This window comes from Ascidiella aspersa, chromosome 7, assembly GCF_963924565.1.
Source record: "Ascidiella aspersa chromosome 7, kaAscAspe10.2, whole genome shotgun sequence".
Classification (NCBI taxonomy): Eukaryota; Metazoa; Chordata; class Ascidiacea; order Phlebobranchia; family Ascidiidae; genus Ascidiella; species Ascidiella aspersa.
Window position 1 is genome coordinate 11152584 of NC_139453.1, and position 72089 is coordinate 11224672.

General features: G+C 36.5%; 3 protein-coding genes across 3 annotated transcripts; 2 read left to right on the forward strand and 1 right to left on the reverse strand.

The window, feature by feature from the left end:
* Positions 1-4677: 4677 nt before the first annotated feature.
* Positions 4678-11936, forward strand: LOC146137771 (carboxypeptidase A1-like). The gene is made up of 13 exons (XM_083394434.1): positions 4678-4751; positions 5143-5215; positions 5285-5385; positions 5587-5707; positions 6747-6848; positions 7485-7589; positions 8058-8147; positions 8616-8703; positions 8801-8862; positions 10386-10523; positions 10728-10812; positions 11330-11441; positions 11846-11936. Exons 1-13 carry the CDS (start codon positions 4687-4689, stop codon positions 11934-11936), a joined length of 1233 nt encoding a protein of 410 aa, XP_083250560.1. The 5' UTR covers positions 4678-4686.
* Positions 11937-18173: 6237 nt separating this feature from the next.
* LOC146137772 (carboxypeptidase A1-like) lies at positions 18174-28677 on the forward strand. The gene is made up of 17 exons (XM_083394435.1): positions 18174-18238; positions 18527-18599; positions 19117-19220; positions 19644-19734; positions 20502-20587; positions 21536-21608; positions 21679-21776; positions 22185-22305; positions 23581-23676; positions 23949-24050; positions 24481-24570; positions 25194-25284; positions 25752-25813; positions 26230-26370; positions 26755-26839; positions 27601-27709; positions 28599-28677. Exons 1-17 carry the CDS (start codon positions 18174-18176, stop codon positions 28675-28677), a joined length of 1566 nt encoding a protein of 521 aa, XP_083250561.1.
* Positions 28678-30474: 1797 nt separating this feature from the next.
* Positions 30475-44978, reverse strand: LOC146137773 (uncharacterized). Its single transcript, XM_083394436.1, has 16 exons — positions 44876-44978; positions 43779-43867; positions 41446-41568; positions 41094-41257; positions 40418-40506; positions 39856-39928; positions 37532-37836; positions 37086-37236; positions 36617-36705; positions 35972-36163; positions 34421-34685; positions 33948-34098; positions 33079-33232; positions 31651-31854; positions 31143-31224; positions 30475-30863 (listed from the first exon to the last, which is right to left on the reverse strand). Exons 2-16 carry the CDS (start codon positions 43827-43829, stop codon positions 30722-30724), a joined length of 2235 nt encoding a protein of 744 aa, XP_083250562.1. The 5' UTR covers positions 43830-43867; positions 44876-44978; the 3' UTR covers positions 30475-30721.
* Positions 44979-72089: the final 27111 nt, after the last annotated feature.

Below are 72089 nucleotides of genomic sequence, written 5' to 3' on the forward strand. Positions count from 1 at the left end.
GAATTGAAAAGAATACCACCATAGCTATGACGACCAGAGTCCCCAATGTCAACCAAAATAAATCTGTCGTGTGCGTCACACACAGCCAACAAGACAATTGAAAAATAACCCTTATAATTGAAATACTCTGATCCACTATGTGGTGGACATTTTATTTGAATATGCTTTCCATCAATTGCACCAATACAATTTGGAAAATTCCAAAGAGTTTCAAATTCAGAAGCAATTTTGATCCACTCTTCCTGGTTTGGTGGTTTTAAAACTTGTCTGTCAAGGACATTCCAAATTGCTGAAAGGGTTTCTCTAAGGATTTACCAATAGTTGAATGACCTACTCTAAAAGAGTATGACAACTGCTTTTGGAAAAATCCCGTTGCCAGATACCTGATGAATTTATATTATTTAGTTTTTAATTGTTTTATGTTATACTTAATATATTGATGTCATACCTGATAGTCAATACAATCCTCTGTTTGGGAGTTATTGGTTTTCGAAAGTTTGTTGTAATTTTTGCTATATGAGGCGATAGCAATTCCAAAATATAATTAAATTGATCAGGGTTCATTCGCATATATTGCCTAAATTTTTCTGGATTTTTTTTGCAAGTAGTTTGTCCACAAGAAGAAATTCTGATTGACTATCTCTTTCCATGAAAATCTCATCGGCCCAGAATTCTCTGCTTAAAAAAAAATGTTTTTTTGTGAAAACCGATAAACTTTATTTACTCAACATACCTGGCTTCATTTGTTTTCAAGAGATTATACAAACAAGCTGCTTCTTGTGGAACCAACAAAACTTTTTCACGCAATAATTGCATTTTCCATTGATAGGATAAAGACATTTTTTATGTAAAATGATGCAAACTAAAGGTGTGTTTACTTTTAAAAATATAAATGCATATTTTAACAGTTGTTGACAATACAAGTTGTAAATACTTTTACCTTATTTGTCCATGTCTATGCTATTATTATGCTTGGTTAAAACTAAATACAAGTCAGAACATGATTTGACTAGCCTACTTCACTCCCGACGTCCTTACGTAGGCCCGGCAAAGTAGAAACAGTTTCTACTTTGTCGTAGCGTCGTTAGCTCGTCTTAACGCGTCGTAAGCATCGCTAAAAACAGCCGCTCTGCGTATGCTCTGACGCAGTGCGCATTAGCCGTCGTTAACGTTCGTCGTTGTCGGATCAGAAGGCCCTAACGACGAGCTTACGACGCCAGTGGGAATCGGGCTAACAGAAAGCTTTTGATACACATGAAATTTATATTTTTTAAATGTTTTGTGAATTTGTTTGATATTTCTGAACCATGACAAATCATCGTAATTGTTGCATTTTAATAAGGTTTAAACATTTGTATAGGGCAGCGCTTCTCAACCGGTGCGCCGTGGAGCACTGGTGCGCCATGGAAGGCTGCCAGGTGCGTCGCGAGCAAAATGAAAAACATAATTTAATATATAAAACATGTATTTTTAATTTCCTATTAAGCTTAGCTCATTGATTGCAGAGTACAACTGTAGCATTTAACTGTAATATAACTCGATATTGTCTAATTTTACACTATACATCGTTGTTCACTGACGCGTGACGTAACACCGAATTGTGCGTTTTCAACGTTTCGCATTCATTCTATGCGTCTTACTGATCGTGTATTTCTGAGATTTGGGAATATACTCGACGGGCAACATCTACTGAGTGAAGTGTCTTAGAGAGTACAAGAAGTTAAGGACAGGTATTCTAGCGGCCTGCTCCTTTGGAGTCGGATTAAGAACTTGTATGTTTGTCACGCTGACAATTCAGGAACAGGAACCAACTGATAAAGGTCGAATTGAACTTCCGCTATTTTAATCATTTCCCAACAAACTTTCGTTATAAGTTTACATTTCCCTGCTCTAATATAGTTGGTTTAGGGTGTTAAATCGCTTACCATTCGTCCCGATTTAGGCCGGACAGTCTAAATGTTAAGGGTTTTGTCGATTGATTGCTAAAATGTTCCGCTTTTTAGTCGGTCAACATTTTTCACACATAACACAGATATAGCAGTTTGCTTTAATTGATCTATTTTGCCAACTTGATGACTAGTGCAAGCGTATGTGCGTTGCATTGCCTTGCGTTATAGGTGATTGTATTTGTCATTTAATGTAAATGTATTTGAGTGTTACAATGCAACATTTGTTGCACAACACGACATGGCCCAGCTTGATTTCACGAGGATATTTGGTTAAACAAAACAGTGCCACCAATATTCAGCATATTATAAAACCCGTTATCAAATAATAACCCTTGACCTTACGTTTTTATTTATTTTACTGGACCTACATTTTGCGCGACCTCATAATTTCTTTGCGATTTCTTGGCTGTGTTTTGCTTCAGGCATTGCGATTCCTTTTATTATAGCTATTCTTTCTTTTGCAATTTTAACTTCAGTATTGGTTTACACCTGGACAGAACTGTATTGTAATTCTGTTGTTGACTTTTTAGACTTGTGAATAGTTTTATATTAATATATTATTTTGGTGTTTCGTTGTGTTTGCAGAATCTTAGCAGAACTGACGATACTTTTTGCGTAACTATATAGTATTTTGATTTTGTTGAATAAAGTTGTTTGGGATCTTTTTTACAACCTTTGTGGTTTTGCTTAACCTACGATAAGGAAAAAAGATCAACAACTATAAAATGTCGGAGCAGGCTTAGATCCCGCGTTCCCCTTGCCAGAATTATGTGCTGTGTTGTGTTCCTGGCGATAGGAATTCCAAATTGTATTGATACTTGTCAAATGATAGATGATTCCGCTGTAGATAGAGTTGCTTAGAAGGTTTTCTTTTTGGCTTATTTTTTGAGAGAACAATTTACTTCCAAATTCAACAACTGGAATACACCTAGTTCTAGTTTTACAGCACATTCAAGCGAGAATTTGACTGGCAACAAAAGGCACAGGTTAGTTGTTTGGTGACGTCACGCCATGACATGTTTTTTATGACATCATACTTAAATGACCGCAAAAAATGCTATATCTGGCTAAAACATCAGATTTTTCTCCGAAAATGCCAATTGCGAGAAATGACTCCATAACCTAATTCAGGTGTGGCCAACTCATGTTTGATTGCGATAGACTGAAATATTTTTTTAGATACTCTCGATCGACTGGTTCTAAAAAAGTCACAAGAACACATATTGAACATTTTGAGCTGTAATTGCATTCCAAGCCAGCGATGGAGGCTGATTTGTTACGTCAAAGAACACTTTATTGGGCTTGGTCATTTTAGTGTCCCGCTTGTGTGCGACAGCTACTCTTATGACGTAACACATATTGGACGCGATCGACTATAGTTGAAATGTGGCGATTGACATGTTGGCGGCTACCCTTGACCTAATCCATTTTGATTTTTATATATGTAGTATATATGTAGGCTATTCATTACAAATTGATTTTACCCAACTGTAGTTTTCTTTAAGTGTTAACATAAGAATTATTTAAGCGCTTTTCTTGGTTTAGTTATTTCAACAAGGCCAAGAAGTCTATGCTTTGTAAGGTTCTATCAACAATATACGCTTCTCACCAAGTAAAATGTACATTTCGAAGTTGGGTCATATCGTTGGCTCACACGCAAGTTAAGACAACAGAGCAGCGTTAGTAGTTGTCGAAGCAAACGCCAACACTGTCTTATCAGTAACCGTGAGACGCATGACGCTTGGCTTGCAAGAAATTATTTTCAGATGTTTGTTAGGCACTTCAAAGCGACGGTAAAAGGTGAAAAGACCACGGTGTCCCCTATATATAGAGTAAACGCCAAACAGCAACATCTAGCTTGTCAAATATTTCGTGGTAATACTAACACCGTGCGAAAACTGCAATCCGGTATCGCACAAGTCAACTTATACGATAAGTCATTCGACCCATAACGTATTGTTTAAATAAACTTTACCATATATTGAAACGCATTAGGCGTGTTTTCCATAGGCGCGTTAACAAGAAAAATACGAAAAAACGCAGATAACATGTTCCATTTTTTTAATTCCTAATGGGGGTGTCATATAATTCAACCACTCACAATACATGGTTGTAAAAATCCACGATATGATGCTCTGTCTTTACAATTTACAGTTGGCGGTAATATTAGTTTGAGAGTTGGTACTGCGCATGCGCACGTCGGACTCGGTACTCGAGTAGATTTATGTGGAATTACTTCAGCCCGAGTTCTGAGTCCGATTCCAGCAAACAAACCGAATCCGCCGAGTCCCGACTCCGACTCCGACTCAGCAGCCCTAATATGTACGCTGAGCTCTGTAACAGTGGTTCTTAACCCTTTTCGTTCTTAACCCCCTTTTTTCCTTGATGCAACCCTTTCTAATCAATAACCAATTCTCGCAACCCTTCCAAATTAACAGCCAATTCTCGTACGCAGTTCCCCTTTGTGCAATCTTCAAGTAAACATTCATGATACATTACAAAACTGTTTTTGATCGTTCGAATTATTGTCCAATACGAGCATAAGGAAAAACTTTTCGACGTTTTAACTATTTCGGGAAGCGAAGCACAAAAGGACGAACCCAGTTCCCAGAATCGTTATCTAACGGATGGCAGCATTCACACGGCTTTGTTTACCGAAACGGACCGGAGAAAATGCATTTAAGCGGAGGTTTGGATCATTTCAGTCATTCGTTAGTTTAAGCGACTATTTACGAATATGAAGGTTTTACTTTTGATGTTCGCCCTTGTGGCAGCGACCTACTCAAAACGACTTTTTCACAAGTAAGTGTTGCTCTGTTTAATTTTTGCTTATGCTCTTTGTTGTCGATGTTTTTCACGAAAAATAAAAAAAGTATAAAACTTTATAAGAAAACAAAAGAAGAAATAAAAATCAATCAAAAACAAACAAGATAATAAGACAATAAAAAATAAAATAAAACATAAAGGTAAAAAACAGAATAATATGAAACTCTAAAAATTAAAAATTATTGAACGCGAATTTTGAAATAATTGGGTGAAATTAAAATGCTTTTTAGCTGTCCGTGTCAAATCGGTTTGATAAAGATATAATATTTATCAAAAATTATTTCGTGTATTTTCGAAAAAAAGATTTATATTTTAGCACTTAACAAAAAAAGTTGTTTACCATTTTGTTTCTAACGTTTTTACGCAGTGACCAAGTTCTGAGGCTTTACCCCACCGAAGCGCAGAAAGCAGTTGTCGAGCAACTACCAGAGAGATACCCCGTAAGTTTAAATGGAAAGTAGTCTTAGTGACATAAATTAAAAAAAGAAAATAATTTTTTGGTTTTCAAGGAAATCGATTTCTGGACTGCGCCAAGAGGCAATCGTCCAGTTGACGTCCATGTTTCAAAAGCTTACGTCCCCGTGGTCAAGGTTTTCCTTACACGCCAAAGGTAACCCGTTTCTCTGTTGCAGTTAAAGGTGTTTAGGAGGTATAGCGTTAAGTAATAAAAAATTGTTCTCTTTCCAAAATCAGTTTGATGAGTGTGGGCGCATGGTAAATTATGTTTTGATTTGGTCCGCTTTTTGATACTGTCAAGAAGACATTGGTAATAATTTAGTTGGCAATTGGACGTGTCGTTTTATTGCCCCAGGATCAACCATGAGGTTTTCATCGAGGATGTACAAGCGACCATCGACGCATCTACAAAAAGCTCATCTGGCGCCCAACCTAAGAATGGCTTTGATTACAACGTGTTCCACACTTTTGACCAGGTAATTTACTGTGAAGATATAGTTGTGCAAATGGCGCCGCAATTGTTTATGTGTAGGTGAAGAACGTGGACATTTATGGTTTAAAATAAGTAAAGGGTGATTTAAATTTCAGTTGAAGGTTTCTCCCGGCCGTAAAAACCCACAGCGGATAAATATATTCGAAGCTTTGTTGGAATAATATATATTTATACGACTAATCCGTTATTGTATCTTTGTATTGGAAAAGCGTTTATATATTAATGTTTGGACAACTTTGTTTTTACTGCCAATATAGTTTCGAAAACACGTTTGCCTCTAAAACGCACATTTTCATAGGACTTGCTATTAGGCCTATACGTTTCGTCTCTGTTGAGTTCCTCTGCAGGGGTGGATCAAGGGGGCACGTGGCCACAACCCTTTAATTTAAAAAGTATTTGTTGCATATTTTGATAACAAAAATAAAAAGTTATCTGGCGCTTTGCGCAAATCCAACTATAGTGTTTCTTGCATGTATTTTAAAGATAATCTTATAAAACCCTAAGCGCCGTGAAAAATTTATATGAAAAAGACGCCACACTTTAAACCAGTTGGTCGCGGCCCATTGGTGAGTCGTGAAGCTATCTCAGGTATGTCGCGATTTACAGTTTTCTATTAGATCGGGAAATTATTCCATTATCATTACGTAACATTTATGCAACAAACTAACAAATACCTAACACTTAATTGTGTTGTGTCGCTATTTCAGTACGTATACGTCAGTAGTAAAGATACATATGACATACCTTTTGGGGCTGGAGTCGCGAACTGAAAAAGGTTGAGAAGAACTGCTTTAAAGTATCTTGCTACGTCATCACGAAAAAATTGTCTGACCTTTTCTCCCAAACCGCAAATCCTAGGCCCTCACCTTGTCCTTTAATAAACACTTTGTGTAGGATATGTATATCAGTCGAACAGTGCTATATTGGTGGTTTACATAGAATTGTATAAAGGCAATAGCGACAAATAGTTTTATTTAGCATCCTGGATAGATTAACTGTAAATATACGTATTTCTTCTACAGATTTACGCTTGGATTCTTGATATTGCAAACAACAATCAACAATTAGTGACTTTGCAACAGTACGGAACATCCTACGAAGGCAGACCGTTACAGGCCATGCAGGTATTTAAATAAACATACCTTGCCTATATGATATATTGAGAATAAGGGTTAGTAAGTCCGACAATACAAGACAATAGGGTGAAATTAATTTTCGCCTAAATATGCTAAACCAGTGTATCAACAACAACAAAAAAACTAAATAGGGGAGTTGGGGAGCCATAAAAGAGCACTTGGTAATCAAATCTGTTAAAAAGTTCAAAAAAATATATTTTTTTTCTTTTACTAAAAATACTTGTTTACCATATGAGATCAGTCTTGCTTATACCTGCAGTAAATTGATTATTTAAGGTTATAAACTTTAATGATTTATGAAACCAACCCTCTATAACAGGCACCCATGAGAGACTGAAGGCGTTTGCTTAGTACTTTGTGCCTTACGGGCAATTTCCAACGTTATAAACTTGTTGTTTTTTAGAAAGTGTATGCTTCGAATATTTGTTTTATTTTTTAATTTGCGGCAAGCTAACAATATTTGAGAACCGTGCGCTGGTGTTTACCTTTTTAAAGAATTTGCATCCAAACTTAAAGAAAAAAAAAATTGTTGCACCTAAAAATGCGTTTTGCCGATGGACAGTTGTAACGTGTATACCACTAATATATGTTAAATCCGTTATTTATTTCATTATTAATTTTTAGTTGAGCAAAGATTCAACAGCAAATAGACCTTCGTTTATGATAAACTGCGGCCTTCACTCAAGGGAATGGGCTACACCCGCAAGTTGCATGTACGCCGTGAAATGGGTAAGTGTATGGCAAGGGTATAGTGTCTACTTTTCAAATTACTGATCAAACAGCAAAGAGTCATATAAAATAATTTGCAAAAACAAAAAAATTGTATTATACTTACCAGGTTTATAATTTTGCAACACCAACGTTTTATATAAATAATACCAAAGCAAGTATCCATTTGCAAATTATATCAACCGTGTCAATCGTTTCACTGACCTAACAACTAGTTATTATTAAAACACCTTACAGTCACGGTACATCAAGCTGAAGCAAGTCACAATTCTAACCAATTCTATTGAGTTTCGCCCTTATCACTTTCTATACAGTTAAACAGTGTTGCTGCAACAATATTGTTAACGATAAATAGTTCGCGCAGCATACCACGGTTTAAGCTGGCAGCACCATTCTGCAAAATACTGTAAAAACATAACGGCTAAACAAAAGTTGTCAGCACTTTATATTCACCCTACGATTTTGCAGTTGCTGGAAGATTCGTCGATTCTTGATACGATCGATATCTTCGTGATTCCAGTCTCCAACCCGGACGGATACGTACACAGCTTCACTAGAGTAAGAAAAACGATTTGCCAACAGACGTGACTTGATGAGCACAAAATATGACATCTTTGTAATGCAGCTTTCGCATTGAAAGTAACACCTCTCATGCCTAAAACAAAGTAAATATAAACCGTGTCTTAAAAAAATTTAATTCGGTATGACGTCAAGTTTAAATGCAACTTTGTGCGATGGTACGTTTGGCATGAGTTTGTGGCGTCATATATGTAAAAAGAAAAATCTTGGATTTGCGCCTTCCCCTGCCAAATAAGACAATGCATGAATATTGTGATGCAAATTGGACGAATTTGTAACACGAAAACGAAAAACAATATAAAAATACCTAAAACTATGATATCACCGTATGGCATTACTTTATCCAAAAGTGGATCCTGTTGTCATAGTCGGTGAGACATATATTCGGTAGATATGCGATCTACAAGATTTTGATAGATCTCTTTTATCAAAACCTTAAAAATGCAGGATCGCATGTGGAGAAAAACAAGATCACCTAATGCTGGAATATGTGTTGGAACCGATCCAAACAGGAACTGGGACGCTAACTGGAGTGGTGAGTATCTTTTTTATGGTTTTAAACTTTGAAAATTTTATATCTTTTGTTGAGACGAATATCATGAGGACTAAACATATGTGTGTTGTTTTCACAGGGCCAGGTGCCAGTGGTTCTGCTTGCAGTGACACGTACTACGGATCAGAAGTATTTTCCGAGGTAAAGACGTTCAATTTGGGCATGTTAGTTTTCCAGTCAAAATTGTCCTATTTGGTAACCTATGTAATAACAAAACACGAAGGTATTCTCTTTCGTTTACGAATATGCAACTAATTTATATAAGCTATTGCTGCCAGGCATAATGTCAAGTTTGTAGAGCTCTTCTGGCAAATGTAATTTTTTATTCCGACGTTTCATTTGTATTTATTCGCTATCAAGCGTTTTTTTATTCGCTATCGCGCGGTGTTTGCGTTGTGCTGTAACGTGCATTCTTTTTTCTTTTTTTCTTTATTTATCGTGCACTGTACTAGTCGCATTCAGTGTTATTTACCCTGATCAAGACAACCTGTATAGGACGTCGAAACGTCGGAATATAAAATTACATTTGCCAGAAGAGCTCTACAAACATGCAACTAATTTGTTTTACGTGTTGACAAACAGCTCGTTTCCGGAAATAAAAATTCCGAAAATATTCTTGCCGTTGCATCGAGCAATTCGGGACTTATATACAGTACGCGTTACTAATTCGTATTCTTCCATACAATTCTACAAAATTAAGTATGGGTTTCCAATATGATTGAAAAGGGCCGTATCGAACTGCACACTGTTTTGTCAGCTCAATAACTTACTTCTTTAAAGTATGATTGGCAAATTGCTGTGTCGTGATTTGACTTGTTGCCTGACTCTCCTCTCTGATTTAAAACTTTATTTAATAAGCCCTTTGCGTACATCATCCTGTTTATTTTGAGTTGTGTTTTTGATACTGATGATTTTTTTGCTTTACTAAGTTCTGTACTTAGTTTGTTTTTTATCATTAATGTTCAACCAGATAAAAATCAAGTTAATCCTAAAAATTTATTGTTTTTAAGCCCTGGTATGGAGCTAAAACCTAGCCTTTAAAGTATAATACAATGAATGTAGGGTACTCTATAGAGTTATCACGCAGCTCACAACTACATGATAAAAGTAAAATAATTAATAGTAGCTCGAGGCCCTCTAAAATTTGACGACCACTGGGTTAGTGCCTCGTGAACTCCTATACTATTACAAATAATGCATTTTACTATTATTGCCTTTGCGTTAATGCTTCGCCGTTTGCTTGATTGTTCAGACCAAATTTTAGTAGCCTATTTGCGCACGTGTATACGACCGAGAACAGAAAGTTTCTTTATGTCATTGTACAATAACGTCACGTTACATCGTCATTTTGTGACGTCATTTAGGAGAAAACTGTCATGACCACCACAAACAAAATTCGAGAACTGCCTTTTGCTTAGGGTATAGGTGTTGTTTAAAAAAGTTTACATTGGTATTTCGAACTCGATAAACTCTAAAAAATGTTCAAACGTTTTTTTTGCTCGCCTTATTTTACAGTGGGATCAATGTGGTAAAAGTATTTTCGTTATAAAGCATTTATTTTAGTTTGATTTTTTTTTCTTTTATTTATACACACGGGTATGCCATTACGACTTTAACTTACTTGAATCGCTATTACTTACTTTTTGGTTCTATGCAAATAAAAGGTGGAGACCAGAGCTCAGAAAGATTTCGTCCTTAGTCTTGGAACTGTGCAAGCTTACATTGATGTTCATGCCTATAGTCAATACTGGATGTACCCGTACGGATATCAATATCAACCAGCTAATGATGTATCAGTTTTGGTCAGTAACACACACTTGAAATTACTAAAATTTTAAAATCTATTAGTAGAGTATAATGGCAGATTATATGCTATTTTGAAAAGAAATAAACCGTTAAGTCACTAAATGTGGGCATCGTTAAGGTCTTGATTTCACCTAAAATAGTTTTTCGTTTTCTTAGTAATTGGACATTTTTTGACCTAAATTTGCTTTGATGTTATGCAGGACCAAATCGGAAGAGACAGCGTAGCCGCCATCTTCAGTGTCAATGGAAAGCGATTTCAAACAGGCTCGATCATAGACGTGATCTGTAAGTGTTAAACACCTACTTGTTGATCTAAATACTGTTGACTCGATTATGCAATGTTAATTCACTCGAAATATTTTAAGTACTTGGCTACAGGATTTTTTATTAACTTTGCTTTTCAAAGTTTAAGCAGATAATAAACATTTTTTGTTTCAATTTTTGAATACTAGTAACTTTCTATTCCTTTTTAATACATCATTCAAGCTAAATCGATCAGACATACAGTAACATTTGAGCATCCCTAACTCATATCACATTGAAACATTCATGTATTTGAATCAAATATATTTTATACATTCTCTGCAAACATTTTACTCTACTTTTGTATTTGGTCGTATCGCAAATGATAAGGCAGTCCGCCGGCCAAAAAAAAGTGGGCTAAATGTTTTCCAACACACGGTTTAAATATAGGCGCAATGTTTGTTTGGAAAGCTAGGACTACTCTTATACGATGTATCGACTCCTTCTTATGAACAGCTATTGCGCCTTTACGTTTATGTGTATCGAAATATGCTCACAGACCAGGCATCAGGCAGTAGTATCGACTACTATTACGACAAAGCTGGGGTGAAATGTACATTTGCTGCAGAGTTGAGAGATCAAGGCCGGTACGGATTCATCATGCCCGAAGGGTAAGTGAAAGCCGTTTGTTAAACCTAAAAAGGGTAGTTTCTGAATTGCAATGCGAGATTGATGTTGTTCACACAACCTTTATAAACTGAAACTGCCTTTAATGTTTAAACTGTCTCATTGTAAACTTATACAACGGACTTTGGTGTTATTGCCTTCGTGCATACTGTAGTGGGTATACATGAATTCATGGAGACAAATCTGTAAGCATGTGGTGTATGTAACGCAATAAGGTTCCTGGTAATTCATTGTGTCCGATAAATGGCCGCATTAAGACAATGTTTGATCTTAGATGTATTTAAAGCCATGACGAGCTTTTGTTTAAAAATGGCGATAACAAATGAGCGCTGAAATGGTAACAACCGAAACACGGCTCTCCCACTTTAAACATTTTTCGTTCACGCAGAGATATCCTGCCATCGTCGCAAGAGGCCTTCGCAGGACTGATGGTGATTGCCCAAGCAGTTGCTGCTGGTGATTGCTCAAGCAGTGGTTGATAAAAAATGCATCTAATTCGCAATTTGGCACAATAAACCGATAAAAATACCCTTAGTGATTTTAGTACTGTTCATAAATTGACTTTTGTAAGATTGATATGAATTCAGTTTCGTCGAATTTACGTTAAAAAATGTGCAAGGACATATTTTGTAGACCACAAACACACACAAAATGTCTCTTAATTGCAATTGTGAGATACAAACAAAAGTTGCTTGACCTGGACCCTACTATGAAACTGTATGTACGAACAGGATTAAACAGGCAACGGTACTGTGATTGTTTCTCAACCCGCTCCCCTTTGTGCCTTTAGCTCAGTTTATATAACAATGGTCCCAAGGATGGCCGAAATCGTGAGTTCGAATCTCATCGCAGGCTTTCGTCGTTTCATTATTTAGCCTTGCTTTGTTGTCACGAAAACCGCCATTCGGTAAAAACCTTTTGGACGGTACCCAGAATATTATTAAAATATGTCGTAATCGTTGGTCAGTAGCAATTTCGTAGGACCGGTCACAGTATATACACCCATGTATAGATTCCACGTCTCAGAAGCCCACGTTTAATTCATATATTGTGTAACGCTCAGTTCGCTCTGATTAGAACAGCTACATTAACAGCAAAATTAATCACATGATTTGTTTGCTTTACGCTTAATCACGGGTACAATTGATGTTCTTTGTGAACTACCTATAATTGGAAAATTAACGCTAACTGATTGGGAAAAAGAAATTTTGTCTCATTCGTGGAATAGCTTAACGGTTCGGTCATAAAGAAGGGCAACGTTTTAGTCACAAACATGTCGTGAAAAAATCCAACCTCTTTTGACCTTAGTAATTTCGCGCTAAACAGCTATACGAATTTACATTCCTTTGGGAGCCGACGTTCACTTTGAGTAAAATACCAATTTAATTTGTATGTGGAATCTAAGTAAACACAGCGCTGATTGATAAGCTTATCCATACTCTAGGTGTGGACTTGTAAAAATGTAAAACACCCAAATGTGTTGTAGTCAAACAAGGTAACCTTGGCAAGGCAATTGCTTTCACCTAATCGTAACAATGATAAGAGTAAGCCAAAAATGTCTAAAATATAGCATTCCGGTAAAATAATTATGACCATGACGTCGTTACTGGTAAAAATGAGATGGAAAAATATACCAATCTCTAGTAGCCTACGGTTTCCAAACGGTTTGGGGGGAAACCTAAAAATCAGAAGCATAAAAGTGCCGGGCGCTTAATTTTTATCGTCATTCTTCTTTTTACAGTCAATCTGAAGTGAATAATCTTTACTTAGATTTGCCTAAACAGACTGCTGAAATGGCTTTCAGACTGCACGAGAAAAACTCTGTAATGTGATACAAGTGTCTCTTTTTATCGTAGCAGAGACGCAAAATTAAGTAAGTAGTATTTTAAATCAGACGGCAAATTTGTCTACTGCAGACCTGGGCAACATGCGGCCCGCGGGCCGGATTCGGCCCGCCAAGCAGTTTAATCATTCTCGCTATTATTTTCTGTGGAAAGCTTACAGCTATGTGTAACTACAAAGAAATAACAAAATAATCGAGGGACCACCATTTCTTAGAAAATCACTCGTGGCTAGCCAGTACGCTAAACCAAATGAATCTAACTAACTTTCAACGGGTAGCTAGATATCTTCTTTTCACTGCACATTAGTGTAAAATTGAAAGTGTAAAATTGTAATAAACCAACCATTTCCCAAAGCACACGGTAGAACTTTTTAGACGAAGTTATGTGCACAAAATCTTATTCCTACAATCAAAAATATATTCTGTTGCGCCAACAGGTTGCGCAATATTCAAGTGTCCCATTGGTCCCCATGTTCCATGGATCCCGTACTTCCCCTACCATTTCCACTGTCGACAATGTGTTTTTTTTGCGTTGTACTTCAACTGCCTACACATCATTTTTTTAAAACAACCAGCGTCTTGCTTTTTAGGCTTTCTTTTAATTGTTTGTTTTTCTTAAATGACAAAAATATCAAAAAAGCATTTTCTTGAGTTTTGCATAACCCGAAAACAAAAAAGCATTTTCTTGAGTTATGCATAACCCGAAAAAACAACTGATTTGTTTTCGACCGGTAGTCAGTAAAGCATTTAAAACATGTGGTTGACGACGCCAAGACACTAGTACAGTACTTCAAACAACGATGTGTTTTTTAAATCAATGTATTTTTAATAGGTCAAAATTGTGTCTAAAACATATGTTTTTAGGTCATTTGTCAAAATTGTTAGGTCATTTATCAAACATTTTTGTAGGCCAAAATTTCTCATTTTTTAGGTCAAAAAAGAATCGCCCTACTCATCACGTTTGTTAGCACCTAATAATTAGTTACACTTGGCATTTCAATTTTTTCCCTTGTTGTGGTCGTATGTAAAACAAAGGACGGCAGTCGGGTTTTGGAGAAGCTTGGACAACATTTGGAGTTCTTTACAAGTGACGTTTCTACCCCTCTTTTAGATGTTAGCCACTTTTTATTGGTTTATACTTACTTTATTGTTTTACTTATAATTCGCTTATAATAATACAGTTTAAAGATATTTTTTGTAACGCTTGGTATCCGGTAGGCCGTTAAGTATAGGGTTCCTGAAATTTTGGTGTATGAGTATTATATTTTACTTTCGAAAAACGGGCTTAGTCGACTTATAACTGACTCAAGTATAAGAGAAAAATTGCAGTTGACGAAAAAAGCACGCAGCACGAGCGTAAGTGATGAAACAAGTAAATTTTAACTATTCTTAGAATTATTTCTAAACCTGGTTACTTTGAGGACACTTTAAGTAATTAAAATGCTAAATTTTTTTAATTTACCATAACATTGTGTTTTGTGTGTGCTGAGGTGTGAAATGGAAGGAATCGATGTTCAGACAAAATTATCAGAATCGTTTAACCAACAGGAATATGTTTAGTCGGACCGATCACATACGCCAAATTAAGTGACGTACACTCCGTAAAGTATATTGTATGTTTACCTATAAACGTTTGTTTGTCGCTTAAACAATAAAAAACTCATCTTTGTTTGGAATATTTAAAACGTGTTTATTTACAACATATTTTTACCCTACATAACAGAAGATACATTAAATGTATTAACATAAATTGGTTGAAATATTATTTTCATAACAAATACGTTGAAAGTTTTCGTACAAGTTTTAGAACAACGCAATTAAAACTTTGGACAGTATGTCGCTGTGTTATAGCCGTGTTGCTAAGAAATTCGCACCTTTATCTTATATATTACATGGAATAAATTCCTGTAATTCAACAAGAGTGTACTTTATTGATTGTTGTCGCATATTGGTGTGTTCCCAAAACAAAACATGAGCCATAAAACAAAATATAAGTGCAAGTATTTTTGTGGAACACAATCACAGCTTTCGTTTTTTTCAATTTCCTATTTTCTTTTTGCACTTACAAGTTGTGTGTTTGACGCAAAGGTTTTAAGTCAATTAGTTTACCTATAGTTATGACGTGCAGTTGTGTGTGTTTTACTCGGTTTAATAGCTGTGCGGTAAGGGGAAGCGGAAGTTTCTGTATACGAAAAAGTCAAACATCGATATATGCTCGACACAGGCGGTAAACAAATAGACGACCGACCTGAAGCCAACGTAGCTCCGTATGTACTCTTATGTCTATAGAGGTTTGTCGTGTTGACTATTCTGGAGCAAAAACAAACCGGATGACGGGTATTGCTATACGCACTTAATCCAATATATTTTCGTTTAAACTTTTGAACCCTATTGCGACATTGGACTTAATTGGGGCAGATGGTCTGTAGCGATATGACGAGAAATTAAAAGGTCACACATATACGTTGTACAGTACGTATATCCTTTCAAAGATAATTGCCGCAGCTATTCACACCCTAATGATTTTTAAAAGCTTTTCCAGTATTGTAAATCTTACTTGATGCGCGTTCGTTGAAGTCAAAAAGTTGACGAAAAATTCTCGTATTCCTCGTCTATGACGTAATGATATATACTTATTGCCATTCGCAAAAATACAGGTCCAAACTTTCCGTGGACTTTGACTTACGAGTTTGCCTTTCACGAGTAACTCCAAGAATTAATGATTTAAGCAGTAAGAAGCAATCGCATCCGTCCCATTGATGCTGTCAGTTTGTTTTTGTGTTATTTTTAGCTTTGTATTGCGGTCCGCGAATTAACAGATTCACAAATAGTGGTCCGTGGTCCAAAAATATTGTAAAACCCAGTCCTAATGTACTGTAGGCCGTTTATACTAATATTTAAGTTTAACAGGATTAATATTGACTGTATGATGTAATGTTGAACAATATATGTGAAGTTTACTAAAAGTCAGAAATCCGGATCTAACACATAATAAATTTAAATCGAAATGCTTCCTGTCTTCGGGGCAAATGTGACATTGCCCTATAGCAGTGTTTCTTAACCTTTTTTTACAAGGGCGCGAACCTATATAGACATTTGGATACATGGCGGCGCACTTTGCGAGCGAAGAGAGCGCGAAATTTTTGAGGTGTACCTGTATTTCTTTTTAAATTGTTTTTTACTATATAGGCTTCATAGTTGCATATCTTTAAAGAGAGAACTTGAGACCAAAATAAGAACAACATCTTCGAAATAAAAGACAGTTAGGAATAAGTCGTGAATAGGACTAATACCAAATAGTCATAATTACAACGAAATCGGAATCAGACCTAAATGGCCAAAATAAGGCCCATACAACCTTTTATCTAACCCCAAACATCATCCTTAACTATTACTAACTCCCCGAATATTTTCAACCTTAACCCGGTTGCTAACAGCACCAACTACCCGCCCATAAGCCCAAACAGGGGCAAAAAATCCGGGGCAAAACAGCGGCGCCAAATGTCGGCAGCAAACAGATAATGTCAAACAGGTGTCCCCCAATCATCCCATACCCTTTCTCTACAGTCTTGGGCGTAATTTTGTTATTATTCCAATGAATTTTGGACTTAATTCGACTGTCTAGGTCTAGGTCTTATCTAGACTATTTAAGATCTTATTCTGTCGTGTTCATTACTGCGAATTTAGCGTTATTATGTCGGCGGTCTTAGTGCATATTAAGGAGTATCTGATTTAGATAATGTTGTTTTAGATGGAGATATTTTTTGATTTAGATATTTGTTGTGTAGCGAATCGGGGTGTTTAGTTAGGCGTTAGGCTGCTGGCTCTGAAGACGAGAGCCGACGGCTGCCTAGTCTCTTACAAGTTCTTAATCCGACTCCAAAGGAGCAGGCCGCTAGAATACCTGTCCTTAACTTCTTGAACTCTCCAGGCGAAGACACTTTACTCAGTAGATGTTGCCCGTCGAGTATATTCACAAATTGAGAAACACACGATCAGTAAGACGCATAGAATAGAATGAATGCGAAACGTTGAAAACGCACAATTCGGTGGTAGGTCACGCGTCAGTGAACAACGGTCACGTGTATAGCGTAAAATTAGACAATATCGAGTTATATTGCAGTTAAATTCTACAGTTGTACCGTGGAATCAATGAGCTAAGCTTAATAGGGAAAAACATACATGTTTTATATATTAAATTATTTTTTTCATTTTGCTCGCGACGCTCCTGGCAGCCTTCCATGGCGCCCCAGTGCTCCACGGCGCACCGGTTGAGAAGCGCTGCCCTATACAATTGTTTAACCTTATTAAAATGCACGAATTATGATGATTTGTCAGGGTTCGGAAATATCAAACAAATTCACAAAACATTTAAAAAATAGATATAAATTTCTTGATAAAAGATTTCTGTTAGCTTTTGAGAAAATAATCGTTGCACTTAATAACGAAAGACTTTCTTCGTCTTGTAATTTTTACATCCTATTATTCTCGTCATCCTTACTTGTTACGTGACGCCAAACATCATGACGCAACACTCGTTAAGCGTCATTTTCAAGGTGACAGCATTCCCACGTCAAAGTTCAGCGAGGCGAGCTATTTTACCCGAGTCGGAACGTGACTAACGAATCAAGTCTACCAAAAATGCATATAAGTCGTCGCCAGGTCGTTCTCTGTCATTCGCAGACTTCCACAAGTTTCGACGAATGTGAAAGTATTATATATAAACTGTTGCAACCAGGCATGGTAATATTAATAAAAAACAGCTCCTCTGGTAATTGTGATTGTTACCAACGTTTCGGCAACCCATACAAGCCTCCTTCATAAGGTGTTTGCTTTCCATTTTTTGTACGAGCGTTCAGTGTCATTCACCCTGATGAAGGTATTATTTGTGCTGTTTGCCCTTGTGGCAGCGACCTACTCGAAACGACTTTTCCACAAGTAAGTTACCTGCACAGCAATTTTATTAAGTGTTACGTAAGGGAATCATATTGTATATCTCGTAATTGATAATGACTATACTAATTGATTGGGAAACATGAAGTATATACTAATGTATTGAGAAACCTTTTTCATAATATTGTACAACATGCTTGCCTAGATTTGCATGAAATTATTTTTAAGACATTCTTTTAATGTCTTCGACGATTGCTATGATACGACAACAATAAAATAACACCGATTATTCGAGACAGTTTAAAATTTATATTTACACATTATTTTACGCAGTGATCAAGTTCTTAGGCTTCACCCGACCGAGGAACAGAAAACAGTTGTAGAACAACTATCGGAGAGATATCCCGTAAGTGATGTGTAAAATGGGGATGGCAACTTTCATCATTCCGTCGCGACATTACCTAACTAAACCAACATTTAATCTACAGGTTGTTTTCTGAGCTCAGAGGCATTCGACCAGTGGACGTCCATGTTCCAAAATCTTACGTCGCCGTGGTAAAGGTGTTTCTCACATGCCAAAGATAAGCCTTTCTTTTGTTACCGCAACGACGGGTGAGCGAAAGTCCTCAAATTTTTACCGGGAATTGCCGAATATGCCAAGTCAGTTTTACTTGTGAGTCCAGTGATTTTTCAAAAGGTGCGTTTATTGCGGAATGTACGTCATAGCGTACATTTGACTTCCACACGTTTATATTAGCACATCACAGGAACTGCGATGGTAGACACAACCGGCCAGAAGCGAGTTAATGTACCAATAACTGGCTAAAAATTCCGATCCTTGGACGCCATTTGTATGAGTCGTATTCACAAATGTTAGTGGAAGTTGTAGGCCGTAGAGAATTAGCATTCTTTATTTGGCCAAGATCAACCATGAGGTTTTCATCGAGGATGTACAAGCGACCATCGACGCATCTACAATAAGCTCATCTGACGCTCAACCAAAGAATGGCTTTGATTACTTCAAAAAGTTTAATACCTTCGAACGTTTAACATAATTTCGGTGAAGGGCGTGCACGTTTGCGGTAAATGGAAACAAAAAACGATTTACACAGTAGTTGGTGTGGGCTGTGGGGTCTCTTACTTTCTGAAAAAAACTTGTTTTTTTACCATGTTTGAAATAAATAAATAGTTTTGCGGAAGGCTTGTCGCTTCTGTTTGGGCTATGGTATTGTCGTACGTCTAATTATAACTTCCAGCCAATATGCTCTAAAATTTTATAAGAGTCAAAATAAAAACACAGAAAGAGAAAGGGGAATTGAAGCTTTGAAAAATACCTAATTGTTAGATTTTTTTGGCCTCAATTGTTTTTGTTGCTAAGCAAGCCTCGGCTTCGCATACCGCGATTACGCTTCTACTTTTTTGTCATTTTAATACACCATTAAAACTGCAGGATCGCATGTGGCGAAAAACAAGATCGCCAAAAGCGGGAAGTCGATGTGTCGGTACCGACCCAAACAGGAACCGGGCCGCTGACTGGGGTGGTGAGTAAAACGTTTGTCGCTAGATGTTGCCTTTTGTAAATATCCCTGGCCTAGTGGGTCTAATAGCTCTTCAACGAGTATTTTTGGCCGCGACACAAAACAATTTCCAACTAGTGTTAAAAAAAATATCAGCAAACTATGGCCGCCTGCGAAAAACATACTGTCCGCCTGGTCAAATAATCCGGCCCACGGTTTATTTCTCTAATGGAGATGAAGTACTGTAGAGTTGGAAAGTTGACTAATGCAATTTAAATGTTAAGAGCATACAGTTGTCCGGCCAAAGTTGCGTTTTCGCAGTATAGATTGCCCATGATAAGGCGGAAACGTTTTCAGTCCTATCATTAGATTGTATTCGCGGTTTAGAGGAACTGATGATGCCACTTGGCGAAATATATTTTCCTTTAAACAAAACGTCTGATCCTGTTTTTACTCATGTTTTTAACTATGAGTTTTACTTGTTAATATACGCGTCAGCGGAGCAGTGATCGACTGGCTATAACCTGCCGCCGATGGTTTTGGATTCTATAAAGATACACCCTATTATATAAATAGACGGTTTCGTTGTTCAATGTTAGGTATCGCTGTTTTTCGTTTTCGCTATTCACCGAACATTTCGCCAATTCATGACAATTACAGTTTCCAGATGAAGGGTTCACACGGTGCCTGTCCTTGTTTGCAGACAAGTTATTTTTAGCCGTCGGTTTTTAATATGCTGTGTCAGATGGCTCGCTTATACCTGCTCTACATTATTGCTGGTTACTTCATAGTGCACTCAAGGTTTTCTAGCTATGAAGGTTTTATTTCTACTGTTTGCCTTCGTCGCAGTGATCTACTCGAAGCGACTTTTTCACAAGTAAGTGCAAAATATAATCATGGTGATTTAGGGCATATGGTTCCCAATGTTGTAAACAAGTCATTTGGAAATGAAGTAAGTCCCAGTCAAGTGTTATTGAATGAATAACACGTCAAGTTGAAGTTTGGTAATAATTCGAGTCAATATCAAGACAAGCCCCCGTAATAAAATAAAAATGCAAAAAATGCTATTAAAATTGTAAACCCGTACGATTATGAACAATAGCTCATCTAAAAGTGTTTTATGTAAAAAAGTAGGATAAATATCCAAATTTTACCAAGAAAAGCTTATGAAAACATTTTTTTTCACCTGAGTCATTTGTCGAAAAGACTCAAGTCAAGTCAAGTCAATTTGCCCAAAAGACTTACGTCAAGTAATTGACTTAAGTATAATTACACAACTGATGGCTCCTTCGCCATCATGGGAACAGAAAATAATATTGAAATAAAGTAAATTACTCATTTTACAACTGGTGTAGGGAGCAGAAAACATTATAAATTCTGGTATTGAAATGGACATTCTAAGTATGGATAAATGAATTCGCCCTATACAAAATTTGTCCGGGAGCTCACTTTTCAGTTTTCTGCGAAATAATTATCCTGTTAAACTGTTTTGGCCCAACTAGCTGTTAAACATTTGATATAATATAATTGGAAAACTTATACAACCAAAAAAATATGCATATAAAGAATTTGAAATGCTAGCCCATTGAAATTTGGAACTCTCTTAATACGGTATCTTTTAACATTTTACAAGACCTTTTAATAAATTTAAAATTATTTTTTTGGTGTAGGCTACCATATTTTAAAATATTTGCAATTAGCTGGAATTTCATAACACTTCTTTCATAAATTTAAAACATTTTAGGAGCACGGAATTCCATAGAAATATATTGTCTCATTTTAAGCACAACAGTAAAGGCAATTGCTTGCTAACCTTTTTTTCTAGTGATCAAGTTTTGAGGCTTTACCCAACTGAGGCGCAAAAAGAGATTGTCGAGCAACTGTCTGAGAGATACCCGGTAAGCGTTCAGAAAAATTGGTTAAGTGAACTACTTTTGAACATTAAAAAAGCAAAGTTAATCTCTGTAGGTCGATTTCTGGACTGAGCTTAGAGGCATTCGCCCAGTTGACGTCCATGTTCCTAAAACTTACGTCGCCGTTATCAAAGTGTTCCTCACACGCCAAAGGTAGCATCATTGAGAGCATTATACTATAGAAACACATACGTCATACGTAGGTCTAGTACTCTATAACTGCTTTGCAAAACCAGCCATCTTCCGCCGCAACGGCTAATTGAGGTGATTTGCTGCTAGTTGGTTTAAATTAAATGAAGAAAGAGACTGTTGGGTGGTATGATTACCAATACTTATATATAAAAATACCATTATTTTCGGCTGGTCATTAATTCGCCATTTTATAGGAGTATTGTGAATTGCTTAACTGCAATAAAATAGTCTGCCAAAGAAGCACAATCCTTTTTTGTAACATGCGCAATACACTTTTGTATCTATGCAATACATTATATGTAGTTTCAGCACATCGGTTTGTTTTTAATAGCAGTTTAACTGCATTTGAACGAGTTTTTTTGTGAGCAGAATCAACCACGAGGTTCTCATCGATGATGTGCAGGCGTCCATAGACGCATCTACAAAAAGCTCATCTGACGCCCAACCAAAGGATGTCTTTAATTATGACATCTACCATACCTTCGAAGAGGTATAGCCTAATATTTCAGAAAACGAGTTGGTGCGCTTATTGTATCTGGGGTTGTGGGCAAGTATGTTTTTAACACTATGCGAATCTAACTGTCTATTGCAAAAAGTAATATCTAGCTTTTTAGCCATATAAATTAGGCCTTCTAAATTGCACTGTATCTGTGTGTACATAGCAGCGCGGATGCTGATCTACTTTACAATCTAAATTATCACCGTGTGTTGCAAAGAATTCTTCCTAACCAACTAACACATATATATATTTGGGAGATATTTTTGGAGATCTTGATTAGGTGTTAGTGAACTATTAACGCAGCGATTCCTACAGCAAAACATGATTTGGGACATAATGTCCAACGGTGATTTAACGTCTTAATGGGGCGTTAAAACATGCGAGGAACTTTAGTAACCATAATCCAGTAATTGTTCTAAAATAGGGGTAGACCCTTCTTTTAAGGTCATGTATTTACTTTTTATTATTTTGTAGATAACTTTACGATTTCTCCGCGATAGCTGTATATTTTTTAACCAGTTTTCTTTCTACTGTTAAAAGGTAAACAGTGTTTTCCTGTAAAAGTAAACCGTGACATTTTAATTTTGTTAATAATGTTGAAGCACCTGACCTAAATAACAAGGGCATTTTTAGCTTACAGAATTGGTGGGGAAAAGCATTTAAACACGCGATGAAAAACTCTTTAAACACAATTACAGTTTTGGGACACACCTTATTGCAAAGGAACAACCCAAAGATTTGGCAAAACAGAAAAGTTTTATAATGCAGAGATAAATTTGTTTCCATTACCTATATCATTTTGACTCTCAGAAGGTCTATGGGGGGGGGGGGGGTCTATACATATTGAATGCTAAACGAGTTGTTTTCCTGATACGTTTTGAGGTAAATATCCTTGCACACCTAAATGACAAGTTACAAAAAATACCATGTTTACCACGTCAGATTGTCGTTTGTTCAAATGGTTTAAGTTAACTGTTTCGAAAGTCTGAAATCAAACTAGTAACAATTCGTCACCCTTGGGCATAGTTTGAATTTCAATTTTTTCAAAAATACTGTTGGTCTGCCCTAAACCGCTCGAATCTTTTCTATTGTATCTTAAAAATAAATCAAACTTGTTAAAATTAATTTTCCAGTCTAATAAACGCGATTGAAAGATTTTTCACAGCGCGTGCGTTTACCTGGCATACATATTTGAAATACACAGGCTATACGTTTTCACGTGCGTTTTTTGGGGCATACATTCGTTTATCCAGCTACTTATTTCAGATTAAAACTTGGATTGAAGATATGTCTGAAAACCCCTTGGTAACTCTGTGGGAATATGGAAGGTCTTTCGAGAATCGACCGTTGCTTGCTTTGCAGGTAAATGAGAACAGAGTCTTATTGAAAATTTTGTGTTGGTTAGTAATTCTCATATAGCTCCTGTATCCGGGTCAGCAAATTGGACGACAATTATTCGTAGCGTATATGTGAGACTTGTTTTAAAACCGTTGTTGTTCTGACTATAGTCTGTGTCGTTCAGCACGTGTAAAATAAATTAGACATTGGCAACGAAAGCTTGGAAACAAGGTAAAGCGTCCCTGGGGTGGACTGACATAAAAAAGCCTGTCTTAACAAAACCATGTATTGTTCAGTTAAGCTCAGGAGGTTTTTCCAGACGTGCTTTTGTCATCAACTGCGGACTACACGCAAGAGAATGGATTTCGCCTGCCAGTTGTATGTATGCGGTCAAATGGGTAGGTATCCCCCTTCTACTAGAGTTGTGAAGCAATTTAAAACACTTTACGACTAGAGAGATACCGCGATTCCCTTTCTAAACGCTGTTACATTAAATATTCCGAGAAATATTTGGCTCTAAAAAATTTTCATTAATATTTATTCTGTTAACGTTTGGGAAATTCAATACAGTATCTCGAGACGATAAATAAACACAGCATATTAAACTTGTATTGATGCATTCGAATGGTGAGCTTAACCAACTATTTGCCAAGTAAAAAAATGTTTTAGCAAATTTGTTTTGTAATTTGAAACAAGTGGATCATTTTGTAGAGCTAAACAGTCGTTTGAAAAGATTAAACCTTCACTATAGACAAAACGCATGAATTATTTTTATTTATACTTATTGCAGTTGCACAATTTTAAAGTTGGCCATGTATCTTATTTCAGATACTTGAAGATCCGCAGATTCTCCAAAATATCGACATCTATGTTATTCCTGTTTCCAATCCGGACGGCTACGTTTTTTCTCACGAGTCGGTAAGTATATTTGCAGACATTGTTTGCCTGGTAAGCGCAGTTACATCGACGTTTAAGTCAGTGCAAACGAATAAAAAGTAAAACGAAATAAGATTTATGTAATTGTTGATGAACTCGCGGCACCAATTTTAGACCACTAGGGGCCCAATCCTACTATAGGTATATATCTGGTAACAAACAAATTTGTCATCTCTAACACTAATTTGGAGTCTACGTTATGTTGCAATTACGCTCTAAGAGTTAGTTTCAGCAGAGCAAACCTTATGCGATGTTACGCATAACAACATGATACTACATAATATACAACCTTACACGCACACGCGTACACACAAACACGCACACATACACACACGTACAAGCACACGAACACACACACACACATGCGTACACACGCACACGCATGCACAGACATTACACATGACCACACATGCGCGCGCACACACCTACATACACACGCACACGCATGCACAGACATTACACATAAGCACACATGCGCGCGCACACACCTGCATACACACGGACACGCATGCACAGACATTGCACATGAACACACATGCGCGTGCACACACAACCCACGGCCTCTTCTTGGGTTGGAATATTTTCTATACATTTTTATCACGCAGGATCGTCTCTGGCGAAAGACACGCAAACCTAATAACGACGGCAATTGTATCGGAGTCGACCCAAACCGAAACTGGGACATCGCATGGAGTCGTAAGACACAAAACTTCTTCACTTCTTTACTTTTCTTTAAGACTTTTGTGGGGTTGAAAGCATTAAAAGAGTGATTGAAAGTTAACCGGTACACCCACTGGCCACAGTTTAAATTTTAATTGGTGTTAATCGCTTTGGACCTTTTATTAATACAGAGAAGTTATAATTGACTCTATAAATACATTTGAAGTTATAACACATGTGTACATGAAGGTTAAACTGGCGAGACCGTTTTATGCATATGTTGGGCAGTAAAGTTTGAGGAGCCTTGAACAGCGGTGAATGTCATATTCTCGCATGCGATGCCTATTGAGGAATTTCAGAGGGCGTGAGCTTTATTCCCACTGCTGGCTTGTCTATAGTTTATCTTTATAATTTAATACTTCACTCTCATCAAATCCTTGTCGGACGACTAATTACTATTTATCATTAAGAGTTGTTTAAATATAAGAATGTACTTTTACCAGAAAAGGGATCCAGCTCGAATCCGTGTGACGAAGTGTACCACGGACCTGCGGCATTCTCCGAGGTGAGATTGTTAAATGCCAAACGAGAATAAATAGATATAGGTTTTTCACAGTGCTATACCATCGTTGTGAAATGGTTGCGGCAATGTTCGGCATGACCTGTTTTACAGCTTTACGTTGTTAGAACTTTTTTTATATCAATTGGTTTGGGTAAAAATATTCAACATCGTGTCTTGGATGAAATAGGCCATCTATAAAAAACCTCACGATAGTACTGCAGTATACTTGTTCCTTTCTTTGCTTAAGGCACTGTTTAAACGCTTGGAAACTTCGGGGGTTGAACGGTTACCTAAGACAGGTCTTGCTATAAGTCAAGTTAGATTGCATTTACGGCACCATGCCTTTTTAATACGGAATTATGTGATTTGAACCTCTTCTATGTGGTTGCGGCAAATAGCAACAATATTTTCCTATTTAGGTTGAGGTAGCCTATCAGGCCGAGTTCGTTATGAGTATTTCCAACGTTCGTGCCTACATTGACGTCCACGCCTACGGTCAGTACTGGATGTACCCGTACGGTTATATAAACGGACCACCTGTTTCTGACATGATAACACTGGTAAGTAAACACCAATACATTAGGTGACCTATTAGATTTGAAAATCATTGGTAAAAATATAATCCTCGGAGATTTATTCATTCGCCACCAGTTATATCGTATATAAGAAAGCTATGTTGGGTTAAACACTGCGCCGAATTATATAAGGAATCACTTAAGAAATGGCCAGGTAGTTACTTTCATTGAATAAAATCTTGTTCGACACACTTGTAAACACTTTACTTGCTTATTTTGTTATAAAAATGATTCTTGTTAATCCTTACAATGTTGATCAGGTGTATTTTATACTGCACTCTGACGTTGTTACCCATTTTCTGCTAAAAGGTATAATCCAGTCAAATAAACACTTTTGTTTTTGTATGAACTAATTACGCAATTTTACAGGATGAGATCGGGCAAGACAGCGTTAGAGCCATTTGGGCGGTGGACGGCGCAGTGTTTCAGCAAGGATCAATCTCTCAAATGTTTTGTGAGTGCAAGTTGTAGCATATTCTCATAAAAGAGATCGCATTTAACAAGCAGCAATGTGTTACGAAAACTTTCAGCTATAGCCTGCGGGTCCAACGTGGTTAAAATGTATTATAAGTAGGGCGGTCATTTTTGACCAAAAATTTGAGAAAATGTGACATGAAAACTTGGAAAGTTTTTTGGAAAATTTTGACCTGAAAATATTATTTTTCTTTTTTACTTTTACTTATTAAAAAATATTAATTTAAACAGCAGACTATTTGTAGTTCTGCGTTACTGTTTTGGCGTCGTCGATCACACCTTTTTGATACAGAATTAAAGTCAGTTATTTTTTCGGGTTTATGCAAAACTCTGAAAAATGCTTAAAAGACAAACAACTTAAAAAATGCCAAACAAAAACAAGATGATGGTTATTAAAAAAAAACAGTTGAAAAACAAGGTAAAATAATTGCAGATAATTAACAAAGCGTAGCCTATATCTTATATTGCTGTAATGAAGATAATACATTAAAATATTTCTTTTGATAAATTTTAGCTAAATGACAATTTCAAAAAGCTGAATATAGTTTTTTTAATTTTTGTAAACCATTTATGTGCATTTTTAATCGATTTTAACTTGAAATCATTTTAAAAAAATTCTACCGAGCATGTAACTTTTGACAATTTTGTCTTGTTGTGACAAGTCAAAAACTATCGCCCTCTTTATAAGTTACACTATACTAACCTGCACTATACTCAACGGTGTTCTCTTGGTGTTTACAGACGTGGCGTCGGGAAGCAGTGCCGATTACTTCTACGAAAACGGGGTCAGGTGCTCCTTTGCAGCAGAGTTACGTGACAAAGGCCAAAATGGTTTCATTTTGCCAGAAAGGTGGGCATCGACCGTATGTCCATATTCGCGGGCTCTAGTAACCAATGGCGTGAAATAACGTAAAATATCTGGCTTAATCCACTCACAGTGGACGAAGTAATGTATTTTTAGTAAGAAAAGGCTGTAGAAAATATTTGTGGTCCAGAGTCCCATTGCTCCCAGTGTTATCAGCTGAAATCATAACAGGGAGTATTTCTGGGAATGCTGACAGCATGCAGACAGCCCTAAATGCAAATATCGTGAATACCCAATGGTATTAACCAGTGTTGTAAACAATTCATTTTAAAATGACTTAGGTCCAAGTCAAGTCTTTTCGAATAAATAACAAGTCAAGTCCAAGTCATCAGTTGCGCAAGTCAAATCCCAGTAAAGTCATAATTAGAGCAAGTCAACTTCAAGTCATGTCCCTGTAACAAAAATAAAACGCTAAACTAATATAACTGATAAACTCAAAGACTTAAGTCAAGTCTAGTCATTTGAAAACAGTGATTTAAGTGCTTTTGAGTCAAGTCATTGACTTGAGTCATTACAACACTGCCCTAATATAAAACTTGGTGGTCGGGTATGCAAATATTATTCACTGCTCAAAAGACAAATGCAAGCATGATTAAACAAAAAGTACTAAGTTTATAAAAAGTACTTATACTAAAACGTCCATGGTAAACAGAACAATCAACATAATATTTAAAAGTTTAAAAGTTTTCATCTGCAGAAATATAACAGAATAATCAATTTTATTCGAGTAAATAACCAAAATTGCTCACCGGCGTAACTACATGCCAATGTAAACCCCTTCAGAATGCTCCGTATAAAGTAAAGCTGTTTCGAAAAGGTTTGCTCGGAAACGACTTGTTCGAACTTGATCTAATAAAACTGTTTTTCGACGCAGTGAAATCTTCGTCGGGTCGCAAGAGAGCTTCGCTGGAATAAAGGTGATCGCCAAAGCTGTTGTGGATGGCAAGTGTTAGTCCATAAAAAATACAAAAACAAACCGAACAAAACGTGTGCGAGTTGTTTGTTTATGTAGATTTATTGCCTTCGGCTTCAGAGTGATTCAGGTTCCCCATCCCAGCAGGAAATGTGACCCACTGAATTTGGCACTGATTTTATCGTTCAACAGCATATATAGTGCATTTTAGTGTTCTACACACGTTACATATACAACAAGTGTTGTTACAGAAGTGGATTGAAGCTTTGTAAGGTCAAGGTCATGACTTTACTCCCGATGTACATTTTTAGGGGCTGATTTGCAAGGCTAGTTTGCTTTGCATTTACGTATAGCTAAAATTACAACAAACTTTCTGGAGGTAAAGCCTTCTCCCTGTATCTTCTCCTTTAGTGAAAGTATAATAATAGAGACCAGCATGGTAAGCCCTGCTTCACCTGAATTTAGGCCGGAAAAGCACTCAATACAATCCAAATTTTCCCAAAAACTTGTGTTTAGAACGATCTAACAACGTTTTGTAAATATACTTATAATAAAAAAAATGAATCGTTATTTTTATTTGATGGCCTAATAAGAATTAAGTGTGCATGCTTCCACAGCTGAAACATCCAAAAACTGTGATAACGTCTCCAACAGGGTATGCTTACTTGTTAAAAATAAACGTAAAAACTAACATTTAGATTCCTTATTTCCAAATCATAGTTGAACTAAAGCTTTGGCAATGATATATGAACGCTGAAGAGGCCACACACATTTTACAATTCGTTAACAACAATCAGGATTCACTTAAGAAAGCATCATCTGATTTACGTTTTTACAACTGACTACACAAGTGACAAACCTCTTTGTTGTAGTAATCAGCCAATCAGCGACGGGGCATTGCGCTTTGCTTCTGGCCAAAAAGCTTTTTTTCCTTTTGTATGACCTCTTGATTCAGCTTGCTATAGGACTCCAGCCGTAAGACCGAGATAAGAACGATACAAAAGTCAAAATGAAACTCAATTCGGAATAAGGCCAAAATAGGAATAATACCTTCATGGTAATAGTACTGTCGGAATAAGTCCTAAATCCGTCGGAATAAGACATAAAAGAGAATCAGGCCAAGACAACATTTTAACTAACCCAAAACCCCAGCACCCCTAAGTACATCACTAAATCCTCTAATAATCTCAACACTAATCCATATTTTAACCTCACCAATAACCCCAAACAGGACCAAAAATCTGGTGCAAAAACAGAGGCGCTTTGACGGCGCCGGTCATACTAGGGCGTCCAAACGCAGTCACCAAAAAGGCCGATGCCAAACCGATGGCCTCCGATCGTCCCATACCCTCCCACCTACCATTTGCACTTTATTCTAATGAATATAAGACTTATTAGGATGAATTTAGGCCGTATTCCGATGAACTTAGGACTTATTCCAATGAATTTAGGCCGTATTCCGATGAACTTAGGACTTATTCCGATGAATTTAGGCCCTATTCCGATAAACTTAGGACTAATTCAAATGAATTCAGGCCTTATTCCGATGAATTAAGGCCTTAATCCGACAGATTTAAGTCTTATTCAGACAATTTTGATCTTATGCTGTACTAGATATTACTGCGTATTTGGCTGTATTATGTCATTAGTCTTAATACTATATGGTTTTATAGACTATTCTGCTTTAGGTATTGTTGCTTTTTTGGTCTTTAATTAAATTTTAAGACAAACATAAAATTCGGTTTAACTTCTGTTTTTAGTACATCCTATAGTTTATCAAGCTTTTAAATCTAACTTTGCTTGGTATTTTACCAATAGCCAAATAAATTTACAAATTCACAAGTTCATTTATTGAAATACAAAATCGTCTGCATCAGAATCAGCCATAATATAAATATAAGACACTTCAAAACGACAAATGGGGTACAGCACCGAAAAGTAAAAAGGCGCGACGTCAATTAATACTGTAAAAGATCAAAACTGCGAACGTTTCAACGATTTGACTGTCGTTTTGACGACAAAGTTAGCTGACCGAAAAGATAATTAAGGTACGAGACCCGACGTTGCGGGCAATTTTCAGAAGTCTATCTGCAAGTCGCACCGGTGTCTGTGCAGGAGCAAGAATTCAGCCCTCTGCAGTCAGAAAAGAAATTAGAATAGACGAAACCTGTCCTCTCGCAATGTACAACACAGCCCCCGGAACCGCTGCCACTGCACACTGGCCTTCTGCAAAATCAAATAAAATTTAGGGAAAAGATAAAGTAACACCTAAATAATTACACAATCAACTCTTCCAAATAGGTTTTGCGTTTAAATTTTACTTGCTGTTAGTCAGTAGCTTCGAATGGAGTTAACGCAGCATCTCTAATCAAAATTATAAGTTTCAAATTTAAGGTTTGAAAGCCTTCACTTTTCAATACAGCCACTATATAGCCAAAAAAGCACTTCAGTTTAAAAAGCAACACGTGTCAAAATAGCAATGGTTTTGCGGAAACTTAAACTTACTGGTTGTTGCACGTGCAGGTCATCCCACTGTAACCCAGGCAGTTACTGTTGCCACCACAATTGGAGGGGCTCTGGCAGGATCCTGCAAACAATGAATTTAATTAACAACCTTTCAAATATGGGTATCACAAGCCAAGCTCAAACGTTTTTTTTAATTTATACTCAATGTACTTAAAATCGGGGTTATTCAATTTGTTTCAGTAAAGATCACGAACATCATTTTGAATCTGCTAATAAAAGAAAACTACCTAGAAATCTTGGATTAATTGAAAACTGAAGAAACCAAATTGATTTATTTGGCTACTGGTCTTGGAAGAACCTCGAATAACGTAGCAAGTAAAAAACAAACGTGCCGCAATGTATTTTCTATCAAACCTTAATTTATTTGTGTTAAGTTGCCCATTCAACACACCAAAGTTTAAGGGAAACGTTCTTGAAACCCTTGCAATGCCCGTATCCGAGCGGACGAAAGGGAATACTTATGCATCAACACCGCGTCTATTCGTACCGGCTTTGACTGGCAACACGTTGATCGCGTGAAAGTTCGGACCACCAAAGCCGCTGCTGAACACGTTGCCGGTTGGTGAGTAGTGCGCAACCACGTAGCTCGCGATGCTGGAGAAAGATGACTGCTGCTGCTTGCTGAGGGGTTTGGATCGGAGCGAACAACCGATCTTTTTGGTGTCCTTCCAAAGAAGCTGCGTGTAGTGACCTGGTGCAAATAACAAAAGTGGCGTTGCGAGGGAGCAAACAAAGTGAATTTTTTTTAGCCCACCACGTGGATCAAGAGGATAGTCTGGTTATTATTAATAGTATTTGATTTTGATACCAAACCCGATAATTTCGCCTGAAGCTGGTTCGTCCGATCTATACCAAATGACCACATTGCTGTGCATAAAGAAGCTTTATTTATAAAATTTTAAAGATGTTTTTCAGGTTAAAAACATGGAGGGTCTTAACGTTATTACATTCGTTTCTTAACTTTTTCTAATAATTGTCTCTCAAGCAATAAATCGCTGCATTGCATTACAAACATGGGTAAAATGCCTTTATAAATTTGCTACCCCATTAACCGTGATACCTCCCGATATCGGACTAATACCGATACCACAATATTCTGATATAATGGGACATCCTTGGATCGAAATCTAGCCTAAAGCCAAAAAATTGTGCACGAATCTAATGCTGATTTTTGCAGGGGCCGAAAAAAGTTTGAGCGGTCATGGTATGTGCAAGCAAAAACCACACGCATTTAGGTATTTTTAAGAGAAATAAAGAGCTTCGAAATTCGAGACAAATTTTAATAGACCGATGGTTTTACACGTTATCCGAGTAACATAATCTTTTCAGTATTTAAAGTTTTATTTTGTATTATCGAAATATATTATTATTTATATTTTGGAACACTATATACGGATCTGTTCATAAGTGTAATGGTGAAAATAACGGCCCAAATAGACGTAAAAAAACGACATGCTTTATTGTTCAAACGTTTCGGCAAATGCTCGTGCCATCATCAGTGATCATAAAACATGTCGCTTTTCACGTTTATTTGGGCCGTTATTTTCACCATTAAATTAATATTTATGATTATGAATGTTAGTTTTAATTCATATAGGATTACTTATCCAGACAGACTCTTCCTCTAATTGCAAAATGTAGAGTCACAACGGCCGCTACATAACATGTGCGTAAAGGCGTATTGTTGATCTGTTTGCTTGCGGAATGAATAAACCGTCATACTTTGCTAAAAAAAGAACGGGCGAACTTAACACTGGTAGGGTGATGGACTTTTACAGTGCTTTTTTATATATGGGTGGTGGACGTTTTTGAGTTTTTCGTATTAATACTTTTACATAAGTGTGGCTTTCAACATCAGCCGTGGGAGTTGTTACACCGCATCCAGTTGAATATCATAACACAAGGCAGTTCTCACCGACTGGCCTTCCCCCTCTGCCTCGGGACGGGTCGGATGGGTTGTAGTCGAAAATCTCGTTGTACCACAGCAGCGTCGATTTGTCTCCCAACGCCGCACCCACATTGATTTGCCAAAGAATGTTCTCTCCTGCATTATCCGGCCGTGATTTCCTCTGCGATTTGTAAGATCGAATTGGTTAGTAAAGACGCGAGAAACTTTTGTAGCCATTTTAGGGCGAAGAAGGTACAAACTGCTTTCTTTATAAACGTTGAAGGGATTATTCATCTTAAATGAAAAAAAAATATAGGCTATTTGTCAGTGTTGTAATGACTTAAGTCAAAAACTTAAGTGCACTAAAGTCACTATTCCTAAATGATTAGACTTGACTTGATACGTTTGGTAAAATTACTTGACTCGTCCTATAAGTCTTTTGGACAAATAAGTTTTCTTGGACTTAAGTTATCAAGTCAAATGACTTGGGTTGAAATTAAGTGTTTTCCTTTAACATTTTATTATAGAATTGAACTCCCTTAACTTTTGCACGTAAAACGATTAGATTGCTGCATGTTGTTGTTTTGTTATTTTTAGTTGAATTATTGCTCATTATCAGGCGAGTTTACCAATTTTTATAGTTTATCGTTTTCTTATTATATTAGGCCTACTTGGAGATAATTTGCTCTACTAATGACTTGAATTGGAAAAAGCATGACCTGGACTGGGACTTGAAATGGATTTCATTAATTTCACAAAACGACTTGGCTGTGAATTAAGTCATTTCAAACTGGCTCCTTCACAACACGTCTGTTCGGAGAAATAGAACAGCGGGATTTATACCGTTTTAGAAATTATAGAATGAAGCGAGAGACAAAAAAGGACCACAGCTGCACCTCAGAGTGGGGCCAATTCGGAGTTCTAGAATATCCTGGTTTGACCTGACCGGGGCCTTCCTCGGACGCATCGAGAAGGTACTGTGCCCACCGAGCCGACGAAGCAGCAAGTCGGGTGTCCCATTGGAGTGGAGGCGTGTTGTGCATCGCCCTGAAGAATTTAAACAGTCGCTTTAACTTAGAGTTTCACATCAAAAAGAGATATTATTTTACTTGCAGCAAAGTATATATCCGAGAATGGGTAAATTCTACAAAATGGTTATAATTGTAGCATATCAGTTGTCTAAATCATCCTATCATCTCATGGGTCTTTAATTAATACTAGAGTTTGCAACACAACGTAAATATTTATTTGTGAATGGACCAATTGGTAAATAAACACATTTTCTTTCTTTTGTAGAACAAAAAGTGAATGAAAGCAGCACAACTCTTGGTAAAAGACATAGCATCGTTTTTACGATAGACTTATTTACCTGAAGTAGTTATGAGCGTCCAAACAGGCTCTGTTGAACTTGTTTGTGTTAGATGGTGGCCGGGCAGTGATCAGGGGTGGAACGTACGGGGTCTGGGGTGGGTTATAGGGCGTCGGGGGCTGATAGGGTGGAACGTACGGGGTCTGGGGTGGGTTATAGGGCGTGTTGGGTGGGTAATAGGGAGTCTGTGGTGGGTTATATGGTGTGTTGGGCGGGTAATATGGGGTCTGTGGTGGGGGCGGAGACTGCGTAACCTTACTGGGATCTGAAAAATAAAATAAAACCATAAAACGTTTTAAATCGATTTATTGTTTCATAGAGTCAATGAACTATAACTACTCCGGGTGATATATAAATCGCAGTTGGTTTGTATATTGGCAAAGTACAGGTTTTCATTATCTGCTCTATAAAAGTAATGCAATAACGTTCTTCAAGTTTTGAATTACTCCGTCGTATGCAGTATCAAATGTCAACGTTTTGTAATCGCGAACGGCATCATTTCAGAACTATGATGACCGGACTACTAAATTGGTCAACATACTGAAGACTGCCAAAGTAACAAAAAATAGGAGTTTAATCGAAAAAAAATAGGAGTTGCAATCTAGGCAAACTATTTTTCGTTAAAAATTAAAAGAAATAGCCCCACCACTTTTTGAAAAATTATGTTTTTGATTTCAAGGCAAGACACTTTTGAAAAGAGTCCTAATTGCACTTGAGCCAATATGATTAGCTGCCTTAAATGCTTAAGTCAGTTCAAGTAATTTTGCCTAAACATTTAAGTCAAGTCGGTTGATAACACTGATCTATTGCAGAAAGCTATGAAATAGGATAACACAGGGGTTAACTTATTTTTACCGCGGACCCCTAATTTGTTTTTGCTTTGCGTGGATAACAGTAGAAAGAAATTTTCAAACTGACGTCATAATTTATTTGTATTTTTAATATACAAATAAACTTCTTTTTTTTGTTTTCGATTAACCACAGTTTTATCAACCAATTAAAATGATTTGCACCTGATGTACATGTGAAATGAGTCAACGTCCCCTGGTCTGCCAGTCATGTACGGGTATGTGTGGGTTAACTTATTTTTACCGCGGACACCTAATTTGTTTTTGCTTTGCGTGGATAAAAGTAGAAAGAAATTTTCAGAGATGACGTCATAATTTGTTTGTATTTTTAATATACAAATAAACTTCAGAAATCTGCTGATTTCGGCCAAAAAAATGTGTAAGTAAAATCAAGTCGAAATACAGCGATCAAAAGTTTTTTTTCATTAATTTTTTTTTTGAAAATTTAATTACTTCCTAAATATACACTAACGTTTCAATAAGGCCTTCAAGTACCCCCTGAAAGTAGTTCACGGACACCAAAGGTCCATGGATTCCTGTTTAAGAATCCCTGGGATGATAACAAATTGTTTTACTTTACCGATAGAAAATCACTCGTGGTTATATCCAACACTACTCTTAAACCAACTACAGATATTTTATTTTAAACTGATCGATTTGTAGTTAAGCCTCCGCTTTGTCAAGTGATTACAAAGATTGCTACCTGGAACAAACAGAACTGCGTCGAGCTTTTCGTAACCGCAGCACTTCTCTAGAGAGCGCGAGAGACGCGTGGAGAGCACAGGATTGTTGTTCGGCTGTTGGGAAGAGCCGATGTCAGTTGTGAACATGATCAGATACTCGCTGTCCTCGCTACGCGAAGTCGAGCCGTAAAGGGTGTACTTTGTACTGGAGCCTGAGAGCAAACGGAAAAATACGAATATTCGGTTAGTCCGAGCGTTTCGCAAGCATAGTGAAGTATGCTTGAAGAATGTTTTTTTTTTTTATTGTACAAACGCATTTTTTTGTGATCAATGCATATTATTTTAAAGTGCTCGACGTCTTATAGCATTAAAGAGAAGTATACAAACGTATATAAGCCTACAAGTATCCAGATTATCATACATGCTGCTGTGAAAGCACATTACACAAACTCTTCGCTTAGTATGCTTAAGTCTGGTTATAATAACTAAAGGAATAACATTGACATACACTCCTTAATTTGTTGTTCGGCTGATCGACAGTTTTTTATTCATTTAGCGTTTTTAATCTTCTTTATCCTGTATTTTAGTTTTGTTAGTATTGTATAACAAAGCCACCCTTGACCACACTTGATACCAAAACATTGCTCGTTCCTTCAAAAACTCACCCGGTCCACAAGGAGTATTAGATATGTATTCGGCTTCGTGATTGAGGTTCGCACAAAAGTATACTGGAGTGGTGAAGTGCGGATGAGGCCTGTTAAAATATTGTTAAAATCAAAATTTTACATGTTGACAAAAACGATACGGTAGGCCATGTCCTACCTTTGCTAAATTACATTTGTTGGTGTTTTATGGTTACATACAGTGGCAAAATTTGAAAACTCATTTTAGCGAGACAAGTAAGAAGGAATGAGCTAGATAACTTTGCGCAGTCACTATAAATCCAAACATTTAGTTTTGTGTATTGTGCCATTTTCCCAGATATGTTACTCGCATGACTTTTTTTACTGATTTTACGACGACGATTACAGGTCAAAGCGACTGTGTAATAAAATAAAGCGTATTTCCACATAAGCATACTTTTTTTGTTTTCGATCAACCACAGTTTTATCAACCAATTAAAATGACTTGTACCTGATGTACATGTGAAATGAGTCAACGTCCCCTGGTCTGCCAGTCATGTACGGGTATGTGTATGAGCTTTCGACGGTGTACTTGTACACGTAAGGAAAAGTGTGACGAGAGGAGTACACTTTTACATTTACCGCGGGAGATTGTGGAGAAGCTGTCAGGACAACATATTTTTGTTAAAGATTTAGCTAAAATTCAAAGCCATATCACCAATACAAACAAAGTGAACAAGGCTAACTGAAAAACGCTTCGAAATAAAGAAAAACACGATTCCCGAAAAACGCCACTTTGCAAAAGTCTCCGCATGTCTATCAGGTATTCTAATTCAACTCAGATAATGCAAACTTAAAATAACGCACAGCAAACCAACGTTAAAACAAGTCTCCTAATTGGTCGATAAATAAAAATAAACCTTACATTACAAGTAATATAGTAATCAAAAGGCTTACTTTGAGGTAGTGTTGGGTTTGGGGGAGGTCTGTATGGGGTGGTAGGAGGCCTATACGGCGTCGGGGGTGGTCTATATGGGGTCTGTGGTGGCCTGTACGGAAACGGGCCCTGGGGCGGCCTGTAGGGTCCTGGGACTTGCGGCGGTCTGTAGGGTTCCGGGCCTTGGGGTGGCCCATACGGGTTTCGGGGAGGGCCGTACGGTGTCGGAAAAGGCCCGAAAGGATTTCGCGTGGTAAAGCGATCGAAAGTGTTGAAGGAAGAGGAACACAAACCACACATTCTGGGACAGTTTTGAATCATGAATCTGCACAGAAAACAACGGGTTATTGGGTTCGTTAAGCAGAGCGGACTATTTGCGCTGTAAATGCAATGCACGAGATGCTATTTAAATCATTTAAAAAAAAAAACTTTTAAATATACCATTTGTTGAGTAGGGATACAATTAGTATAATAGTAAAGCTTTTACTAAGGGATAAAAACCAATACAAAGTATATATTAAATAAATATATACTCAACTATATTGATGCGTGTTATTAATCGGCAAAATGCAAATAACATTTATCTCTTTACGGTGGTTCATATTCATTCTATACGTTTTCTTCTTGTTTTAACTTAATTTGATGCTCTTACATTTTCGTTGCTTTATGCCTGACATTAGAATAAGGCCTCTATAGCAGTGGTCGGCAACCGCCGGTCCGCGAACCGGTACCGGTCCGCGAACCGGTACCGGTCCGCGAGGAGGTCGTTATCGGTCCGTAGCAGGATTGCCAGAATAAAATTTTGATACCCAACCGTACGTAAAAGACCGGAAAATTGCCAGAAAAAAAATTATAACAATTAAATGTATTTTTGTATTTAAAACACAACAACTTTCGTTTAAATATGCTCCATGGTTGAGTGGTTTGATACAAAATCACAATTAGTATCTAACACTCGTGAAGTTCAAAACGAAACAAGTGTGCTTTGGCCATATGAGTTACATCTTTCACGCCATAAAAAAATTGCATTTTTTGTTGTAAAATCTACATTCTCGTACGTACAGTATATCGAAAAAAAGTACCGTCTAAATCTGTTAAAAAGTGCGTCGCGGAAAAACGGAAAACATACTTATTCTAAAATATTGGACATATATTTTTTAACATTTTATTTATTTTTCATTTTCGGCAATGTATGAAAACTTGCAAGAAATTTAAAAGAAATACCCGTATACAACAAAAAAAAATCGCGCTCACTTCGCTCGCCAGGTCTATTTTGACCCAAAAGGTTAACAAACACTGAGCTATAGATGAAGTGTTATCGCGTTCCATCAAAGTAGTTTTATTACACTTTTCATTCGTTTCACGGATGACGACGTGTGAACTCTAATTTTAAACCAAGCAAACGCTTTTTTTCGCGCTTTGCGTCAACACTTTACTGCCTCCTTAAATGTAATTAAACACGTTTTTAAGTGCAAAAACGATCCGAGGCCTGCCTGATTCACATTTCTAACATGTTAATAACACAATTATTAGTTAACATTTTGTGCGGCCCGCAGAGACCTTTCTGAGTTTGGTTTTGGCCCGCGACTAAAAAAGGTTGCCGACCCCTGGTCTAACCCCACCCATTAGCTACCCACCAATAACCCCAAACAGGACCACAAATCCGGTGGCAAAACAGCGGCACCCTTACGGCGTCGGTGAAACTAGGGAGGAACGTAGACACCGAAGCGACCGATGAAAGACTCACTACCACCAACATACCAACTACCTACAGTTTCAGGTGGTATTTTAGCAATTTAGGCATTTTTCGGAATAATTTTGGACGTATTTCGGCAGATTTAAGTCTTGTTCAGACGATTTCGATGTTTTTCTGTCCCGTATATTACTGCGTATTTTGCTGTTCTAAGTCGTTGGTCTTAATACTATGGTTTTATACAATTTTCTACTTTAGGTGTTGTTGCCTTTTAGGTCTTATTGAAAGTTCCCTAGAAAACTTTTGTCTGTCGTACTTAAAGTCTACAAGCTTAAAGTTCGCATTAAAAAACTTGTGATAAATTTTCTTTACTGAACATTGGTTGTTTTTAAGGCCGGTCCGCGACAAAATTTTAGTTTTTAACCGGTCCGCAGTGCAAAAAAGGTTGCCGACCCATGCTCTATAGCATATACGAGTAAGTTGTCACTGACGAGCTTGCACAACTTTGTGTCGGGCCGCCCAACTATATAGGACGTATTTTATAACGAAAAATTTATTTTCACGCCATTTCCATCTGCTGCGTAACTTGCCTTCTCGAACTGAATGGTTAGCTTTGTTGCATCCTGACTTAAAGCTATATAGGCTACTTACGGAGAATTGGCTCCATTTCTTGTGCAGCGGTTTCTAAGTTGATAACAAGTCCTGGTACTTGAGTCCTCGCATTCTGTGAAATGAAATATTCGTTAATAAAATATGTGGCATATAAAAGAAAGAAAGTATATATATATATATAAAAATATATATACCAAAACCTAAATTATATACTTTTATAAGTGACAAAAGCCAATGTCTCAAGATTTATAGGTAAAAATTAAGTGTTTTCATTAAGCAATTTTCAATTTTTTGCATGTAAAACAAATTGGCTAATTTTTGCAGATAAAACAATTGGCTTGCTATATGTTGTGTTTATGTTATTTTGTAGTTTGAGTTATTGCTCAATCGGACGAGTTTAACTTGAAGTTGACTTGCTCTAAAAATGACTTGACTGCGACTTGACTTGGGCAACTGATTACTTGGAGTGGGACTTAACTTTTATTATTTAGCCTTAAGTTAGACAGTGATTTTACGAATGACCTGACTGGGACTAAATTCATTCCAAAATGACTTGCTTACAACACTGGTTTGAAAAGCACTTTTTACGTTATTCTACCACCTTGGCAGTAGTTCCATTGGCAAGGAACAAGCCCAATTCGCAAAGATCCGTCGATGAACCGGGTGCTTGTTTGCATATTGACTCCTCTCCTTAACCATAAAAGAGGGCGATTTAAGTTTTGTACAAAAATGAATTATAGTCTAAAATGCACTTTTTTACTACTGCGTAGTATATAGTAATGAAAGTCAAAGTTATTTAAAACTAGCTTATTGTAAGTCAATTATGTTGCAAGAGAAGGGCAATTTACTGGCATTATGGCTAAAAGTTAGATTACTAAGGTGGTAAAACCAACAGATGTTATTCAATATTTGGCATCGCCAAATCGTAAAGTGATGTATATCATGAAAACTAATTTATGTGATTGTATTAATTTGACCATAAAAATGAGTCTCAGTACAGTCGTTTGATTGAATGGCATAAATATTATCAAGCCAAGTCATTTGTTCAGGTTGCTATGCCAAGTCAAGTTATTTCAAACATTTTAACTGTAAAAAACAAAAACAAAAAAAAATAGTTCAGTTCATTGCTAGTAATAGTAAAGTACATCAGAGGCTTGGTTCATTTGTTTATCGCAGTAACTTAAATACCGGAGTAAATTCAATGATTAGCCACAAGATAAACTGGTATCCTCAAACCACTCTAATATAAAAAAAAATAAATTGCAAAAGCGTCTCACCTGCAGCAACTCGGGCGTGACCACGAAGGGTTGAATAGACCGAAATTCCCTTGTTTTTTAAGGGAGGTCCCCCTTCTGGACGTGTCTAAGCCTTCGCTATTAGTTGTGTTGAGATAATCTTTCAGAGATACAAAAATCTTGCCAGCCCGTACGAAGCTTTTGGACTAAAAACAGAAAATGAAATAAATCAGAGTTACATATGTTTCCTAACGAAATATAGCAGAAGTAAGGTTTTATTTTAACCCAATGCCAATGCTGTCCGAGAAAAGGAAAAACCGAAGTGTTTTTATTAAGTCTACAAAGTTAATCACAACTGACGTTCGGTGCGTGCATATCGGAATGCGTTTCAAACCTTTTTTGTAATATAGACTTTCTCTTCAGCGATTGGCCCAACTCGTATGCTTTCGCTAGGTGCAATGTAGACTAGATCGACACCGTCCGATGATGTCCAAACCGCTCTTTCCACGCCAGACGTCTATATAAAAAACATTGTTGGTAACAGGTTAACGGTCTTAACGGTCATATGCAACATTTGGAAATATCTTTCGTGTTTTAGAGGTATCAATTAATTATGAATTAGGAGTATTATGACACTGCTGAGACTATTTTTAAAAATATGTTATTTTTTTTGGCAAATTTGAGTATAATCGTAACCAGATATTACTCTGCAACGAGGGGCCATTATGAAAAGTATAGTATTGTGCCAATAAAAGGTCTATGGAGGCTATGTTAACCTAGAGCAGTGGTTCTAAAATGTCTAGGTGATGCAGAACCCGCAATTTATTATCTTATACCTGAGCGAAGAAAATAAATGATGACAATTAAAAACGTTTTTCGAGGTAGAGAAGTCACACCTAAGCCCCTCCCAACAATTCCTGCTCTCATAAAGTATATTGATTGCATCCATCGTAAAATTAGTGTGCTCTTTTTATACTTATTATTTTCTGGTTAGTTGAACGCGCCATCATGAGTGTATGATCTTTATATTTAGGTCAAATCGTTGTAAAAAAATCGGTCGTTTATCACAAAAGTTGTCGGGGTAATAGGCGACGGGCACTACTGAAGTGGTTTAGCATTACAGCAATAATCTTATTGATATTATCACGAACAAACGCGCTTAAGATTGCTTGATATGGTTTATCTTTGTGTGAGGCCGAATCTAATCTCAGTGTTGGCAAATATAACTCATACAGCACAATATTTTCCTTCGTGTAAATGGATTGGAAAGAAATACAGTATACTGGAAAGAATACAGTATACTGGTTTATATTTTTTGCAGAACTTTTAACAAAATAAAAGGTAGGCTACTTATCAGCACATCTTGTATTTGATTGGACTATTCTTGAGGGATCGCATTCAGAGGTGTGGAGGTTAAGCGATTTTAATCAGTGGCCATGTAAGTTTATTTTGTGTTGGAAAGCGGGTGGCACTGAAATGTGCATTTCTCTTGTACTGCGTCTTATATTATCTGCAATCTTATCTTAAATGCAAGTATCTTAAATGCATTATTGTTCACTTGAAGGCGGCCAGGTGTGTTGTGCATCAATCACAATTTTTGTTTTCTTCGTTTATATTTAAAAAAAAAACGGCAACTAACGTATAGTTTTCAGAGAATAGAGGCTAATATCATGCAAAACAGACTCATATAATTATAATTTACCCTTCGCATTTTCTCCATTTTAGTGCGACAAACAAAATGCAGGCTAAGATGCCAAATTGCTCGAGTACCAGTGGATATTTGAATACAAATAACAGGAAACTGTACTACAGGTCATGCATTCGGCTTATATGTTATAGCCAGGGGGCGAAATAAAATTAAAAAAACTCGCGGCACTTTATATTTGTATAGATTGATGTTTTCTTTGCATTTGGTAACTATCTTTTTTATCGAAGTTGAAGATTTCGTGACTGATAAAACACGCAAAATGATTTTCGGCAAATGCCCCGCCTGCTGAACGTGACCCTGTATCGTTTCGAATTGCTAAAATTGTCGCAAAATTGTTGAGTTTGCAAAACTACGCCTATAGTTTTCTTAAAGCACAAAATTGCCAAGTCAGTGACGGGTAATTCCAAGTTGAACCTTTTCACCTGCAATAGACTGTTTTACTGCAGACGAACTTAAAATAAACCAGAGTGGATAAAAAAGTGGCATGGGGATTTCTGATTTCTGGTAATTCGTAACAACACATGGCAAACCATGCTGGAAAATCGGATGTATTGATCCTACCATACGTTTTGACATATTCAAAACCCGAAAAATTAAATAAAATAACGTTTTTGTTGTTGGGAAGCGATGTTTCTGGATGCGGATATCAGTCGATATCAAAAGACAATTTAATCACTAAACTTTAAACCAATTTCGATGAGCCTTTCCTTTCTGCGTCACTCGGGTGTTTTGTCGTATTAGATCTGGAAGGATAACATGATTGACGTACAATACGCTCGACACACATTCTGCTTTGATCGTTATCACAATATTATTTCGGGTTTTTCTGAATTCATTTTAAACTTGAGACCAATCTAAAAAGTACTAGCGTTGTTTGTAAAGATGACTGTACAAGTCGAGTTATTCGCCTTTACTTCGAGTATGAGTTTTTACTCAGCGAGATACTTTTAGATTTGGTCTACTGCTAAATTGAGAATTGTATCGGTTATAGTATCGGGAAGATAAAGATTGTCACTTACCAGGGCTAATATTGCGGCCAGCGATGCGATCCGAACGAAACCACTCAACATAGCTGCTGGTTTCTCGTCGTTTCGATGTCTTTATGGTTCTGAAAACATCAAAAATCATTTATACAAAAAAAATATCTATTCAGACTCAAAAACGCTGTTTTAACAAATTGGATAAATTTAAACAAACATTTTTTTGTATAAAGAACAACTAACATCAACCAAGATTTATAAAAATCAAACTTAATTCGCGAATTTCTTTTAAATGAAAGTTCAAAATTATATAAAAGTCAATTTATAAAGAGTTTACAAAATTCACGTAGGTTTGGGCAGATTGTGTACTATTCTCGTTAAACATTACAAGCTTCATCATTCACTGCCATTTAAAGAAATTAAGTATAGTAAACCACTACTATACCGAGACTGTTTTACCAAGTGATATCGCTTTAGATGATTGTAAACCTCTCCAGCGAGGTTAATATAAGGCAATATAACGAAGTATAGACATACAAGCAACAGGTGCTGATGTGATGCGCGATGGTCATGGTATGAGTCACTGTAATTATTTTAACCGCAGCGTAATCGCAAAGTCATATACATCGACCGGTGACGATTTAATGGTTGAACCTGAATCACACCATCATTAAAGCCGTCCCTAAACGAATAAATGTCGTCCGTTCGATAGGGATAATTGTTGGTCCAAGCGCGTAACATGTGTACAAGTATTTTATAGCTTGTCAAGGAGCGCCAAGAAACATAATACGAACATTTCCAAATAAAAAAAACGACGTGGACTAAAAGCAATTTGTAACGTGGACTAAAAGTAATTTATAAGGCGAATTTCATTTATATTTAGAATTTAGATAAAACGTCACAGTTGCCTTTACAAAGGATCTTTATCAAGCAGGGGCTGTTTAATATTCTATAGGTCTAAAAACCAAACACATACACAATTCAAAATTTAAAAAAGAGAAAATAAAAATAAATAAATATACCTAATTGTTTTGTGCAAAAAACGTTCTGTATTTCAACGTTAACAAAGCAAAATAATTTTAACAATTTAACTGAAAACAATACACCCAAGTATCAGTACAAAATCAAAATTATACCTTTGATGTTGCAGAGAGGCAAGCAGTAGTCCAATGCAGCTTTCGATCTTCCAGGATTGTCTCCGAGCAGAGTCGAATGGCCTGACCATCCGTCGACCGCGTCCATTTATACACAACGCAACCCACCTTCTTCCCGCCCCCTTTCAAAATATTTTCTCGTTTGGACCAACCGTTGTGAGTCTGTACGCCGCTGCGGTTGTCAATCGGCTTCTGCGAAACGGTCAGCGGTCGCATATGGGCTTGGCCTTACGAACCGTCCATTATCGCTTGTGTGTAGCCTTTCGGCGACCCGCTAGCGCCTGGAAAACTGTGCCAGGCACTTGGCGATTTTTATTCGCACAGCCCCCGGGGTAAAAGATGGTAATCCCGATAAATCGGAGTCGACTGCGCGACGGTGCAGTCGCCGACCGGTGCTTGTGGCTGCCGACCGAAAGCCGGCGGCGAAGGAGTTTTATATCACTATACGGCGGCAGCCTGGATCCACCTCAATTGAAAACAAGGAAAACCTTGTGACGCAATCTAACTGCGAGAACTCTTTAACGGCTTGCAAGGCTTGCATTTAGCGGAAGACCGGCATTTGCTTACGTATCTTTGTTCGGTGGTCGGTGGCGTAACCGTGCAAAGGTAAGGGGTCGGCAAACTTTTTTCATTTTAGAGCGGATTGCCATAATGACTGAAAAATAAACTATAAAGTTTGCTTTGGATTTTATAGACTTATATATCGCGAACTTAAAAAATTGAAAAAAAAAATAATTTTTTCTTCATGAAAAAAAAAATTATGGTTTTAATAATAATAAATTATTACATATATCTTTCAAAAAAAATAAATTATTAATTTAACCTTCAATAAATGGTACACTCAAGCTTTAGTAAGGCTGTGCGACAACTATATAGCGATAATAATTAGGGCCGGTGACCACTGGTGTAATGCAAGGAACTGGAGCCTTGCACCGAACGACGTTGCGGCTTGCTTAAGCCGGTTGGCCCTCCTTTTCCTATACGCCCACATAAACAAATGCGCGAATGCAAAGTCTTGGTGCATCGGAACTGCACGGGAGCCGCAAGCTAGTTGCGTTAACTGGACACAGCCAGAAAGACTCGCTTATTGTAAATTGATCTTCCTGCCTAATATGCGTTGGAATTCACACCGAAAGCGCGATGGTAAGGCGGTGAGGTATGACTCAAAAGCAAACAACTGCAGGCCTTGTTCAGGGAGATGTTGCTAGAAACAAAGACCCTCAAGCAAAAATAAATAAACTTCTTCACGATTTTTTTGTCTTTTGTTGGGCATTTGCGTTGCCTCATGCTTAATTTGATGGATACAACAGTGTCAGCTGATTCAAAACTTGCATATACAGTCGAAACAATGGGCGATACCATATTTTTAACCAAAGTTCACTTTTATTTGAAAAAATGCTTCTTTTCATTTTCTATATTCTTAATTAATTTAGCTTTAATTAAACACAAAACAAGTGGAATTTTACAAATTTTTAAAATTAGTAAGGCGGTATTAAATTTTCAACATTTATTTTTGTTTCAAAAATTGTCGATCATTTCCATTTTAACGAAAGCTTTCCCATGAATCCAACGTGCTGTTGATTTTGTTCCATTAAACAAGATATTTATTTCCCGTTTTATTCACTCAAACGCATTTGCGCTTGTTCCAATACGCTTTGTCAGTTAGCACAACAAAAGTGAATGGTGTTTCGACCTAAAGAGTTAAAACAAGTTGCTTATCGTTCACTCTATAAAATAAGTCATTTCATTGGCTCAAAATACAGCATCAAAATATAAGAAAGTCATTTAGTCGCTTTAATAACAGAGTGTGGGACGACGTAGGAACAAGTTTTAGGGTCGAGGTGCATATACAAATGTTTTAACATACTTGCTTATTTTGCACAATTTTTCTTTTTTTTTTAAACCCAAACACCAGCATTGCAGCAACTGCAACCGCATAGCAATATAGCTTTACGGACTATACGGGAAAGTCCAACTTGTCTGAATATTTTGAATGTACTATTGGAATCTTTTTTGGCACCGTCAAAAGTATTAGTCACACTTTATTCAAAAGTCCACGGCCAGTTCAACAAAAATGACAAAAAGTGACTAGTTTAACAAAAATGAATAAATAAGTTTTTCCGTCGACAGAGTTAAGTAATTATGTCACAACAACAAAATGGGGGATTACCGATTAGCTAAGTTGGGTCGGTTTGCCACAATTTATCGCCCTGATGTTTTTCAGCAGTTTGGAATGTATTATATAAGAAACGTGGCAGTCTCTGCTACAAACATCTAAACCACGTGACAGGAAAGCTGCTAACTCGACGCGGAAACTCGGGTTGTTGTTTATGTTGTTTTGTGCAAAATAACTTCATCCAAATTTGTGCTTTGCCACAACAACAAGTCATGTCCCAGTTCAAGTCGTCACATACCATAACAAGTGAAGCTTTAATTACGTGAAAACACAATGTTGATCGAGCTATAATTTCCAGTTTTTTATTCCACCCATATTTCTCAGTAAAACACCCCTAATTTATCCTGTGGCAAGTGCAGCATTTTGTGTTGTGTAAAAAAAATTTGATTTAACTAAAACAACGTCGCTCTTTAATTGATTGAGATATTTTGCTAAAATGACTCAAGTCAAGAGCGAAACAGCGGTTTAATTCAGAACAACTCTATCAACTCTTATCTGAAACCACAAAGGTAAAATGTGGATTGGCAAGCCCGAAAATAGTTGCGAATTATAAGCAGGCCGCGAGAGTAAACCCGAAATTAAATACCCAGTCGATTGAAAGACACCGGCCGCAAACGCGAAAATTGCCGTCGAGCCTCTTCCGACAATTGCCTTTTCGCTCGTCAAGAAAAAAAACGAAGACCGCGCGTCGAAAAGTGAGGTAATAGTAGCCAGGGCGGTTTGACGTCCGAGCGCGGTTCGCCACCTTGACATTTCGATTTGAAGTTGAGAACGGAGCCAAACCCGAAAACGCGGCCGGCAGCGTTGGAGTTTCCCTGTGGTTTGGGCGACGGGCGTGGCGCGTATTTTGACAACCGTGGATAGCATCAGTTGATTAAAATTTTGTCGCGCTTAGCGGTCGTGGCCCAGCGCTTCCGCGCGCCGACCGAAGCAACCTTTTATGGCGTAGAGTTTAGCTCGACGCGCGAACTCTGTTGGTGTCTATTCCGCGAAAAATACCGCGACCAGTCGCGCAATATAACTGCAATCACAGTCATAGGGTGATAAGTTCTTTAATAAAATGAGATGTTTTCAAAATTTTCACAGCTAACAAATAACTCAAATTTCAGTGACAGAATGTTCTTTTTAAATCTTTACCGATTAAGTGGCCTAAATGGTCAATTAATTAAGCAACGTACATCGGTACAACGTTGCAAATTAAATTAATCTAAAAATATACCAATCTTAAAGTCAGAACATTCAATAGTATCGACACATATTTGCTCCTTTTGTTAAATATTCCACGTTTGAGTTATTGTTAAAAATTTGAAACAGAGAATACTGTGACAAGCAAAAAAAGTAATTTACGTTATCTGTAAATATGCTTCGGTTCAGGATGCCTTATCAAAAGTAAAAAAAAATAACCTGTTTTAAAATAAGCCCCGGTTTAAATTTGTAATATGGCCATCCGATTTTAAAACTTAACGATAAAATGGCCAGAATGTAATGCCTTTTTTCTAAAATGCGTTTTGGAACCAGTCTAATCATAATGCAAGTTTTCGCTGTATCACCTTGCAGATTACTGCAACAGATCTTCAATTGAAAAATCCTTGGCAAAGATTAAGACAATTTTATTTTACCAACCCACCAAGATACAGTTTTGTTGTTTGCGGTTTAAATTATTTTCTCTTCATTTGTACCGACCAAATAAAACATTTTAAAACAACTCCTTACATCGTCAGTTTATTGACCGTCACCTTTTACGGTGGCTTCGAGTTCTGTATATGAATCTGCAACGTCGGATAAAAAAAAGTGCCAGGAGAACTACTTCTTTTTGATATACCATGCCTGGTAGCAGCAGCATATTAAATACTGCTTCCTATATATTTCAATGTGATTTAGATTTTTTCTTTGCTGATAAAATACTTAATTTAAACTTATAACTTTAAGTCAAATCCATCTACAACTATTGTGCTATAAGTTTCTTACATTTAACGCTTACCCGTGAAGGCTTTAAACCAGGGGTGTCCAACAAGCGGCCAAATGTGGCACGCGACCTAATAAAAAAACACCCCAAAATACTTATTTGTTATTCAGTCAATTGTCAAAAAATACTTAATTTTTTATACAGTAAGTTGTGATTGTTTATTTACAATATAAAACAATCGCGCTAATCACGACAACCAACAATTACTTCTAATACTATAACATTATATTGTAGTGGAGGCTAGCATTCACATAACTATAAAGTTGGATGTGAAGAAACAAGAAGCAAAAGTCAGCTCACCGACGGACATTTAGATGCAGTAAAATGCGCACTGCTACTACACGTTTTTATTATTTGTAAAAAAAACGCTTTTATTATAAGAAACAATTATTTATTAAACTTTGGCACGGGAAGAAGTTATATGATAAAAATGGCACGCCGGCATGTTTGAGTTGGACACACCTGCTATAAACAATTCCGTTATTTGTAAACCTTGTAATTTCGTCGTTTCATGGTTGCGGTCTGAAAATATTTTCACTTTCACCACTGGTTCTGGTTAACAAACAATTTTATTGTGGTTGAAAGTGGCAGCTCGTAAGCCGCCAATTACAATAGTTTGGTTGAATAAACTGATAGATAACACAACATCGATAAATAACGATAAACGACGTACAGAAATAAGGCTGTAGGGCATTTCAAACCAGTTTATCTTGTTCACGAATATCAATCATATAGGCGCACCTGACCAGAGTAAGAGCTTTTGACGAACAGCGACGTGGTTTGCCTGGAAATTAATTGCCAATTGGTTACACCTGTAATACCAACTGTGTATGATTGGTGCTAAGGGCTTCCGGAAAACCAGCAGACTGCGATGACAATTGATTTGTATCTCCAAATACACACTTAACTTGGCTAAACCACATGACAGTAGAATGACACAACTGCTCGCTTAAATCAGTTACGCAAAACCATCAGTTAAGGTTAGGCAAAACCGTAGCAATTATGGATTTCGTTTGTGTTGCAAGGTATTAATATTGTATAGGCTTCATATCGTAGGTAGGTTATTCATCCTATTGCCTTACTTTGTTTTACTTTTAGAAGGAAGTAATCCAAGAGTTCTAGCGAAAATTTTTGCTATTCAGTATAGTTAAATTCAGCACAAAACATAGTCTACGGCAGGGGTTCTTAAACTGGGGTCCTTAAACCCCTTGGGGTCCGTGAACTACTTTTAGGGGGTCCATGAAGACCTAATTAAAACATTAGTGTATATTTGATCACTAATCAAATCAATTATATTACAAATAGAACGGTTTTGTACTGAATGTATTTAGACCCCATTGCACTTTCACATTTTTGTACAAAAATCAGCAGATTTATGAAGTCTATTTGTCCTGTGACATCAATTTATGACGTCACTTTGGCCCTTTTTTGCTTGCAGTGGTCCACGCGAGGTAAACGAAAATTTTAGGGGTCCGCAGTAAAAAAGTTTAAAACCCCTGGTCTACGGGGACCATTACCTCGAAATCGTCATACATTTCATGTTAGCCCCATGACTTTTGGATGACACTTACTCATGATATGCGAGGGTATGAAATCGTTCAGGTAGAGTTATCGCCAAAAACACTTTACTGAATGTGACCACCTGTAAAGCAAGCACTTGAAATGTTTCACCTCAGCGACAAGCATTAATCCTAACTTGCCACTCGCGTAATTACAAATTGGGAGTAGTCTTGCCTTAAAAACTATTACAAAACGTTGCGTTTTAAACAAGTTCATATAGCGGTTCATTTTTACCCCATATAACGGCAGATTTGGATTTGAATACCTTGGGGACAACAGTTCTGTAGTCGATTTACTGCAGCGCTATCATCCATTTTTGACTTAAAGTAGAATTAATACTTCATTGCTAACGTATCCTTTACCTCTTTGCTAACTTATTATTATTTAAGTATGACTTTTTACGTGTTCATATATAAAGTCTTCAGAATAGAGGCCTCCTCTCTAAAATAAATTCTGTCAGTTTAATCTCGATAGACCTCACTGAATTTAATTCGTAATTCGCAAGAAGATTTTCAAAAAGGCCATAGTATAACGAATAAAGCTTAGCAAGGGTTTGATTATCAAGGTTTGACAACATCACATGGGGATAACCTTGTTTCACCTGTTAGGCAATTGATTTTTAAAGTACCTACAATCTATTGCATATGCGTTGTTAGTCTACACTTCGTGGCTTTGGTATTGTATCCGGTGGCAACTTGTAAGTTTAGCCCAGTGGTTCCCAAACTTTTTTTAAAAGTTTGGCCTGGTGCACCCGTTGCCGTTATTTTGATAGTTCGCGGCCCTATAAAAATTGGCAGGTCAGTTTGACCCATGTTTCTTTGTAAGTATTCGCAGATAGCAGGTAGTACAGCATAATAGATGATTTGTGATGTCACAAGAGACGTCATAAAACACTCTATGTGATCGAATAATAAAGCAAATAAAGACAATAATGATGACTGATAATGTTTAAAACCTAGACTGTTGAAAATGTTGAAAAATTTTCGCTATAGCCTAATGCTGAAATACGTAACGACTAATTCTCCTTGCGGATCCTCTGAAACTGCTGTACAGACACCAGTTGGTCCGCGGACCACAAGTTTGGGAACCGCTGGTTTAGCCTAAACCTATATAGTGAATAAATGAACTATTTAGTGGCGTTTAGCATAAATCCTATCAGAACTTTCTTCGTTTCAAAAGGCTTAGTAGAGAATATTTGTTTCCCAGGCGAACCACAAAAAATGGAAATGTTGTGGTGGTATACTAAAAGTCAAAATAATTATACGAAATTACTAGTGTTGTTATGACTCAAGTCGAAATAATTTGACTTTTCGGTCTATAGGCGTGTCTTTCTCTATTCATGGTGCGCTACTGTCTTTGCAGACTCTAAAATTTGCCCAAAATTTCACTTATTTAGGATTTTCACCAATATTTTAGTTACTTTATTGGTTAGCTTACCAGTGTTGTAAACAACACATTTTGAAATGACTTAAGTCCAAGGTAAGTCATTTGTAAAATAACTTAAGTCTAAGTCAAGTCATATGTAAAATGACTTAAGTCCAAGTCAAGTCATTGGTAAAATAACTTAAGTCTAAGTCAAGTCATATGTAAAATAACTTAAGTCCAAGTCAAGTCTTTTTAAATAAATAACAAGTCAAGTCACAATTAAAGCAAGTCTATTCCAAGTCAAATCCTTGTCATATTTGGCTACATCCGATTATGAGCAATGACTTTAAATACAAAAATACCAAAAAGGCAATAGGGGAAAAGAAAACTGCTTTATGTGCAAAAAATAGGATGAATAACCCAATTTTACTAAATTGCCTAATGAAAACACGTGATTGCAACCCGGACAGTCCGGGTTTTTACGACTCTCTCCCGGCGTATCTAACAGTCAATGAAAATGTTTTTCTTTTTAGTCAGCCAACATTTTTCCTATATTGGCCTGAAATTAATTTTTTCTGGTTGGTGAGAGTGATACGTAATGTTTGTTTAATTTTCTTGCTTTAAATGTGAATGTAATTGTTACATCTTGTAGCGCGTGTGGTTGGCATAGTCGCGAGCTGAGTTTTACTTTATCGCCAGTTCAGTATTAATATGCAAGTAGAAATTGTGTTTTCCCTGACGTTACGTCTTAAAAAAAATTCCAAAATGAGGATGTAATCACTTTTGCAAGTTAAATTTCATCAAGATAACCGAGTTAAAAGTTATAGTTTAGGTGTTTGCGAACTGTTTTCGCATAAACATAAATCAATAAAGATGAATTAAATATCTAGCGCGAAATATGTGAATTCATAATGCCCCGCAAACAATCTGAATACATTCAACATTTTTTAATTCCACATTCGTGGGGAATTTGACTGGTAGCAAAAATTCTCTTTAAGCGACATGCTTTTCATCGTCTTGCTATGACGTATTCATGTGAAATCATTTTTCTATGACCGCAAATGACCTGGATTGGAAGCTTGAAGCATTATTTTGCACTGTGTCGTATGTTTTTCATGAAGGTATGACTATTGGTTGTAGACCTCACCGGTGAATGTACATGCCCTTATGAGTGTGCTGTAGGCTATACCCCGTATTCCATAACAAATATATATTCTAAGATAAATAATCTCAAGATATTCGGCCCAAATAGTTAAGGGCCCACATGAACTACTTATTAGACTTTTCCCTCTTAAATTTGGTTAAAATTATAATGTTAGACATAAAACAAGTATTAAGATTTTTGCTGTAAGTCTATTTGTCGCAGAAATCAGTTTTCTTTGTAAAAAAAATATGGATTAAACACGCACCAATTTGCTCTGTCGCGACACCTTGAGTTAAGAAAAATCCTTTTTGGGGGCTTTAAGATTCTACAATTGGTTTAGTGTACTATTTTTCTAGAACAAAGTTCAAATGGAACTAAGACGCTCACACGGACATACCATAAAGGAAACTTAAAAAAAAACACTTGCCATGTAAACTAATAATTTGAATTTAGATACAGGGAGAAGACTAAGCCATCCTGAATACCCGTTAGGGGTTACAAAAAATGTGCTGACAATTCCTTCATCTGTGGGCCAAACATGAATAACAACAGTCTAAAAACTAGCAATTTATTTTGAATGAAACTACAGAAAATACAAAAGCTGGAGCTACAGGCTTTATTGAAGGAAAAGGGTTTGCGAAAAACAGAACTGTTTTAACAGATTTTGTTGAAGCATTTGCCCGGGATGTAAATGCGATGACTAAGATCTTGATAGCGTCTCTGTCGACCACGAGAGTTTTCCGTTATGTAGGCTAACGATAAATATATGGTGGCAAATCAATGCATGATGGGTATAGATAAAGCTGTTTGCAAAAAAACGACATTCGTGAAAAACATGCCATTTTGCCTGTCCACATTAAGTTAAATCAACTCAAATGATTTCTCGCAAATAAAATTCATCTAGCACAACAATCAGTCTACTTAAAGCATCCCATAAAGTTACTTTGCCATATGCCGGGCAAAGCCGAACGAAGCACGTTTTATTAAAATTTAAGCGACACTTTTTGCAGAAATAAGGATCAACGTATTCACACAGCATGCTGAATGGAAGAACACCAGTCACCTGAACCGTACTTTTTCAAATGGAATGAAAGCAAGCGATGCTTTCCTGGCAATTAACTTAAAATAATACAAGTTGTAAAATTCTCCTGATGAATGTTGGTTATTCCCCGCATTTCATAGCAACTATAGTTGAATAATTTGGCCTAAATATTTAAGGGCCCACATAAATGTTTTTGCGGTAATTCTATTTTTCGCAAAAATCATTTTTTAATTTAAAAACATGCATCAGACACGCACCAGTTTGCTCTGTCGCGACAACTTGTGTTAAGGAAATCCTTTTTGGGGCACTAAATTTATCAAGTTGGTTTGGTGTATTAATTTTTTTTTAAAACCAAGTTTAAATGGAACTAAGACTCTTACATAGAATTACCATAAAGGAAACCTTTAAAACGCCTACTTGCCAAATAAACTAAAGTTAAATTCAAATATGTGGAGTTGACTCAAACATCTTGAATATCTGTTAAGGAATATTTGTTCGAAAAAATGTGCTGACAATGCCATCATCTGTGGGGCAAACATATATTACATCAGTCCAAAAAACTATCAATTTATTGTGAATGAAACTACAGAAAAAGTCGGTGAAACAGGCTTTGTTGAAGGTAAAGTGTTTTCGAAAAATGGAAGTTTTGAACAGAGTTTGTTGAAGCGTTTGCTCGGGATGTAAATGCGATGACTAAACATCTTGATAGCGTCTTGGCCTGATCTCGAGAGTTTCCCGTTATGCAGCGATAAACATATGGTCGCAACTCGTTGCCTGAACGTGTAGAACGCGCATTATTGCGGACCATTATAGAGTAATATATACCCAAAGGTGTCGTACCATGACATGATACGGCACGTAAACTGAATTTATCGCCCTTCGCGCGATAAGGCTGACATTCACTTGCATATTTCCACACGAGTTCACTCTCGAAGAGCGTATGTTTATAAGTTAAGTTCTTACAACGTAACCCCTTTAATGTAATGGGTTTGCGGCCCATCGAATTTTTCAAAGTGCCAATGCCGCGCATTCTGTTAAAAGGTTGTACATCCCTGATTTAAACAGTGTCCATATGATCAATTTTATGTATTATACCCTTTTTGCCAATCTATTGTCGTGTTCGCAATAAATTTCTTTTTTTGCTAGCATTGAGTCTTTAGTGCTATAGAAAATAATTGTTATTTAAATATCTACGGTTTATTACGATTAAGACGTGTGAAGGTCAACAAACGCTACAACACAAAGATTCTTTTGTCAAAGCATACGTTTCCAGCGTCGAGTTGTGCCTCTCGGGGTTGAATTATTTTCCATGGCATGGCGACAAACCAGCCTACACCTAAACAAATGAAATGTCATTTTATTGCCTTGTGACTGCATAGACCAGGGGCGGGCAACCTTTTCAACACAAGGGCAAGTTAGGAAATTTAATGCTTACAGGAGGGCCGCACATCAAATAAACACTAATTCATATTTTCAGCTTTTACTGGAAAAAGTACAAGCGAATATGAAATATCATAGCAGACACACATGTGGATGTTCAAATAGAAGTTAGTGAGAAGGCTGGTGTTGGATATTTTGAGCCAACTGGTCAATGTTTGGTTCCAGGCCAGATGTGCCTAGACGCAAACTATTTAACAGCAATAATTCAAAACCAGCTGTTAAGCATAAATCTCAGTCAATATGCGCGGCAAAAGTCGTAGCAGACAAGTGTAATTGTTGCAAAACAATTCTTTATCATACCAACACGACGCAAGTAAAACTTTATGAATAAAGATTGTTTTGTAATAGATGCTTTCCATTCGAGTTCAACAACTGCATTAGTGTAGCGGTCTAGCCTATAGGTTAAATTGCACTTTCAAACAAAACTGAAATAGCAAAAGTTCCAACATTGGTGCACGCTCATAGCCTTATTTAGGGAGAAAAACTTGAAGAAGGTGAAGGGCCGCTCAAAAAATGGCAAAGGGCCGCATGCGGCCCGCGGGACGCACGTTGCCCGCCCCTGGCATAGACCAACGGGTGTTTTGTGCCAACGTTCGGTTTTGCACAGCAAATTATTTGGCGCGTTGTTAATAAAAAACACCAGGGTTTTGGGCAGTTTTTCAACTAGTAGATTTTAACTTGAAAACGCGATTTAGGGGAAAAGAATGGTTATCGTCGAACAATTCGAGCTATCAACAAGCATAATGGTTAAACTGAAAGTAACAACGTTGAGTTTATCCGTTAAAAACATTTTGCTTTTGTGTTCAAAATGTTTTTTATTACTGCTGTAAATATTTATGTTGATTGCCACAGTAAATGTAAAATTAGTCCTACGTACAGCATTTCAAGTTGCGAAATAACTTTACGCGTTTAACCTAGAAATTTGTTTTGATAATATAAAACATACGCTAAATCTGCAGAACGTGAATAATGGTAAACAGGACGCTTTAGAAAAAAGTTTCTTGCAGCGCTTTCCTCGGGATGTAAATGCGATGACTACCACCTCGACCGTGTCTTTGCCAATCTCGGCGAATTTTGTGTTTTGTGCGACTGGAAGTCATGTTGGGGTCTATAACTCTCTTCTCGCTCTATAGAAATAAACATATGGTTGCAATAAGGCGATGGTAAAAAGTAGAAACCTTGCAAGCGATGTTTTCCTGGCAAGTGACTTAAAATAATACAAGTTGTAAATTTCTCCTCATGAATGTTGGCTATTCCCCGCATTTCATAACAACTATAGATGAATAATCTCAAGACATTCGGCCTAAATATGTATAGGACCATGTAGCTATTCATTAAAATTTCTTGCTTAAACTTGGGTATAACTTTAGTATTCCACTGTTTAGCACTCTAGTTCTTTGTCAAAGACTATGACATAACACAATTATGTTTTTGAGGTAATTCTATTTTTAGCATAAATCAGTTTTTAATATAAAAAACGTGCATTAGACACGCACCAATTTTCTCTGTCGCGAAACCTTGTAAAGAAAATCCTTTTTGGGGCATTAAACTTATATAGTTTGTTTGGTGTATTACTTTTCTTTAAAACCAAGTTCAAATGGAACTAAGACTCTCACGTTGATATACCATAGAGAAAACCTTTAAAATGCCCACTTGCCACGTAAACTGACGTTAAATTGAAATATGTGAAGTTGACTCAAACATATTGAATATCTGTTAAGGCAGGGGTCGGCAACCTTTTTTGCACTGCGGACCGATTTAAAACTGAAATTTTGTCGCGGACTGGCCTTAAAAGCAACAAATGTTCACTAAAGGAACAACTTTTTTCAATGTCCTAATTAAAATGCATGTTTTTTTTCTAAAATTTTCTGTCTGAACATCAACATTGTTTATAAACATTGTTTGCATGATTTGATTCTATTTCACTTTGCGGTGAACACGCTTGAACATAAAAAAAAAACATTATATATGGCCCGTTTTCGATATACTGCACGTACGAAGAGTTAGATTTTTATCAAAATATCATCTGGAAACCCTGCTACGGACCGGTAATGAATTCCTCGCGGACCGGTCCCGGTCCGCGGACCGGCGATTGCCGACCACTGTGTTAAGGGATATGTGGGCGGAAAAATGTGCTGACAATGTCATCATCTGTGGGGCAAACATATATTACATCAGTCCAAAAACTATCAATTATTGTAAATGAAACTACAGAAAAAGTCGGTGCTACAGGCATTGTTGGAGGAAGAGTGCTTTCGAAAAATGGAAGTTTTGAACAGAGTTTGTTGAAGCGTTAGCTCGGGATGTAAATGCGATGACTAAACTTCTTGATAGGGTCTTGGCCTGATCTCGAGAGCTTCCCGTTATGCAGCGATAAACATATGGTCGCAACTCGTTGCCTGAACGTGTAGAACGCGCAGAATTTGATAAAGCCAATCTCATAGTTTTTCTGGGGAGTATAATTAAGTCTAATGCCGCATTTTAACAGCCATCAAACGCTTGAGCAGCCATCATTGTTAAGCAAGGTGTGAGTTATTTTCCTAACTGTATATTTATGCGGACCATTTTAGAGTAATAGATACCCAAAGGTGCCGTATCGTGGCATGATACGGCACGTAAACTGAATTTGTCGCATTCGCGCGATAAGGCTGACATTCACTTGCATATTTCCACACCAGTTTAATCTCGAAGAGCGGATTTTTATAAGTTAAGTTCTTACAACGTAACCCCTTTAATGTAATGGGTTTGCGGACCATCGAATTTTTCAAAGTGGCAATGCCGCGCATTCTGTTAAAAGGCTGGACATCCCTGATTTAAACAGTGTCCAGATAATTAATTATATGTATTATACCCATTTTGCCAATCCATTGTCCTGTTCGCAATAAATTTCTTTTTTGCTAGCATTGAGTCTGTAGTGCTATAGAAAATAATTGCGATTTAAAAATCTACGGTTTTTTACGATTAAGACGTGTTAAGATCGAGAAACGCAACAACACTAAGATGCTCTTGTCAAAGCATACGTTTCCAGCGTCGAGTTGTGCCTCTCGGGGTTGAATTATTTTCCATGGTATGGCGACAAACCAGCCTACACCTAAACAAATGAAATGTCATTTTATTGCCTTGTGACTGCATAGACCAGGGGCGGGCAACCTTTTTAACACAAGGGCAAGTTAGGAAATTTAATGCTTACAGGAGGGCCGCACATCAAATAAACACTAATTCATATTTTCAGCTTTTACTGGAAAAAGTACAAGCGAATATGAAATATCATAGCAGACACACATGTGGATGTTCAAATAGAAGTTAGTGAGAAGGCTGGTGTTGGATATTTTGAACCAACTGGTCAATGTTTGGTTCCAGGCCAGATGTGCCTAGACGCAAACTATTTAACAGCAATAATTCAAAACCAGCTGTTAAGCATAAATCTCAGTCAATATGCGCGGCAAAAGTCGTAGCAGACAAGTGTAATTGTTGCAAAACAATTCTTTATCATACCAACACGACGCAAGTAAAACTTTATGAATAAAGATTGTTTTGTAATAGATGCTTTCCATTCGAGTTCAACAACTGCATTAGTGTAGCGGTCTAGCCTATAGGTTAAATTGCACTTTCAAACAAAACTGAAATAGCAAAAGTTCCAACATTGGTGCACGCTCATAGCCTTATTTAGGGAAAAAAACTTGAAGAAGGTGAAGGGCCGCACAAAAAATGGCAAAGGGCCGCATGCGGCCCGCGGGACGCACGTTGCTCGCCCCTGGCATAGACGAACGGGTGTTTTGTGCCAACGTTCGGTTTTGCACAGCAAATTATTTGGCGCGTTGTTAATAAAAAACCACCGGGGTTTTGGGCAGTTTTTCAACTAGTAGATTTTAACTTGAAAACGCGATTTAGGGGAAAAGAATGGTTATCGTCGAACAATTCGAGCTATCAACAAGCATAATGGTTAAACTGAAAGTAACAACGTTGAGTTTATCCGTTAAAAACATTTTGCTTTTGTGTTCAAAGTGTTTTTTATTACTGCTGTAAATATTTATGTTGATTGCCGTTACTTACAGTAAATGTAAAATTAGTCCTACGTACAGCATTTCAAGTTGCGAAATAACTTTACGCGTTTAACCTAGAAATTTGTTTTGATATTATAAAACATACGCTAAATCTGCAGAACGTGAATAATGGTAAACAGGACGCTTTAGAAAAAAGTTTCTTGCAGCGATTTCCTCGGGATGTAAATGCGATGACTACCACCTCGACCGTGTCTTTGCCAATCTCGGCGAATTTTGTTTTTTGTGCGACTGGAAGTCATGTTGGGGTCTATAACTCTCTTCTCGCTCTATAGAAATAAACATATGGTTGCAATAAGGCGATGGTATAAACCTTGCAAGCGATGTTTTCCTGGCAAGTGACTTAAAATAATACAAGTTGTAAATTTCTCCTTATGAATGTTGGCTATTCCCCGCATTTCATAACAACTATAGATGAATAATCTCAAGACATTCGGCCTAAATATGTATAGGACCATGTAGCTATTCATTAAAATTTCTCGCTTAAACTTGGGTATAACTTTAGTGTTCCACTGTTTAGCACTCTAGTTCTTTGTCAAAGACTATGACATAACACAATTATGTTTTTGAGGTAATTCTATTTTTAGCATAAATCAGTTTTTAATATAAAAAACGTGCATTAGACACGCACCAATTTTCTCTGTCGCGAAACCTTGTAAAGAAAATCCTTTTTGGGGCATTAAACTTATATAGTTTGTTTGGTGTAATACTTTTCTTTAAAACCAAGTTCAAATGGAACTAAGACTCTCACGTTGATATACCATAGAGAAAACCTTTAAAATGCCCACTTGCTACGTAAACTGACGTTAAATTGAAATATGTGAAGTTGACTCAAACATATTGAATATCTGTTAAGGCAGGGGTCGGCAACCTTTTTTGCACTGCGGACCGATTTAAAACTGAAATTTTGTCGCGGACTGGCCTTAAAAGCAACAAATGTTCACTAAAGGAACAACTTTTTTCAATGTCCTAATTAAAATGCATGTTTTTTTTCTAAAATTTTCTGTCTGAACATCAACATTGTTTATAAACATTGTTTGCATGATTTGATTCTATTTCACTTTGCGGTGAACACGCTTGAACATAAAAAAAAACATTATATATGGCCCGTTTTCGATATACTGCACGTACGAAGAGTTAGATTTTTATCAAAATATCATCTGGAAACCCTGCTACGGACCGGTAATGAATTCTTCGCGGACCGGTACCGGCGATTGCCGACCACTGTGTTAAGGGATATGTGGGCGGAAAAATGTGCTGACAATGTCATCATCTGTGGGGCAAACATATATTACATCAGTCCAAAAACTATCAATTATTGTAAATGAAACTACAGAAAAAGTCGGTGCTACAGGCCTTGTTGAAGGAAGAGTGCTTTCGAAAAATGGAAGTTTTGAACAGAGTTTGTTGAAGCGTTAGCTCGGGATGTAAATGCGATGACTAAACATCTTGATAGCGTCTTGGCCTGATCTCGAGAGCTTCCCGTTATGCAGCGATAAACATATGGTCGCAACTCGTTGCCTGAACGTGTAGAACGCGCAGAATTTGATAAAGCCAATCTCCTAGTTTTTCTGGGGAGTATAATTAAGTCTAATGCCGCATTTTAACAGCCATCGAACGCTTGAGCAGCCATCATTGTTAAGCAAAGTGTGAGTTTTTTTCCTAACTGTATATTTATGCGGACCATTTTAGAGTAATAGATACCCAAAGGTGTCGTATCGTGGCATGATACGGCACGTAAACTGAATTTGTCGCTTTCGCGCGATAAGGCTGACATTCACTTGCATATTTCCACACGAGTTCAATCTCGAAGAGCGGATTTTTATAAGTTAAGTTCTTATGGCGTAACCCCTTTATTATATTGGGTTTGCGGACCATCGAATTTTTCAAAGTGGCAATGCCGCGCATTCTGTTAAAAGGCTGGACATCCCTGATTTAAACAGTGTGCAGATAATTAATTATATGTATTATACCCATTTTGCCAATCCATTGTCCTGTTCGCAATAAATTTCTTTTTTGCTAGCATTGAGTCTGTAGTGCTATAGAAAATAATTGCGATTTAAAAATCTACGGTTTTTTACGATTAAGACGTGTTAAGTTCGAGAAACGCAACAACACTAAGATGCTCTTGTCAAAGCATACGTTCCAGCGACGGTTGTACCTCATAAGCTTGAAAATTATTTTCCATGGCATAACAACAAACCAGCCGGCACCTAAACCAAACTTTTTCACATGGAATGGAATTTTATTGCCTTGTGACTTTATATTATAAAAAAGGGTATTTTCTGCCAACGTTCGGTTGTACACATCAAATTATTTGGCGTGTTGTTAATAAAAAGCAACCGGGGTTTTGGGCAGTTTTTCATCTAGTAGATTTTTAATTTGAAAATGCGATTTAGGGGAAAAGAATGATTATCGTCGAACAGTTCGAGCTATCAATAAGCACAATGGTTAAACTGAAAGTATAAGAACGTTGAGTTCATACGTCAAAAACAATTTGCGTTTTGTTTTCAAAGTGTTTTTTATTACTGCTGTAAATATTTATGTTGATTGCCGTTACTTGCAGTAAATGTAAAATTAGTCCTAAGTACAGCATTTCAAGTTGCGAAATAACTTTACGCGTTTAACCTAGAAATTTGTTTTGATAAAATAAAACATACGCTAAATCTCTAGGATGTGAATGATGGTTAAACAGGACGCTTTAGAAAAAAGTTTCTTGTAGCGCTTTCCTCGGGATGTAAATGCGATGACTATACCATAAATGCCATGACTACCATCTCGACCGTGTCTTTGCCAATCTCGTCGAATTTTGTGTTTTGTGCGACTGGAAGTCATGTTGGAGTCTATAACTCTCTTCTCGCTCTATAGAAATAAACATATGGTTGCAATAAGGCAATGGTAAAAAGTAAAAACCTTGCAAGCGATGTTTTCCTGGCAAGTGACTTAAAATAATACAAGTTGTAAATTTCTCCTCATGAATGTTGGCTATTCCCCGCATTTCATAACAACTATAGATGAATAATCTCAAGACATTCGGCCTAAATATGTAAAGGACCATGTAGCTATTCATTAAAATTTCTCGCTTAAACTTGGGTATAACTTTAGTGTTCCACTGTTTAGCACTTTAGTTCTTTGTCAAAGACTATGACATAACACAATTATGTTTTTGAGGTAATTCTATTATTAGCATAAATCAGTTTTTAATATAAAAAACGTGCATTAGACACGCACCAATTTTCTCTGTCGCGAAACCTTGTAAAGAAAATCCTTTTTGGGGCATTAAACTTGTATAGTTTGTTTGGTGTATTACTGTTCTTTAAATCAAGTTCAAATGGAACTAAGACTCTCACATTGATATACCATAAAGAAAACCATTAAAATGCCCACTTGCCACATAAACTGACGTTAAATTGAAATATGTGGATTGACAGTCCAAAAACTATCAATTATTGTATAGGAAACTACAGAAAAAGTTGGTGCAACAGGCTTTGTTGGAGGAAAAGTGTTGTCGAAAAATGGAAGTTTTGAACAGAGTTTGTTGAAGCGTTAGCTCGGGATGTAAATGCGATGACTAAACATCTTGATAGCGTCTTGGCCTGATCTCGAGAGTTTCCCGTTATGCAGCGATAAACATATGGTCGCAACTCGTTGCCTGAACGTGTAGAACGCGCATTATTTGATAAAGCCAATCTCCTATTGTGTCTGGGGAGTATAATTGTGTCTAATGCCGCATTTTAACAGCCATCGAACGCTTGTGCAGCCATCATTGTTAAGCAAGCTGTGTTTTTCCTAACTGTGTGTTTATGCGGACCATTTTAGAGTAACAGATACCCAAAGGTGTCGTACCATGACATGATACGGCACGTAAACTGAATTTGTCGCCTTTCGCGCGATAAGGCTGACATTCACTTGCATATTTCCACACGAGTTCACTCTCGAAGAGCGTATGTTTATAAGTTAAGTTCTTACAACGTAACCCCTTTAATGTAATGGGTTTGCGGCCCATCGAATTTTTCAAAGTGGCAATGCCGCGCATTCTGTTAAAAGGTTGTACATCCCTGATTTAAACAGTGTCCATATGATCAATTTTATGTATTATACCCTTTTTGCCAATCTATTGTCGTGTTCGCAATAAATTTCTTTTTTTGCTAGCATTGAGTCTTTAGTGCTATAGAAAATAATTGCTATTTAAATATCTACGGTTTATTACGATTAAGACGTGTGAAGGTCAACAAACGCTAAAACACAAAGATTCTTTTGTCAAAGCATACGTTTCCAGCGTCGAGTTGTGCCTCTCGGGATTGAATTATTTTCCATGGCATGACGACAAACCAGCCTACACCTAAACAAATGAAATGTCATTTTATTGCCTTGTGACTGCATAGACCAGGGGCGGGCAACCTTTTCAACACAAGGGCAAGTTAGGAAATTTAATGCTTACAGGAGGGCCGCACATCAAATAAACACTAATTCATATTTTCAGCTTTTACTAGAAAAAGTACAAGCGAATATGAAATATCACAGCAGACACATATGTGGATGTTCAAATAGAAGTTAGTGAGAAGGCTGATGTTGGATATTTTGAAACAACTGGTCTATGTTTGGTTCCAGGCCAGATGTGCATAGACGCAAACTATTTAACAGCAATAATTCAAAACCAGCTGTTAAGGATAAAATCTCAGTCAATATGCGCGGCAAAAGTCGTAGCAGACAAATGTAATTGTTGCACAACAATTCTTTATCATACCAACACGACGCAAGTAAAACTTTATGAATAAAGATTGTTTTGTAATAGATGCTTTCCATTCGAGTTCAACAACTGCATTATAGTGTAGCGGTCTAGCCTATAGGTTAAATTGCACTTTCAAACAAAACTGAAATAGCAAAAGTTCCAACATTGGTGCACGCTCATAGCCTTATTTAGGGAAAAAAACTTATTTAGGGAAAAAAACTTGAAGAAGGTAAAGGTCCGCACAAAAAATGGCAAAGGGCCGCATGCGGCCCGCGGGCCGCACGTTGCCCGCCCCTGGCATAGACGAACGGGCGTTTTGTGCCAACGTTCAGTTTTGCACAGCAAATTATTTGGCGTGTTGTTAATAAAAAGCAACCGGGATTTTGGGCAGTTTTTCATCTAGTAGATTTTTAACTTGAAAATACGATTTAGGGGAAAAGAAAGGTTATCGTCGAACAATTCGAGCTATCAATAAGCATAATGGTTAAACTGAAAGTAAGAACGTTGAGTTCATACGTCAAAAACAATTTGCGTTTTGTTTTCAAAATGTTTTTTATTACTGCTGTAAATATTTATGTTGATTGCCGTTACTTACATCAAATGTAAAATTAGCCCTAAGTAAAACACTTCAAGTTGCGAAATAACTTTACGCGTTTAACCTAGAAATTTGTTTTGATAATATAAAACATACGCTAAATCTCTAGGATGTGAATGATGGTAAACATGACGCTTTAGAAAAAAGTTTCTTGCAGCAATTTCCTCGGGATGTTAATGCGATGACTATACCTTAATGTCATGATTACCATCTCGACCGTTTCTTCGCCTATTTTTGCGAATTTTGTTTTCTGCGACTGAAAAGCATGTTGGGTCTATTACTCTCTTCTCGTTTTATACAGCAACAAACATATGGTCGCAATGAGACTTTGGTAAAAAGGAGCAACCGCACAAGCGTTGTTTTCTTGGCAAGTGACTTCACACAAAACAAGTTGTAAAATTCTACATAGATGTTTAACTAATAAATGTTCTCTATTTTCTTTTACCTTTTAAATTTAACGTCTACTGAAATTGTTCTTGCAATGACAAGTTTTTCAGCGCGACCAAAATATTTCACATTGACATGCTAATAAAATATACATATTTTATATCGATTTCATTTATTTGGCAAATCGTTGAAATCAAAAGCATAAACTGAAAGACAACATTGTGTTGTTTGTTTCTAATACAGAGACCAACTAATATATTACTTCTATTTTTACGGTAATATAATACGTTATTAGCAAAATTTTGCTGTATATGAGCAAAATTGTTGTTGGTTTGGCAGCATTGTACCGAGCTGTTTTTACATATCAGTATTAACAAATGTTAAGGTTTGGGTTACTATATTTCAATCAAAGGCTTTTTTTTATACATAAGTGGTTTCCGCAAGCATCGTTTTCCAGCAAAAAATATTCATGAATTTTTGCACAAACATGTTTCATTGACTTGGATTTTCAATTTTGAATCCTTGTCAAATAATTTATATTTATTTATATGCACAAAATGTAAAGGTATTACCTAAACACGAGTATTATGATATTTCACCAGCACTTTCCCGGACTTAAATATGTGGAATAACAATCTGGAGACAACACTATTCCAATCAAAACTCGGTTTGATTGATAAACTAAGAGAGTCTATAGTGAACAGAATTGTCTTGAAGAGTGAACGTCATAAGCGTTTAATTTTATTGCTTTAAACGTGAATGTCATTGTTACATCTCCGGAGCGCGTAAAGCGAGCTGAGTGTAACATATGTGTATCTGTATAAGCGTGACGTAACGAAATCGAAGTCATTAAAATATCAATTAAGACATATATAGGTGTACGTAAATGTTGCCTAACAGCAATAAAATGGCAGCCAAATTTGATTATACAATAAATTTCATCATTAAATCACCACTCAATTTGCACATAAACTAAAAAGTGGTGGTCAAAAGTTAAATTAAGCACATATATTGGAATTTACCATCGAAAACTATAGACATCAAACTGAAGGCAAGAAAATATTCATTCCAGTTTTCAGCAAAATTTGACGAATGTTTACAAACTTTGTTATTATTTATACAGATGCGCTGAAAGAAAAATGTAAGACCATGATAGGGTTTAAGTATACCGTAACAAACAATCAATATATCAATTTTCTTGATCCTATATTTCAACCGATGCTATACGACAAAATATGACAAGTCGACTGAATGGGATAAATAAGAGGTGGTAAATATGTCCCTCGAAATAGAAAGCTTAAAGAGGAGTTGGTAAAGTGCTCGCTGGGGATGCGAATATGTTGACTAACATCTCGAACGTGCCTGTGTCAATCTCGGGAAGATGAGTTTTCGCTGCAACGGGAACTTTACGGTTATTAACTATGAACTCCCTTCCCGTGCTATAGCGATAAACATATTGTGGCAATTTGACTCAGGGGAAGATATCTATTAGCACAACACGTTGATCCGTTCTATAGCGATGGGCATATTATCGCGCTAACTAGATATGGTTGTTGCAAAAACAGGAGGTTTGCGAAACTGTTAAGGCGAAACCGTGTGGTTTAGCTGGCGCCAAATTGCAAAGTGATTTAACGTTGTACAAATATAGCCTCTGGGTATATGTAATTATTTCATTACATTTTTTATTTAACCTTTCTCTAAAATAAACATTGTTATCAAGCCGCGAGTGTCTTTGTGCATTTCAAACGAATATTATTTCCCGTCTTTGGGTACCATAACAGGGTATTGAACAACTTATTTATCTTCTGGTATGATGTTTGCTTTACCCTGTAATATTTATTTCTGGGTAAACCTGGCGTTTCATATTACTTTTTTATGTCATGGAATGTTTTTTTCAATGCTGGCATTTGTATTAAAAAAACACGACATTATAATTGTTTTTATTACAATTACCCATGCACAAAAACACACTCAACAATTAACAATTAAGATGTATTTACCAAGAGTCAACCAAATGGATAAATGCCTATCTATCCCGCCAAACAAAAATTGGCACGAGGCCGTTAATACATTATTATATCTATATATGTGACTCTGGTTAAAAGTTTTCCCTTTTAGGGATTTGCAATATAGAAGTGATAGATTTAAAAAAAATAGTTTCGCCGAAATTTTTTACTGGAAATGCAATCTATTGCTACACGAAACTATTTGTGTCTTTAAAAGATGAAAATATAATATCGAAAGTTTTTCGATCCTATTCAAATTAAATTAAAACTAGATAACCGATTAGATTTATCGTGTTTCGAAGGACATTTTTTATGAGAACTTTCTTTGGGTCATGGTTGGTGCCCAGTGTTTTACAAAATCGTACGAATTTGCGCTTTCTAACTGGATTTTTAATAGCCCAAACTCCATTGGACCAACGCCAACCCTTTAGGTTTGGCGCCTGTTGTACTGCATCACATTTAAGTTTGGCTTTAAGCTTTGGCCAACCCTTTTAAGTTTTAGATTTAAAAAAGTTTACCGAAGGCTGTTGTACTGTATAGTGTAGTGTCACTTGCAATATGCTTCTTGTTTTGCCAAGCTAAACACGAATCTACAATCACGCTAACGTCCTGTAGTGCCAGCAGCTTACGTCCCATGAGTTAGGGGTGACGATGTGTTTAGTTCTCATAACAGGAAAATACAAGCTATATTTCACAACAAAGTGTTTTCTCTTCGTCGACGAAAAAGTTCGTCCGCGATTGGCGAAGACTCTATGGTGGTGTTGGTCATTTCATTCACATCCCAATTTTCTAAAAATTTTAAAAGACGAAACCAACAATCTACGTAGCGTACTATATTAACATAAAACAACAACAAACATACGGTTACCAAAATCGTGGTTATTTAAGTTTTCAAAATGTAATTGGCCGCAGCGTTATCATGGTACAAAATATTTACAATGATTATCTGCCTTCATTGAAAAATATCTAAGATTGTCTTCATTATAACTGAAGACATTTTTAAATGTTACTGTCGCAACACCAAACAAAATTATCACGGTTGGTCAAAACACTGTCGAGATTATTCGAAGCAAAGGCAGCATACAACCCTGTTCTTAATCGTTTGGTCTCGCGAGATCTACATACTCTTATCCCTCAAATACTCTTATGCGTCCCATATCATGCTGCAGCGTGAACGACAGTCTATTTTTGTGTCCTCGATTAAAATAATGATCTATTTCGAAGCGATAATTTTATTATAAATTAGAAGACAATGATTTTGTCGCCCTAATCAGTTTTAAAACAAGACCTACAAAGCAACAATCTTTAGCAGAAGAATCTATAATATTTAGTATTAGGACTAACGACATAATAAATCCAAATACACAATAATGGTAGGGATTGGAAATTGGTTAAGGTTAAAATTATTAGAAGGGTTAGTGGTGTAGCCTACTTAGCGGTGGGTTTAGTAAAAGTTTGTATAGTCGCTTTGCAATATGTTGCGGGATCTTTACAATAACTCTTAGTTCTCAACAGCAATATCGCATGCGTCAAGATGCGGCGATTTGTTCATAGCTATGCAGAAAGAAAGACAGATCACACTCCACAACAAAATCTTCCTGTCGCAGAAGCTAAAAAAACCTACACGATTTACTAAGAAGTGGTATCGTGATGTTACTCATTGCATTCGCATCATAAGAAAACGTATCAATATACTTTGTGGAAAACATCATGTTTCGCCAGAGGATCGCTCGCCTGCTGTATCCTGCAAACACAGATTGATGTACTCAGCGTACTATGTCCTCTTAATAGTGTGACACACTATGCGAACCCACAGAATAATTATTAAATAGTTTTTTTTTACTGTAAACATCAAGAGTAAACGTTTTAGAAAAATAGTCACCGGAAAATATAGATTTTAAATTTGGAATGCAAAGTATCGTAGGCTTAATACAGTCTAAAAGTTCTAAGATAAACAAATAGTTGTAATTTATTTGGAAAAATCTTGATTTGTTTGCATTGAATAATCGTGTCGGTATTAAAATATTCACAATTCCAACGGGAACGTCACAAAATAATTTCACTGTTTGATTTATAAGTTGTCTATAAGTTAACCAGGAACCGTTTCAGAAACAGTACACCAAAATTAATTAATGAAAAATATGCGTTTTTCTGCTACAGTAATAAAAATTAGTTTTAAAAATAACTCCCACATAGTCATAATCGCATTTGTTAATGTTTAACACATTTATGTGTTGCACAAATATAAATTGTCGTGGGAAATTGAAAACAATAACGAAAACAAAATAATAATAAACTTATTTGTTCTGGAAAATTAGGTTTGAATAAATCTCATGTTCAATGAATCTATTAACTGTGATTTTTGTCAAGCATACTGTTCACATAAATCATTTTTGCGAAATATGCTTTTGAATTTATGACTTGTGGATAACGAAGTATGAATGCGGCTGAAGTGATTTGTTTTCATTTCACTTACTTTTGCTGGGCGAACTGACTTAAACTTTCTCGATCGACCCAGCAGGAAAATAAAGACATATAAGCTCTTTTTTCTAACTCATACAAAACTCTTTTTTCTCCCAGCGCAAGCCCTATCGGATGTTGCTATGAACAGCTGGCTACTGAGATACACAAGGAAAAACAAATATTTTCCTGTTTAACGCTATATAAGTGGCCCGTCAGCATCAGATAATCAGCGCATCCATCTCAAACCAACGTTTGAGTGAACAGCGCTCAAAGTGTTAAAATTATAAATTGTTCAGCGTTATGCCAAACAATTTTGTAATATTTGAATTGTTTTAGATTATTCAGGAACCATGAATAAGCTAACTGTTTTCGCTCTTCTTTTTGCTGTTCTTTTGTTGGCTGATGTCGACGCCTGGGGTCGTCGTCGTCGTCGTCGTCGCCGCCGTCGCCGTCATCTTGTGAGAAGAATCATCCGTATTGGTTGCAGCTTGAACAAATATTGCAGAACTGGGCGCACAATTTACAGAATCGGACGCAGAATTTTCCGTGCGTTCGGGTGAGTAAAATAATTATATTTTGTAAGAGTTTGTTTAGAGTTGTTAATGTGAAACCCAAGTAAGTTTGTGTGGCTTAAAGTTAGAATAAAAACAAACAAATATGTTTTGTAAATAATTTTGAATAGTCCTGACATATAACCTAGCTAAGCAAGGACGTTTTGTCAATTTGTTTACAGAGTGAGAAATTGTTTACATTTATTATATTTTACAACTATTTTCTTTGAATTTGCAGTGATGAAGAAATGCAGCAAGAACAAGAAATGTTAGGTTGGTCCAAACACTGTTTATATTGTAGTTTTATGTTACCTTGTAGTTTTGAATGAAATATTAAGATCAATTTTCTTTGTACATTGAGGACACGAATCAAATGAGCTACTGAGTTAGTTTCAACAATAGTTTACTAAATCTTTTTAATGAACCGTTTTTATTTCTAAATTTATTATAAGTTTGAAGAGTGAGTAAAGATTTGGCAATATTTTAATGTATTTTGAGGCTTTGTTTCAACATAAAAGAAATAAGACAACATATTTATTTTACACAGACACAGCTGATTTCGTAGAGGAAGAACCTGTTGACTTCGTAGAGGAAGACATTGTGGATGAACCCGAAATGGAAGAAGTTGTCCAGGAATAAATTCAACGTAAACACCTATAGTTTGTTATCTTATTTTTTATTATAAAACAAGTTGTATTTACGTCTGGTGATTTTTCTGCTTTGTAAACAATCAGTTAAACATATAACAAATAAATTCCTTTATAATGATGCTAAAGAACAGTACAACGTTACTGGAGAAACGCCAGTAATTTTAATCATACACATTTAATTGTTTTGTTTTTTATATTTTAGATGGAACCGAAAAACGACAAGATCTCAATGGAATTGTTTTTATTTGGCTTTAAAAACTACAAATAAACTGCATTTAAAATCATCAGTGCTGTTATATGATACTATATTGTAGCCCCAATATTTATAGTAAAAGGCCTATTTAAGACATTAGAATTACCGCAAAAATATCCTCGTGAGTTGTAACACAGAAGGGCAGAAATTACTTGTTCTAAATATTGCGACTCTTCAGAAAGAAGCAATATAAGCAATATTGTAAATTAAACACTAATTTGGTCAAGTTATTAAGAAAACTTTCTATTGAGATAAAAAAAAAGATTTAAATCCGAGAAACAAATAATACACGTATAAAATGTATTAACAGTTATACACTGATAATAATTAATTAAAATTCGCTCAATTTATCAAATTACCATAGTGTTATAAACATTTTTTACCAAAAAATGAAGTACTTTAGAAAACAAATATTTTAACACTTAATTTCAAAGGAATGAACATAGCTAATATTCCTGTTAATAAAATGCAGACCTGTGTCAACAAAATCTTTTTTAAGTAGAAAATAGTTTTTTTTCTAAAATTTTACTTAAATTATAGCACTTTCAAAAAAGAATTCCACTAAAATTATAAAAATAACTAGTTTCAGAGTTTAAATAAAACAACAACTTTTGTGTTTATTATGAATCTCGTATTTCAATCACAAAATTAAGGCGAAATAAAAAAACAATTCATCGAAATTTGTTTAACGAAGTAGATATATTAATAACAATATTATTATTTGTCATGAAGCAAAACAGTCTTTAAAGTGATATGGGTGTCTTCACATTTCACAAATCCCTGAATCTCTTATAATAACTGGCAA

What these genes read in the sequence shown, in the direction of transcription:
- LOC146137773 (XM_083394436.1), bottom strand. Translation starts at nt 43,829, where the DNA reads ATGTTGAGTGGTTTCGTTCGGATCGCATCGCTGGCCGCAATATTAGCC. An exon ending in TCACGCCCGAGTTGCTGCAG is followed by an intron (nt 40,507 to 41,093) that starts GTGAGACGCTTT and finishes TTTATGGTTAAG; the next exon opens with GAGAGGAGTCAATATGCAAA. An exon ending in ACCTGCACGTGCAACAACCA is followed by an intron (nt 30,864 to 31,142) that starts GTAAGTTTAAGT and finishes TTGATTTTGCAG; the next exon opens with AAGGCCAGTGTGCAGTGGCA.
- LOC146137771 (XM_083394434.1), top strand. Translation starts at nt 4,687, where the DNA reads ATGAAGGTTTTACTTTTGATGTTCGCCCTTGTGGCAGCGACCTACTCA. An exon ending in GACCGTTACAGGCCATGCAG is followed by an intron (nt 6,849 to 7,484) that starts GTATTTAAATAA and finishes ATTAATTTTTAG; the next exon opens with TTGAGCAAAGATTCAACAGC. An exon ending in CTAATGATGTATCAGTTTTG is followed by an intron (nt 10,524 to 10,727) that starts GTCAGTAACACA and finishes GATGTTATGCAG; the next exon opens with GACCAAATCGGAAGAGACAG.
- LOC146137772 (XM_083394435.1), top strand. Translation starts at nt 18,174, where the DNA reads ATGAAGGTATTATTTGTGCTGTTTGCCCTTGTGGCAGCGACCTACTCG. An exon ending in CCGGGCCGCTGACTGGGGTG is followed by an intron (nt 19,735 to 20,501) that starts GTGAGTAAAACG and finishes GTTACTTCATAG; the next exon opens with TGCACTCAAGGTTTTCTAGC. An exon ending in ACGTTTTTTCTCACGAGTCG is followed by an intron (nt 24,571 to 25,193) that starts GTAAGTATATTT and finishes TTTATCACGCAG; the next exon opens with GATCGTCTCTGGCGAAAGAC.